Source organism: Trachemys scripta, chromosome 2, assembly GCF_013100865.1.
Source record: "Trachemys scripta elegans isolate TJP31775 chromosome 2, CAS_Tse_1.0, whole genome shotgun sequence".
Lineage (NCBI taxonomy): Eukaryota > Metazoa > Chordata > Testudines > Emydidae > Trachemys > Trachemys scripta.
This window is the reverse complement of record NC_048299.1, coordinates 164233060-164301547: the sequence shown is the minus strand read 5'-3', so window position 1 is coordinate 164301547 and position 68488 is coordinate 164233060. Positions and strand designations below refer to the sequence as shown.

Sequence of the window (68488 nt, the reverse complement as noted above, 5' to 3'; positions counted from 1 at the left end):
TAAACCCTCCCACTTTTGTGTGCGGGAGCCGCACGTTCACTTGATGACCACTTGCCATCCCTTGCTTCCAAGTGACCTGTTTGCGGCCTCAATCTGCCAGAATCCCCAGATTCAAAGTTTCATCTACAACACAACCTGCTTTATGGTGGGGATTGTCTCTACATGCCTGAGGGCAGCTCCTGGCTTCAGGTGCTAGAGTTGTGCCATGACTCGCCCATGGCTGGACATTTCAGCCCATTTAAAATCTGGACCCTGATCACTAGGTACTTCTGATGGCTGATCTTATGAACGGATGTTAAAAACAACGCTGGGTCATGCAACCTGTGTGCCCATAGGAAGACTCTATGAGCCGAATCAAGCCCATGAGCTTCCCTCAGCCCCTCCCCACACCTCCTTGTCCTTGCTCTACCCTCTCAATGGACTTTATTGTTGAGTTACTGTGCTTCCAAGGGCGCTCAGTTATCCTGACCATAGTGGACCTCCTGACCAAGCTGCCTTATTTTATTCCCGCCCGCACTGTGCCATCTTTGATTTGCTCTGACCACTGGCTTGTCTCGTGATCACCACTTCTGCCCTCTGATTCTGCTCTGCCCACTAGATTGCACTGCCTAGACCCCCATGTGTGACGGGGAGCTCTGATGCCAGCAGAGTGTGCTGTGCTTGGGTTGTGGGGAGCTCTGATGCCAGTGGGGGGAGGTGAGGTTGAGGGGCCATTGATGCTGGGGAGGGCTGCTCTGACACCAGTGGGGTGCTACTATGCTCGGGCTGGAGGTTCTCTGATGCCAGTGGGGGGGAGGGGAGGTCAGGACGCTATTGATGCTGGCGAGGTCTGCTCTGACACCGGGGTGGGGTGGGGGTACTGTGCTTGGGTAGGGGTGAGAGCTGTGATGCCAGAAGGAGGTGCTGTGTTGAGGTTGGTTGGGAGGGTCTCTGATGTCAATGGGAGGTGCTGTGCTCTGGGCGGGGGCTGTGACGCCAGTGGGACATCTCTGATCCATCTCCCCCTGTGATTCTCTCAGACCCAGAGCCCGTGGGGGGTCCATGCTACTCAGACACCACAGAACCCTCCACCCATGCCAGCCCCTCCCGCAAAAGGCCCAGGGCCGACAGGCAAGGCATGAGTCTCATCCACTAAATGATGCCCCTGCTGGGTGTCAGAGCCCAGAAGGCCTTGACTAGCTCCCTCCCCCAATAACAGACTCTCTCCATCTTCTAGAAAAACATCTTTATTTATAATACAAAACCCGCGTGCGCTGGTGCTGGTGCCACAGTGTTGGGGCCCCTGGGCCAGGCCCCGTGGCAGCGATGAGGGGGCAAGGATGGGCAGTGCCCAGGGATCACCAAGGCATGGCGACCCACAGAACCAAGTGGCCCAGAGCAGACATGAAGGAGTGCGGAAGAAGGCCCAAGGGAGGGACGCGGGAGCAGGGACATGAACAGCAGAGTCCCAGGCCCAGCTCTGAGGGCGGAAGCTCCCACCTTCTCATCCCCCACTCTGAGCCCCAGGCCCAGGGGGCCAGCTCCAACCTTCCCACCCCAGGCCAGGGGTCCAGTTCTGACCCCCCCCAACTCCTCACTCCAAGCCCCAGGCCAGGAGCCGGACTCTGTTCCTCCTCCCCCCACACATTCCGGGACCAGGGGGCCTGGCTCTGACCCTCTCTGCCCCCCACCCCACCCTGAGCCCCAGTCCAGTGGGGTCTATGGTGACCCTTTAGCCCCAGGCCAGAGGAGCCAGCTCCTACCTTCTCTCCCCCAACTCCACCTGGAGTCTCAGGCTGGGGTGGCTTCCCTGATCCCATTGCCTTCCCACCCAGAGCCCCACATGGGGAGGGGGCCAGCTTTGAGTCTGTTCTCGTGCCCATGCTGGGGGGGGGGAGGCAACTCTGATTCCCCCCCCCTCCACCCCAGAGCCCCATGCCAAGGGGGGCTGGCTTTGATCCTCATCACCAAGAGTGGGAGGGAGGCTCTTTGATGCTAATGCCCCCCACCAGGGAGCCAGCTTTGATCCTCTTGGTCTCTCCCGTCACAACCCCACACCAAGGGCGGGGGTGAGTGTGCACTCAGCTCCCTCACCCCACCAGTTTCCCTCAGTGCCATACCAAAGGAACTGTCTCCTTGCTCCCCATCTCACAGGGCAAGCTCTAGCTAATGGGGGAGACACTCCTACTCCCCCTGTTTGGGGGAGTCAAGCTCCCAGGTGTCTGTGCCCCACAGTGCTAGCAGGGGGTCAGTGCCTGCAGGCTCTGAGCCCAGCAGGATGCCCACCCCGAGGCCGGCCTCTCAGTCCATGCCTGGTGCTGGGGGTGGGGCGAGGGCCCCGGATCCCCTGCTCCCGAAAGGCGATCGTTGTGCAGGGGAGTTCTCGTGCTGGGATGGGCAATGTGGCAGCGTGATCAGGGAGGGGGAGGCCATGCTGCTGGGGGTGCGGCTGCAAAAACCCCCCCCCTCAGTCCCAGCCGTTGTCCTTCACCATGTGCGACATCTCAATGATGAACTTCCCCTCCTTGTACTTCTGGCTGGTCTCGAAGGCCTGTTCCTGGGGGAGGGGAGAGAGAGAGGAGCGTCTGAGCCAGCCCCCTTTTCTAGGGCATGCTGTTCTCCGCAGCAGGGGGCACTGTGACGCCAGGGAGGGGGAAGCCTGCGCTGCCCTCCTCAGCTGGGGGCATTGTGACACCAGGGAGGGGGCACAGTCTGTACTGCCCAGTCCCGCTTCCCCAGCAGGGGGTGCTGTGACTTGGGGGGATTCCTGCAGGGCTGGGGCAGTACTCACATATTTCCACCCCAGGGTGGTCTTGCAGCTCTCACAGAAAATGTCGGCCACAGAGTGAAGCCCAGTGAGCAGGAGGCGCTGTTCAGCCGGCCCGCAGCCAACGTTAACCCTGGCACCAGAAAGAGGAGCAGCATGGGACAGGGTCACATACCGACTTCCACCCCCAAATCCCCAGAGCCCTAAGTTCCCTCTCAGCTGCGCAGCCGCCCAGCAGTCTATCAAGCGCCGCACACTTCAGGTGCCCGCCACCCCACTGCCGTGCTGCTCCTGCCCTCTGCCTTGGGTTGGACCCCCTGGCCAGCTGCTCCTGGGAGCCTCCTGCTTGCTGTGCAGAGAGGAGAAGGGGAGGGGGGATACTGATGTCAGAGTGTCTCCCTCCCCCCATCTATGTACCCCATCTCCACAGAACAGGGGGAGGGGACACGACAGGGCTCAGGAGTGGACATGGGGCTGAACTTCCTGGCAGCTGTGCTGTGTCTGAACAAGCAGGCTGGTGACTGTTGAGCTACTTAAAAGGCAGCATACTTAAAGGGGCAACACATCTCTCTCACACACACACACACACGCCACACTGTCTCTCTCTCACACACACACTCCACACTCCCACACACATATGTACCACACTATGTCTCTCTCATACACCACACTATGTGTCTCTCACACACACCTCCCAACACATACTTGTATTGTTGTTGTTCCTGATACTTCCTGCAATGCACATATATTCTCTGTAATTTTATTCTTTCAAAGTGCTGTTGTTTTAGTTTCTGGACTGGTTTATGTATTTCATAATGTTTATTTCTCTCTTATGCTTAAATTTAATTTTTGAGTAGTGAGTTCTAAAATGTCTAATCTGTCTTGGCTGGAGTTATTATCCCTATGGTAACCTTTATATATATATATATATATACTCGGTATTGGTGCACGTAACAAAATTCATTTCACACATGGATGGAAAAAATTAGAGGGAACATTGCTGTGGTAGTGGGGGTTGAATTCAGATGCCAGGGCCTCTAGAAGCTGTGGGGGAGTGTCGTGGTGCCCTAGCAAACAGACAGCCCATACAAGACCAGACTGTTCAGGCTTAACTCCCAGGCCCTTCTGTGATCAAAGCCCAGAAGCCCAGCCTGGCTCAGGGACGTGGGGCAGAGCTGAGTCTCATTCATGCACTGGAGACACTGCAGATTCCCAGTGGCTTCATGTAGAGGCTGAGTGGGAAGGGGGGACTAGCTGGGCCTTGGTGCGGCAAGCTCTGGGGAGGAGCAGGCTCCCAGCAGGGCCCCATGGAACTCTGTCTGGGATGAAGCGAACTCACCCAAGGGTCCCTCCAGCCATCAGCCCACACTAGCGTGTGAGACAGTGCCACAATGTGGTCAATGGTAAGAACTGCTCCTAGATCAGGAGTAGGCAAACTTTTTGGCCTGAGGGCCACATCTCAGTATGGAAATTGTATGGAGGGCTGGATGGGGCAGGGGATTGGGGCACACGGGGGATGAGGGCTCCGGCTGGGGGGTGCAGACTTTGGGGTGGGGCTGGGGATGAGGGGTTTGGGGTGCAGGAGGGTGTTCTGGGCTGGGATGGATGGGTTCGGAGGGTAGGAGGGGGCTCTCAGCTGGGCCAGGGGATTGGGGCACTTGGGAGGGTGAGGCTTCGGCTGGGGGTGCAGACTCTGGGGTAGGGCTGGGGATGAGGGGTTTGGGGTGCAGGAGGGTGCTCCAGGCTAGGATCAAAGGCTTTGGATGGCAATCAGGGCTGGGACAAGGGGTTGGGGCACAGGGGTGCGGGGACTCACGGGTGCAGGATCTAGGCGGCGGTTACCTGAAGAGGCTCCTGGAAACAGCGGCCCTTCCCCCTCTGGCTCTCACGCAGAAGTGGGGCCACACCACTCTGCATGCTGCCCTGTCCGCAGGCACTGCCCCTGCAGCTCCCATTGGCTGTGGTTCCTGGGAGCTGCAGAGCCATCGCTTGGGGCGGGGGCAGCGTGCAGAGCCCCCAGTTGCCCCTGCTTCTGGGAGCCATGTGGAGCTGCTGCACACGCGGAGTGGAGCAAGGCAAGCCCCTGACCATGCTCCCTGGCTGGAGCACCAGAGCGGGGAAAGCTCCCAACCCCACTCCCCGGCGGGAGTGCGAGGGCCAGATTAAAAGGTCCAATGGGCTGGATGCAGCCTGCGGGCCATAGTTTGCCCACCCCTGTCCTAGATCTAATGGCATCACTAGGAGTCTCTACTCCTGGGGGAATTCTGCACCACTACAGACGTGTAGAATTCATGTATCCCGCAGACTTTTTTTCCCTGCAGAAAATACATTTCTGCCTAAGAAGTGCTGCAGTTCTGCCTTTAGCCCACCAGAGGCCACTGTGGTGCCAGAACAATCAGCAGCATGAACACAGCCAGCTGTTCTGGCGCCACAGCAGCCTCTGGTGGGCAAAAGGCAGAACTGCAGCACTTCTGGGGCAGAATGTGTTTTCTGTGGGGAAAAAAATTCTGTGTGTGCCCAGTGTTGCAGAATTCCCCCAGGAGTAGAGTGAGAAAGGCCTGGGAGTGGCCTGCTAAGAGCAGGGAACAGAGGGTACTATATTTTGGGACTTTGTGAGTTTTGTTTTGCACACTGATGTTAAGAAATCCAGCCCCTAAGGAGGGGTGGCTGAACAGAGAGCAGCCTGTGTGTGGCGTTTATTGAGGAGCCCTGAAGAGAGGAAAGTGAGGCATGGTGCTTCCAGGGCCTTTCCTGGCCACAAGTGGGCACCTGGCCAGCAAGTGGGCACCTGGGAGGTTGCTGACCCTGTAAAGCCCTTCTAAAGGGTGGCACTAACAACTCCTTTCAAAAATGGGCCCCTGCGCCTTTTGCTGGCCAGCAAGGATGTGGCTGTATTCCCTAGAGGCTCCTTGCCCATCATTAAGCAAAGCTGCATGAGAACCAGCCAGCAAAGAGGGCATTTCTATGGTTCCCACAGAACAGAGAAAACTAGTCCCAGCCTGATCAGTCTCTAATGCAAAGCAGACAAACTCATAACAGTGAGAACTACGCAGCTACGCTACTGAGCCAAGGCAGCAAGGAGCCACCCACAGCCTCAGACAGCACCCAAACCACAGCCCCGGGAACCCTAAATCCTTAGGGCATGATCTGTCCAGCTCTGCCTTCTCTCTGCCATGTCGTTCATAGATTCCAAGGCCAGAAGGCACTGTTGTGAGCATCTGCTCTGACCTCCCGTATAACCTAAACCAGAGAACTTCCCTGAATTAATTCCTGTTCGACATAATAGAGCAGATTTCTTAGAAAAACAGCCAATCCTGATTTTAAAATGGCCAGGGATGAAGAATCCACCAGGACCCTTGGTAAGTCGTTCCATTGGTTAATTACCCTCACTGTTAAAGATGTGCACCTTATTTCCAGGCTGAATTTGTCTAGCTTCAACTTCTAGCCATTGGACATTGTTATACCTTTGTCTGCTAGCCCAAAGAGCCCTCTATTCTCACATTTCTGGAGCCCAGGTAGGTACTTCTAGACTGTGATCAAGTCACCCCTTAACCTACTCTTTACTAAGCTAAATAGATTAAGCTCCTGGAGTCTATCACTATAAAGCAGGTTTTCAATCCCTTAATCATTCTCGTGGCTCTTCTCAGACCCCTCTCCAATGTATCAACATCCTTCTTGAAGTGTGGGCACCAGTAGTAGACACAGGATTCTAGCCGCGGTCGCACCAGAGCCACATACGGAGGTACAGTAGGCTCTCTACTCCTACTCATGTTTGGGCATTGGCCATGGCTACCCGTAAGCCATGGACCAGACAAGGGAGAAAGTTCCTAGATACGTCTATGTCAATAGCCATTGCTGTTGGCAACGGGATGGCCCATTGGCTGAGTGGTAGAGGTTGTGACCCCCTGCCAGAGTTGACAGTGATGTGGCTGTGGTGGATTTTCATCCCCTCCCCATTACAATCCCAGCCCCTTGCTGGGATCACCCTGGAGAGGACCGACAGGGAGAACCCTGGGCTTGGAGACAAGCCAACCCATATGAGACATCTTTGGGGAGAAAGACCCCAGCGCAAGAGGTTTTGGAGAGAGCTCGAGCAGGCAGTTGTCTGCTGGAGAATGGTGCTGAGACATGGGGTGTGGTGTGCTCTAGTGGAGCCCAGAGAGTGAGGCACACTGGGGCAGGGTTATACATCACCATGACAACTGCTGTGATTCTACCCCGGGACTCACCATCTCGAGACCCCATTCTAGAGACTCCACTTCTGAGTTCAGATGCCAACAGTCACCCTCTTTTGGGTCATGTAGAACAGAGATGGCCTAAATGATCAGCTCTTTGGGGCAGGAACCATCTCTGTTCTGGGTCTGTACAGCGCCTAGCACAACAGGGTCCTGCTCCACCGCTGGGTGACCAAGGCACTACCATAATACACCTCTCAATGATAACGACTGCTAATATAGGTCTAGCTGCTGCCTGCTCCCTTCTGACTGGCTGCAAACTCCCCACCCCCACACCCCCACTCGTACTCTCCCCCATTGTAACTGATGGCGTGATGGATCACAGAGGGGCACTCACACAGAATTGAACAGGTAGGCTCGGCCATGGCTCCCCTGGAAAGACTGCAGAGACAAAGGACAGGAATTATACCCTGCCCCCCTCCCCCTGAAACAACCCTGGTCCCCACCATCAACCTTCATTTGCTGCCGTGGGGAAGCTCACAGCACCCAGGGCCTGGCTGGGCACCGATAGGGCATTGCCGTGGGCAAGATTGGCAGTGGCAAGGCATGGCTGTGAGGAAGCTCACAGTGGTGGGGTCCTCAGCTGGGCACCGGCAGGGCCCGGCCCTGCAGAAGCTCACAGTGGCCACGGGGAAGCCTGGTGGCTGGTGCAGGCCCCTGGCAGGCTGGAGCGGCTGTACCTTGGAGATGAGCTCATCGTGTTTGGCCAGGTGGGCCTGGCAGTGCACACAGCTGTAGGTGCGGTGGCAGTGCGGAAGGTAGCTGCGGAAGGTCTTGGTGGGCAGGCAGGCGGCGGGCGGCCCTGGCTCACAGCTGGGCATGACAGGCTGGAGGGCGATACCCTGGCGGGGCGGGGGGGCGGGCGCTGTGCACCCCCCACACAGTCGGTCGCAGGTGAAGCAGCGAAGCAGGTTGGCTAGAGCCGTGTTTCAGGGTGGGAAGAGTTTGGGGGGGCTGCACAGCCAGGGCCCCCCCAGATGAGAACCAGGCCGAAAGGGGAGTCACCTGCAGAGAACGAGAGAGAGGAGGGCAATGAATCAGGGGGGCTGCCCCCATGGCCAGCGCCCACTCTGGCTCCCTCCACCTGGGACACTGGGAAGAGCGCCCTCTGATAGGGAAGGGGAAAGGCTCCCCAACCCTCAGTGCCCGCTCCCTTCTCCCCCGTGCGCTGCCCCCCAACCCAGAAAGCATCCCCCGCTAGAGCTAGAAAGGAAATGCACAGTCCTGGTGAGCCAATTCTCCAGCTGGCCAACCTACGCCCCTGCGTTGGGGACAGCGCCCCCTGCTGGGACAAAGGGATGGTTCTTGTCATTGGGTCTCTTCTCCCCATGCTACTGTCACTGCCCTGACAAGAGCGCCCCCTGCTGGGACAGACCCATTCCCACCACTGGGCCCCAAGTCTCCCCAGCTCCCAACCCCCAGCCCAGAGACAGTGCCCCATGTGGTCACTGCCCGGAACTGCCTTTTAAAAAAAACCCTGCCTGAGTTTGGCACCAGCCTGACCCAGCTGACTGACACAGCCCCCAACTCGCTGCATGAGTGTCATGCTCCCTCCTCGCTAGTGGACAATCGGCTCACAAACTGGGGCAGCCCAGTGCCAGAACCCCACAAGGTCGGTCCCCTCTTTCTCACCCATAAGGGACCAGCGGGAGGTGTGAGGTGGAAGGTGACATCTGGGGGCCGGGGGAGGGGGGGTTCCCAAGGATGAGCTCCCCGCAGAGAAGGGAAATGGAGGAGGATCTGACGTGGGAAAGTTGCAAGTGGGATGGGTGGGAGGGGATGGGGGGGGCTGGGCTCTCTCGTCACGGGCTGGATTGATGGATGATGCAGAGGAGTGGAGAGACCCAGGCTCCGTTTGCGGGGCCAGCTGCGGCGGGAGGACAAAGTTTCTCCGCGCAGCCCTTGGCGCTCAGCCCCCCGCCGCCCCTCACCTTGAAATCTCGTCCCAAGCGCCCCGTCCGTCCGTCCCGCGGCCGCTCCTCCGGCGGAGGGGGATCGCCCTGGGGCTGTGCGGGGCGCAGGGGGCCGGCTCAGGGGGCCGGGGGACCGCGGCTGGGGGGCGAATGGGGCCCTGGGGCTCGGGCTGGAGCCGAATGTGGCTGTGTGTTGTGGCACCGCATCATAACATTGAGTCATCCCCCCCCACCTCCCGCTACGTCAGAAAGGGGCTGGGAGGCGCGGGGAGGGAGGGGACCGGGGCCACTGGGGCTGGGCTGCGGGGGTGGGGGGCGCAGTGATTGGAGGGGGGTGAACATGGGGCAGGGGAGGAGCGGCGGGGGGAGGCTCAGGGCCAGCAGTACCCCGGGATGCGCGGGCGGCGCACAGGTAATAAATCATGGATTGCGCCTCTGACGCAGGGAGTGGGGAGCGAGAGACAGCTCGGGATCACGAGCTGCAGATCTGCGTGCGCCCCCCAGAACCCAGGCCGGGGCTCCCCGCTGCAGAGCAACTGCGACCTACCTGGCTGGAGATACCCAGCGCACTAAGAGCCCCAAATCTGTGACAGCCCCAGCCCTGTCCCCCTGATCTGACTGCCCCCAAACCTAGCACCCACAGGGCATGCCGCTCCCACACACACTGGCACCCCCTGATCTGACTGCCCCAAACATTGGCACCCCCTGATCTGACTGCCCCAAACATTGGCACCACACGGCATGCTGCTCCCCCAAACATTAGCACCCCCAATCTCACTCCCCCAAACACTGGCACCCACATGGCATGCCACTCCCCCAAACACTGGCACCCCTGATCTCACTGCCCCAGACACTGGCACTCCCTGATCTGACTGCCTCAAACATTGGCACCCACATGGCATGCCACTCCCCCAAACATTGGCACCCCCTTATCTCACTGCCCCAAACACTGGCACCCACATGGCATGCCACTCCCCCAAACACTGGCAGCCCCTGTTCTGTAACAGCTCCAACACTGATAGCTGAATCTGCAACATCCCCAAACACTGACTCAGTTTTTGTTCCCCCCAAACACTGACTGAATCTGTGACCAATCACAAGTCACTGGCGCCCCGATCTATGACACTCCAAGTGGTGGCCTTCCCAATCGCTACCAAATAGCAACACTGGCTCATGATCACCAGGTATCCGGCATCTTGTGTGACACTCCAGCACCAGGCAGCCCCCCTGCCAGCCCACCCTGAATGGCATGCACCTTCTGAGAGGCTCCCGTGGCAAAAGGCTTCAGGCTGCTGGCCCAGGTAGCAGGGAGAGAAGATGGTGGGGGGGAAGACTCAGCACTACCCCCAAGCCAGAACCCTGCCCCACAGAGACCCTCTGTCCTCCACAAAGCCTAGCCTCCAAAAGAGACACCCCAACCAGACCCTGGCCAGAAAGGCCCAAGCCAGAGCCCAGACCCTGAGAGAGATCCCCTGCCCCCCTCCCCATCTGCCTCAGCATGCCCAGATCTTTCAGCACCCCCCCAACTTAGGCTGCACCCAAATACCTCATCCACCCACCAGCACCCACTGACTTAGATGCACTCAGAACCCACTGAGCCACCCACCAGCAACCCTCTCCCCATACACACCCTCATACAACACCGCCCCAGCCTCGCTGCTGCTAAGTTTTGTGTGGCTCCATGTCCCGGCCCCATTATTGCTCAGGCCAGGGAGCGTCGACCACCGGCTGAAGTTTTTACATCCATATGCGCGTTATTTGCATATATGCAATTCAACCCTTACATGATTTGCATACAATGTCACTCTTGCACAGCTGGGCAGCCGTGTGGCCCTGCCACGGACTTGCCCACTGGGCTGCAGCCGGACCCCCACTCCAGATCAGGTCCATTCTCCGCAGCATACTTTGGCCTATATCTGGGAACTACATCTCCCGGCAGGCCCTGCGCTCATCCGCCATGCCAACCCTTTAGTTCCGGGTTCGGCCTATACAGGAGAACTACATCCCCCAACAGGCAACGCGCCCCTCTTCCTGCATTTCCGGGGCCGGCCATTTCTCCCGTCAGGCACTATGCCTCCCCGCACTTCCGGCCCCGGATGTGCGCGTGGTCTTGGGTCTCCTGGTTGGTTGGTTTATCGCCAGGCAGCGGCGGGTGAGTGACTGTTCTGGGGCCCGGCTGGGTTCGGCCCGCTCCCTGGCGCCGGCTGTTGTCATGGCGACACCCTCTCGCGCCCTTTGCTGCCTTTAAGGCCGGGGTGGGCAACACGCGGCCCGCCCGGGGGCCCCGGTCCCAGCCAATGGGAGCTGCGGGAAGCAGCGCGGGTTGCAGGGGGGGCCGCGTGTGGCCCGCCACTGCTTGACGGTGAGCCCTGGGTACGGGGGGGGGGACCCATCATTCCTAGCGGGTGAGGAGCCAGGCCACGGGGGGGGGGGGGCAATGCTGCCATAGAGGGGGGGGGAGGATGCTGCCATGGGTATGAGTGACGCTGTAGTGACTCCCATTCACCCACCCACTGGTTTGTTTCCCCACATGAAGCTGCCGTGACCGACGCTGTCTTGCCTGGGGCAGTGTCTAGGGGGTGAAGCGGTGACCTCCCTTCCCTGGTCCAGCCGTTTCCGTGGCTCGGGAGCCTTGGTGCTCTTTGGTGTGTGGTGCTCTTTGGGCGGGGTGAGGAATAGGGTTTAATTAGCGGAGTTCCAGAATAACCAATTGCATCGCCGTGTGGGGAGTGGGAACCCTCCTCTCATCGGTATATCATAATGCCTGGGTCTGTGTGACAATGGAGAGCATCGCAGGGAACAGAGCCCTCTACCCGCTGCACATAGGGGACCGGAGAGTGGGATTGAGTAGAGTGGAATTCGGGGGGGTGATGGGAGAGCATTATACTCCCTGTGATGTGACCTCATTCCTTGTGTCTGTTTCAGGCCTATACGGGATAGAGATGGCAGAGGAGGCCGGGGATGAGAAGAAGCAGGTGGCAAAGTTTGAGCTGGAGCGGGAGACGGAGCTTCGCTTTGAGGTGGAGGCCTCGCAGACTGTCCAGCTGGAGCTGCTGGCAGGCATGGCGGAGATTTTTGGCACCGAGCTGACCCGTAACAAGAAGTTCACTTTCGATGCTGGTGCCAAGGTGGCCGTGTTCACGTGGCATGGCTGCACAGTGCAGCTGAGCGGCCGCACTGAAGTGGCTTACATATCGAAGGACACGCCCATGCTGCTCTACCTCAACACCCACACAGCCCTGGAGCAGATGCGGCGGCAGGCAGAGCGCGAGGATGAGCGGGGGCCCCGGGTCATGGTGGTGGGGCCTACGGATGTGGGTAAGTCGACAGTGTGCCGGCTGCTGCTGAACTACGCTGTGCGGCTGGGGCGCCGACCCACCTTCGTGGAGCTGGACGTGGGCCAAGGCTCGGTCTCCATCCCTGGCACCATGGGGGCACTGTATATCGAGCGGCCTGCTGATGTAGAAGAGGGTTTCTCTGTCCAGGCCCCCTTGGTCTATCACTTTGGCTCCACCACTCCAGGCACCAACATCAAACTCTATAACAAGGTGAGCAGTGGCAGATCTGGGGGGGTGAAATTCAAGGCAGCCAGGGCTCTTTCCCACACACACAGTTGTTTCTGGAGACATAGCAACCTTTAATGTCCAAAGCATCTGGTTCTGAGTGAGGGAGGAGTAAAGCAGGCTATACATGAAACATTGCCCTTTGGAGATGGGATGCTGATACGTACATGTACTCTGGTCCTACTGGAGAAGAGGGTAGGCGGCGGGCACCTTCTCCACAATCCAGAGTATTTTGGAAAGAGAATGCCAATGTGCACACCCCCCTCACACCAGGGGATGGTTCAGGCATCTCCATCCTCCCTGGGCTAGACCAATCCAGCAAGGTGAATTCACATATGCACACTTGTCGGTGGGGAAAGGCAGAGACTGCCCCATGCTGAGACTGAACTCACATGAATAGATAGTTGGGGGACCGATCCAAAGAAAAAGGAATTACTGGGAGTAAAGGGGTGACATTCCCTTGTCTCCCCATCCCACGATCGCCTCTGGCCCTGCTCAGCTGTATTTTCATCATCTAGTCTGGATGAAATGAGAAGGAGGGCTTTTGACTTGTTGCTTCCTCTTTATCTTCTCTTATCATCAGTGCTCTTTAATCTGTTTTGCGCTACCTTGGAAGGAAACAGGCTTGCATCATGGACTGGAAGTCACGGCTCTCGGACCAACTCTGCCACTGACTTCCTGTGTGACCTTGGCAAGTTAATACACTTTCACATAACACAAGAACCCAAAGTCACCAAATAAAATTGATAAACAGCAGGCTTAAAACAAAATAAGGAATTACGTCTTCACACAGTGCACAGTTAACCTGTGGAACTCTTTGACAGAGGACACTGTGAAAGCCAAAAATATACCTGGGTTCAAAAAATAATTAGATAAGTTCATGGAGGTTAGGTCCATCAGTGGCTATTAGCCAAGATGTTCAGGGCCACAATCCTATGTCCAGGGTGTCCCTAAACCTCTGATTGCTGGAATCTGGGACTGGACAATGAGATGGATTGCTTGATAATTGCCCTGTTCTTTTCATTCCTTCTGAAGCATCTGGCACTGGCCACTATTAGAAGACAGGATACTGGGCTAGATGGACCATTGGTCTGACCCAGTAAGGCCGTTCTTAAGTCACTTCCTTATCTTCAGAATAGGGACAACAATCAAACATTTGCATGGTTTGAGATGAACACTGACATTTATTAACCCAAGATGTACATACTGTCCAAAGACAGAGAATCTTCTTAATTACACGTCCTTGCAGGTAGTTTATTATCTTGATTGAGATAAACCTTTATTAAAAAATATAGCTTGAAAAGACTTAAGATGAAAAAAAAAAGTTAATAAAAAGGATATTCTGTTTATTTGATTATTTGGCAACTTCTGTGTTAAAAGAGCAGAGTTTAGCATTTCACACATTCCTGTTCATTAGGGGTAATGCTGATACTGTCTCTCTAAAGCAGCAATAACTATCACTTGCTATATTTCATTGTAGACACAAACCTACATTGTTTTTCTGAATCTCTGTATAGTAACATACATTCTGACTGTCTCCAGCACGACAATAAGCAAATCTCGCCTCTGTGACCTCAAATGTAGAGGTCAGGAAGAAATGATCATTTACTTTAATGACCATTCAATAGGTAGGGTGTTAAATGTCCAATCTGATTAGCCTTCTAGAAGCAAATAAATGTACTGGTGCTTAATAGTTGTCCAAGTAATGAAACAAAATATAGTTATTTGTATCCCCTGCCTCATGGGTAAAGGACAAGACACAGTTTCTAATGGAGTGTATCTCTCTTATGAAGCTGGGCTCTGCCATGCTTAATTTGCCATGCTAAGGTATCTAAAGCGAGATGCTTGGACAGAAAGATTTGCATTTCCATTTCTCCTTCACTGAGTAAAATGTCAGTGTTAGGGCTGCTCAAAGGCAATTTATATGTGATCAGGCCACCATCTAGTGGCAGCCTGCAAAGGATATAAGCCCCACCTTGAGAAAGGGAAAGACCATGGGTGGAGCCACTTCAGATAGTACAGTCACCGGGCATCTTCCTTGGGTTCCAATTAGCCATGCTGCTTCCTCTCTGCAGATCACATCTCGCTTGGCTGACGTCTTTAACCAGCGCTGCGAAGTGAACCGCCGGGCTTCAGTTAGTGGCTGCGTCATCAATACGTGCGGCTGGGTGAAGGGCTCCGGGTACCACGCCCTGGTGCATGCTGCCTCAGCCTTTGAGGTGGATGTGGTGGTAGTGCTGGACCAGGAGCGCCTATACAATGAGCTGAAGCGGGACCTGCCCCATTTTGTGCGCACAGTGCTGCTCCCCAAATCAGGTGGGGTGGTAGAGCGCTCCAAGGACTTCCGGAGGGAGTGCCGGGATGACCGCATCCGTGAGTACTTTTACGGCTTCCGTGGCTGCTTCTACCCCCACGCCTTCGACGTCAAATTCTCCGATGTCAAGATCTACAAGGTGGGGGCTCCCACCATCCCTGACTCATGCTTGCCCCTGGGCATGTCGCAGGAGGATAACCAGCTCAAGCTTGTGCCAGTGACGCCAGGCCGTGACATGGTGCACCACCTGCTGAGCGTCAGCACTGCTGATGGCAGTGAGGAGAACATCTCCGAGACTAGCGTGGCTGGCTTCATCGTCGTCACTGGGGTGGACGTAGATCGCCAGGTCTTCACAGTGCTGTCACCGGCACCTCGCCCACTGCCCAAGAACTTTCTGCTGATCATGGACATTCGCTTCATGGACCTTAAGTAGGGGCTGCACTGGAGCAGAAGAGGTGGAGTCCACCAGGCCTATAGTGTCTCCGTGGTGGACAGAACTTTTACCAATTGAAGGGGGTTGAGACTGCCACACAGACTGAATCATTTGAAACCAGTGTGGGAAGGGGTAGAGGCTGCTGTCCAGATCAAACCATTGGGAGAAACCAAAGTGGGTCAGGTGAGATTAATTTGTAGACAGAAGCAGGGAGGGAATGTGGGATTAAATGTAACTGTAGATGGTTCACTGTCTACATCCTTCTCTATGATCCCTTCTCCTCCTTAGATTTCAGTCCCTGAAATCTGGACCCATTGTCCCTTTTACACAGCCAAAGCTTCGTGGGCCTCCTCTTGTAGAAGAGGATCAATATTGTTTTATATTTTTGTAATTTTAATAAATTTTCCTGGTATTTTACTGGTCTCTGGTGACAGTGGATGAATTTTGTGTAACCTCCTGCAGTGTGAGAGGGATCTGTAGGGCACACACACAGGAGGCACTGCTGGGGCTTAGAAACGGGAATTTCAATGTGATGCCCACAGAGAAACTAGACAGATTGGAACAGGGCCATACGAAGTAGGCTGGGGCACTTCAGTACAGTGGATCATCCTAGGAGCCAGGCTAAGAAGAACCAACAATTTCATTTTCTAGGCCCTTCACCTCTCCTGTGCTATGGAGATGTCTGCTCCACATTGTTGCCAGCTTGGATCACCAATTTCTCCAATATTCCAACAAATAACTTCACACTTCCCCTTAACCAACGAATGAGCTCCCTATAAACATCTTGAGCATTTCTCCTTCAACTCCCTCCTTAAAGCTCACCTGTGCTGTAATTCATACAGCACCCGTGGCTGGCATCCTGTGACTGCTCTTTGTGATCATTTCCTTGTTTCCCCACCTTCCTGTCAGTTGTACTCAGCTGTTGTCTCATCTTGTATTTAGAGTGGTAGACTTGTTCTGTGTTTATACTGCACCTAACACCTTGGCCCTCATCTATGACTGGCTGCTACTGCAGTAAAAGTGGACAGTGGTTTTTACTGGGTATGAAGCCAGGAATTTGCCACTGGAAGGGAAAACCATGGCAAGGAACTGCTGCTAGTTGGTGGCACTTCAGGGTAAGAGAGGGGAGAAACAGGTTTGCAAATGGAGAAGGCAGGGGAAGAATGTAATGCTGGAGACTGCATAGCAGGAGAGAGACAGAGGAAAGGATTGTGGGATTTTAAGAACACAGGAGGAAAAGTTTGTGAATTTTGGGTTGAGGAATTTGGGTTGTCCTGACCTCTCTAGCGAAGAGGTGGCATTGTTGATTAAACCCATATAGTTGACTTCCTGTATCAAAGCAATAATGTTCCACTGACTATATGATTCAGTTATCAAAGAGGGTGAATTAGTAGGGAAAGGACAGACCTGAATTTCCCAGTTTAATTAGCGCACTGTGATCTGAGTTAATGGCATGCACACACACTCAAGCTTTCACTTGTTTTAAGGATCAAAACTTTCTTCACAAGTCACAGGTCAGGACCAGTTGCTTAAGCAGATGCACATCCCAGTTGTCAAAGGTGTGAAAACCTCGTGTTCTGGGATTGCATCAGAACTACTGCCTCAGAGGTGCAAATTCTGCATCTCCCCTCCTGTGATTACCAGTCCCTTTAACTTTCTGGAAGTGCTTTGGACTTGGGGGCTAGCGGGGGGTGGGGAATAAAACAGGACATGCCATGCAACTGTTACAAGAGGACCTGTGGCTGGGATATGCATGATGCTGTGAAGACAAACCAAGGCTAAGAGGTGCATTTTGTGTCCCATAAGCCTCTGGGGTGGAACGTCAGTCAATCAGGTGTTTTTCTTGTTCCTGCCCCTTGCTTGATGGTTGGAGTTCACCCAGCTCAGGTGGCAGAACACCAGCATTAGAGCGGGAGGTTGGCCTTACCTGTGCTATGACTCAGGACATCTGGTTCAATTCCTGGCTCTGCTGCAGGTCACCTGTGTGACCTCAGGCAAGTCATTTAGCATCTCTGGGCCTCAGTTACCCTCTGTAAAAAGAGAATAATGATCCTCCCTTTGTCTCTTGTCCATTTAAACTGTGACTGCTTTAGTGCAGGGACTGTCTCTGCTATATGCATGTCTGTCTTACCTAACCGTTTCCCACCCCCTGATCATTACCTCATCTAACTTCATATGCCCCAGCAAGGGCCCTGCATATTAGTCTTCGTAAGAACGCCATGCTGGGGCAGACCAAAGGTCCATCTAGCCCAATAGCCTGTCTTCCAACAGTGGCCAGTGCCAGGTGCCCCAAGGGGAATGAACAGAACAGGTAATCACCAAGTGATCCATCCCCTGTCACCCATTTGCAGCTTCTGGCAAACAGAGTCTGATTGCCTGGAACAACTTTCCCTCTCTCTCGAGAGAGAGAGTTCCTTTTTAAATTGCAGTAGTCCTTTTGTTCTCTGGGGTGTTCTGGTTTTGTCTCGTCATGCTATTGTCTCTTAACAACATGCAGGTGTTTGCAGAGAACAGTGAGCTATTCCTTCCTCCTCATTTTTCGTTACAGCTCACCTGAGCTGTTCGGCAACCTGCTTGGAGTATAAGGTGGGAGCAAGGAGATAACCTAGATGCTGGGCTCTATCATGGTGTCACTGGGATGGGGGGGGGGTCACACCCACTGACAATGGGATGGTGGTGGGGCGGTACTATAGAATCATTGGGATGGGGGGTGTTGCACAGGCTGGGGGTGAACTGTACCATGGCTTCACTGGGTTGGGGGTCACACCCCTAGACACTGGGATGGGCTATCCCATGGCTTCACTGGGTTGGGGGTCACACCCCTAGACACTGGGATGGGCTATCCCATGGTTTCACTGGGTTGGGGGGATCAATCCCCTCTGCTGTTTTTCAAATTGCTTTAAATAAAGCCCCTCCCCCAATAATTAGTTTAACCAGAGGGGCGAGTTCTTTAAGGCGATCTCCCGGATCAGCCACTGGCAGTGCACGTTGTATCATGCTAGGCGGGGATGAGCACTGATTGGACAGGGAGTTTGTCAATCAGCGTGGCCGGGTACGAATGTGGCCTCTGCAACCGAGTAGGTCCTGAGCACGCGCCGAACATCCCATCGCTCAATGGTCCGCTCTTCTGCCCCTACCCCTCCCCCCTGATTGCGAGAGGCTGTGGCGCACGCGCAGAGCGATGACGTGGTTGTGTACGTCGCTGGGCATGTGCAACGGCTCTTCCGTCTCTCGCTTCCGCCAATCAGCTTCTGGCAGTATTCGGACGGGCGCGCGACCCGGCGACGGCGGCTTGTGGGGGGGAGGAGAAGTCGGAGCGCGCGCCTTGGGACCAACCGGCGAGAGAAGCGCGAGCCCGAATGGGCTCGGGAGCGCGCGCTTCCTCCCTGCTGCCTGGACGCGCCTCTCACCCAGGGAGCCGGGCCGGGCGCAGGCGGAGGGAGCGACTGTGCGGTGCGGGTGAGTGCGGGCCGGGCCGGGCCCATCTCCAGGGGCAGGGCGGGGAGCCGGGGCCCTCACCCAGCGCGGGGAGCCGGGGAAAAGCGCCTGGGGGAGCCCGGGCCTCGCTCCGGGCCTAGCCGCCCCCGGCATCGGACACTCGGGTCCAGAGAGAGAGAGAGACGCCCCCTCCCCTCCGCGCTCGCGCACAGCCTCCCCCCCCCAGCGCCCCCTCACCGGCCCTGCCCCACAGCGTGCACAGTATCCAGCCCCCCGCGCTGCCCCTCTCCCTTCAGCGCCCACCTCCACAGACCCCCCCACTGCCCCCCTCAGCCCCCCACCTCCACAGACCCGCCCCCAGCCCCCCGCACTGCCCCCTTCCTTCAGCGCCACCTCCCGCCTCCCCCCCCAGCCCCCCACTGCCCCTCTTCCTTCAGCCCCCCACCTCCACAGACTCCCCCCGCCTCCCCCCTCAGATCCCTCAGCCCCCCACTTCCCCTCTTCCTTCAGCGCCCACCTCCACAGACCCCCCGCCTCTCCCCTCAGACCCCCACTGCCCCTCTTCCTTCTGCCCCCCACCTCCATAGATCTCCCCGTCTCCCCTCTCAGATCCCTCAGCACCCCACTGCCCCTCTTCCTTCAGCCCCCCACCTCCAGACCCCCCCGCCTGCCCCCTCAGCTCCCTCAGCCCCCCCACTGCTCCTCTTCCTTCAGCACCCCCACCTCCACAGACCCCTTCCTCTTCCCTCCCTGCCTCCCCCCTCAGCTCCCTCAGCCCCCCCTGCCCCTCTTCCTTCAGCGCCCACCTCCACAGATCCCTTCCTCCTCCAGTGCCCCTGTCCCACGCTACTCCTCTCCCTGCCTCTCCCCCTGAGATCCCTCAACCCCCCCCCACTGCCCCTCTTCCTTCAGCGCCCCCATCTCCACAGACCCCTTCCTCCTCCAGTGCCTGTGTCCCACATTACTTCTCCCCCCCACTGCCTCTCCCCCTCAGATCCCTCAACCCCCGCACTGCCCCTCCCCATACAGACACCCTCTCAGCACCTCTGCCCCTAGCCTGTTCCTCTCCCCACAGAGACGTATCCCACCTCACACTGTTCCTCCTCCCCCAGAGACCCCTGCCTCCACATTGCTTCTCCCCCCTGCCCCTCCACCTACACAGAAACATCCTTCAGCACCCACAGACCCTTCCTGCATACTGATCCTTCCCCTATGGAGACACTCCACAGCACCCATAGATTCCTCTGCCTTCAGCACCCCATCCACCACAGTGCTTCTTCCCCTACAGACAACCCCAGTATTCACAGATGCCTCTTTCCTAGTATCCCCACCCTGCCCTCCCTACACAGAGAGAGACCTCTTCTGCACCTACAGACCCATCCCCAAACAGGGAGACATCCCCGCTCCCATAGAGCCCTTCTCCACGCTGCCCCTCCCCCTAAAGAGACACCCCACAGCACCCATAGACCCTTGCCCCTACGATCCCTCCCCTTTCAGTATACCCGCCTTCATAGATTCCTCCATCACAGAGACTCCTCTCAGCACCCCTATCCCCCCCAGAGATCTGGTCTCCCACAGAAGCCCTTTCTTTGTGTGTAATCCGGAGACCCCTGGTTCCCTCCCCTCATGTGTGACTCCCTTCCCCCACAGAGACACTTTTCCCCATATTTGACCTTTCCCCACTCATCGTATCCTGTGTGTGACCCCCCCCCATTCAGTATGACTCTCCTGCTGATTCTCTCCACCCTGCAGCCCTCCTTCCTTGTATTGAATTCCGTCACCCATGTGCAACCCTCCCTTCCCCCTTTATTCTGGCGTGGACCCTTACTATCTTTTGAGTTTGCCTTTGCCACTAGAACCCCACTTGTGATCCCTAATTAATTAATTTTCCCTGGCTTTACATCCCTATTCTCTAGCCAGCACATGCAGTTATGTTCCCACCCCATCTATATTTCCACTCCTGTTGCCTCCATCCCTGGATTGTATGCCATATTCCTTGATGTACCACCCCTTCTCGGATTATTTGTTAGTCTCTAAAGTGCCACAAGGACTCCTTGCTGTTTTTGCTGATACAGACTAACACTGCTACCACTCTGAAACAATGTTCACTTGTGCAAGTCCTGTTTTCTGGTTTTAGAATCCTCATTTCCCTGAATTAAATTCTTCCCTCCATTGGATTACAGTGCCTCCCCTGCATGAAACCTGTTTTCTCTCTCTTGGAATCCCCCTACCCTGTGCATGAAAAGAAAGGGTTTTATTTTAGGATTTGGAGACCCAAGTTCAGTTCCCAGCTCCATCACAGACTCTGTGGGTGACTATGGGTGAGTTACTTACCTCATCTGTAAAATGGGGGTAATAGCACTTCCCTATTTCACAGGGGTATTGTGAGGTGTACTATGGTGATGGGGCGGGCCAGATAAGTACCTAAAATGGACTTCTCAGATAGTTGCCCTGTATTATATGCCCATAGATCAGAAAAGTTACCACTCATCCACCTGAGTAAATGTCAGTTGCATCCACTTTCAAATTTCTTTACCCCAATATAGATTACCATTACAGCCCCAAAAAGGAACCTACAATTCACCCCATTCTAATAAACTCAGGCTACTGACCCCTTCCTGGGTTAGTGGGAGGGGGGGATTTTTTTAAAGTTACTTGACCAAGGACAGCTTGGATCTCAGATGACTGAGGTAGTTTTTGCTATTGCCTGTGGGATATTTTTGTATAATAAAGTGTATATTTTGTCAAAGATTAACATCTGAGCTGAGATGCACTGACTCTTATGTCCCACTGTGATTGAAAATCTAGCATCCCAACTTTGTTTACAGGCCGCTTCTGTCTTATGCTGCACTTTGGGTAGAGTGCAGCATGGATCAATCACACACACAAGCATTTTCCAGCATGCACTATGGATGCCATCAAATGGGGCCATAAACTAACTGGCAGGCACGTTAGTTTTGTGCTGCTGTTTGGTGGAATTTACAAAATAACTGAAAAATTACCCCCCCAGGGAACTATGTATAAAATCCAAATTATTCCTTGCTCTGAATATTGCCCCCTATCTCTGTAAATCTAAATTATGCCCTGCTCTGTGTCACTCCTTCTCTGTGTAAATCCAAATTACACCCTGCCCTGTATATTACTGCCCTGTCTAAATCCAATTTGCCTTCCCATATGAGATCTTGGAAGTCATTGTAGATAGTGCTCTGAAAACATCCAGTGTGCAGCAGTGGTCAAAAAAAGAACAAAATGTTGGGAATCATTAGGAAAGGCCTAGATAATAAGACAGAAAATATCATATTCCCTCTATATAAATCCATGGTATGCCCATATCTTGAATACTGCGTGCAGATGTGGTCGCTCCATCTCAAAAAAGATATATTAGAATTGGAAAAGGTTCGGAAAAGGGCAACAAAAATGATCAGGGGTATGGAACGGCTGCTATATGAGGAGAGATTAATAAGACTGGGACTTTTCAGCTTGGAAAAGAGACAACGGGGGAGGATATGATAGAGGTCTATAAAATCACGACTGGTGTGGAGAAAGTAAATAAGGAAGTGTTGTTTACTCATAACACAAGAACTAGGGGTCACCAAATGAAATTAATAGGCAGCAGGTTTAAAACAAACAAAAGGAAGTATTTTTCCACACAACGCACAGTCAACCTGTGGAACTCTTTGCCAAAGGATGTTGTGAAGGCCAAGACTATAACAGGGTTCAAAAAAGAACTAGATAAATTCATGAGGTTATATCCATCAATGGCTATTAGCTGGGATTGACAGGGATGGTGTCCCTAGGCTGTTTTCCAGAAGCTGGGAATGGGTGACAGGGTATGGATCACTTGTTGCTTATCTGTTCTGTTCATTCCCTCTGGGGCACCTGGCATTGGCCACTGTCAGAAAACATGATACTGGGCTAGATGGATCTTTGGCCTGACCCAGTATGGCACTGGGATGGGAGATTTACATGGTGTTTTTAAATAGGCCAGTCCAGTGGCCATTAAGACACAGCCAATCCAGACCAAGGCTCTCACACTTCACCAAAAGAAGTACTGTACATCACTTCTGTTACAAAAGCCTTTGGTTTCCAGCTGGGAGAGATGCTAATGGGATCTGAAAGGAGTTCTAGACAGCACCTCTGCAGGGAAGGTCATCCATGAAACATAAGGCCCTTTGCTTTCAGTTTGTACCAAAAAATTCCCAGGTTTTACAAAAGCTATTTGTTTTTTACCAATATTCACCTGAAATTTGAACCACTTAAGTACATGAAATTCCTGATTATTTTAAGGAAATCCAATGCATTAGATGTAGGCGTATTTATGGTAATAATAAATTAGTCTTAAGTATAAATGTAAAGCAAACTAATGGAAGATGTGCAAAAACCCACATGTGCATATATGTACTTACTGTTAATGGGCAGTTCCTAAAATACATCGCAGCATTAAACTGTTTTTACTTTCAATACTTTTTCTTTTTTCTTTTTGTTGTTTTTTTCTGTCCTCCCATCCCCTAATATTCACCTCACTATTACCCAAAAAAGTGAAGTTATTTTTTTGCACTGATTTTCATACATTTTAAAATGTTTGTAATGAACACTGAGAAATTCTGAACAAAATAAAAACTGGAAATGAAGGGCCTTGACGTTACAGTACCTGGGTAAGTGAAAGGCATCTTTTCATTAAAGACAAATATATTATATAGATAGATTCAGATGTAACCTACAGATTAAAATTAACAAAGTTAAATGCAAAATTAGTCCTGTATTAATGCAATTGTAGAGCTGTACAGCTCAGAATTAGAGTTAGGAAATATAAATATTAAGATTCCCATAGCAACATTAACTTGGGCACACTGTTCATATGAAATATCTTATTTGTACTGAGTTAGCCTGCAGGCAGCCCAATTAGGAATCAGGACCCTGTTGGACTAGGCACTGTAATTAAATAACAAACAAACAAAAAAGGTCCCTGTATCAAAGAGCTTATAATTTAATCAATTTTCTTCTCCTGTTTTTCTTAAAGAGAATATGTTAAAAAAACACTGAATAGAAAATATTACACACAAGCTGTTAATGTTGCCAGGGGTTGGGAGGAACAACTTTTATTTTTGCATTTCCTTATGTGCAGTGCCTACTATGGCACCGGTGGTAGTTTTATGCATTTCATTTTCTATATTTTTATTAAAGAGGAGGAAAAGGAGGGGCAAAAGTCTTACTCCAGACTTAATACCAGTATGCTGGCCTAGCTGCTGCTACTACTATCGTTCTAGTAAACCCATATAGCCCTGCTTTCCAGCCACAGATCTCAAAGTGCTTTAAAAAGGAGAGCAAGTATTATTCACATTTTACGGATGAGGCACATAGGTGAAATGTCTTGCCCAAGATGTCACAGTGACTCCAGTTGCAGAGTCAGGAATAAAACCCACATCTCCTGCCTCAGTCCTATCCACACAATCAGACTGCCTATCAGAAGCACCCATCACTGGCTGCAACAATGCACGTATGGACTATGCTTCCGTAGAGGTGTGAACTCCCAAAAAACAGACCTTGTCCAGCCGAGGATTTAAAGGTGTGATGTTACATCTTCCAAAACTTTGATTAGATCCAGCTACCTAACTCAGTCTAACATCATACACCTTTAAATTCTAGTCTAGACCTAGTTACATTTTTTACTCTAGAAAAAATAATTTTAGGCCAAGATCAAGCATGGAAAATTTCAGCCTAAAATGATACTGTTCAGGGACATTAACATGTGAGTGAAAACAGGAAGTTCTAGATGAAACCATTTACTACAAATAATCACCTGCAAGCAAACCTTGTAAATACAAAAGAGGCCTTTTTCCCTGAATCCACAAGTGATAGGGTGGGTTGGGTGAAGTTTAATGTATTAAAGTTTTATTTTGGGGTGTTTCTTCAAAGCAGGTATCAGAATACACAAAATGTTGGAAAGCCATTTGGGAGTTTTCCAGTTCCCGGCCAATGGGAGCTGCAGAGCCGGCTCTCTGGGCAGGGGCAGTGCACAGAGCTGCCTGGCCATGCCTCTGCCAGAAGCTGAGCGAGGGGGATATCATCGCTTCCGGGGAGCGCGGAGCCAGGAAGGGAACCTGCTGGCCCTGCCAATCCCGCCCCCCCAGCACCAGCTGGGATCCTGGCCGGGCTGCGAGCTGCTGCCTGCACACCCAGCACCAGCAGGGGTCCCGGGCCGCACCCGCCCCTTCCCCCAGCTTCCACGGTGCCCCCCTGCCCTCCCGGGCTGCCCTCTCCCAGCATCTGCGGGCCCACCCAGGCTGCTCTCCCCCCCAGATTTAGTCAGGGGTATATAGTAGAAGTCATGGACAGGTCACGGGCTGTGAATTTTTGTTTACTGCCCATGACCTGTCCATGACTTTTACTAAAAATACCCGTGACTAAAATGTAGCCTTACTTATTACTGTTTAGTTTATCATTTTATTCCAAAACCTCCTCTAATGACACCTCAGTCTGGGACAGTTCCTCAGATTTGTCACTTAAAAAGATTGGCTCAGGTTTGGGAATCTCCCTCACATCCTCAGCCGGGAAGATGGGTGCAAAAAGAATTCCTTTAATTTCTCTGCAATGGCCTTATTGTCCTTGAGTGTTCTTTTAGCATCTCGATCATCCAGTGGCCCCACTGATTGTTTAGCTGGCTTCCTGCTTCTGATGTACTTAAACATTTTTTTGCTATTACTTTTTGAGTCTTTGGCTAGCTGTTCTTCAAATTCTTTTTTGGTGTCCTAATTATATTTTTACACTTCATTTGACAGAGTTTATGCTCCTTTCTATTTTCCTCACTAGGATTTAACTTCCACTTTTTAAAGGATGCCTTTTTGCCTCTCATTGCTTTTTTTACTTTGTTGTTTAGCCACTGGTGACACTTTTTGGTTCTCTTATTGTGTTTTTTAATTTGGGGTATACATTTAAGTTGAGTCTCTATTATGGGGTCTTGAAAAAGTTTCCATGTGACTTGCAGGGATTTCACTTTTAGCACTGTACCTTTTAATTTCTGTTTAACTAACCGCCTCATTTTTGTATAGTTCCCCTTTCTGAAATTAAATGCTACAGTGTTGGGCTGCTGTGGTGTTTTCCCTGCCACAGGGATGTTAAATTTAATTATATTATGGTCACTAATACCAAGCAGTCCAGCTACAGTCACCTCTTGGACCAGATCCTGTTGATTTAGGACTAAATCAAGAATTGTCACTCCTCTTGTGGGAGGACTAGCTACTCCAAGAAGCAGACATTTAAGGTGTAAAGAAACTTTATCTCTGCATCCCATCCTGAGGTGTCGTACCCAGTCGATATGGGGATAGTTGAAATTCTTAAGTTTGGATGATGAATTTAAAAATGGAATAGTGTCAGTTATGTAACTATCTTCTTTATTTTAATAAAATTAGGCATTCAGATTCCAGTGGAAGGGAGAGGCTGATCTCCTGGGCTGGCCAGTGCATCTCTATTCAGAAATGGAAGAAATTTAACGGGCATTTCATGGGGTACAAAGGCAGAGGATGGTGAAAAGAGTGCAGTTTGGGGATTTAACTTCTCGAAATGAGTTGTAGATTTGCACTAACCAAGGGTAGACTGGATGGCTGAGGGGGTTGGGAATTGGGTACAGGGCCTTTCCTCTGTAAGCTGCTGTTTTGGATGTGTTCTTGAGATAGTAGTTACAAAAAGCTCTTGCCCTATTTTTTATTATTTGTGTTAATGTAGCACCTAGGAGCCCTTATCATGGACCCAGAACCCCATTGTTCTAAGTGCTGTACAAACACAGAACAAAAAGATGGTCCCTATGCCAGAAAACTTATAGTCTAAGTGTGCTGGTTATTTGGTGGCCTATCCCATGTAAACCGAGTTGAGATTTCTGCCTTAATATGCTCTGGGATATATAACCACATCACGCAAACCACCACTATATTTGGCAAAACAACACAGACTATGGAATTGGTCATGGAGACAGAACTCCCCTCTCTTCCCCAGTAAGCTGATCTCCACAAGCATTCTACTTGTAATACTTGTACCATTGTGCTACAGGGAGTTAAACAGAAACTGCAATGATTAGCAGTGGCAATGGAAATTAAGTAGTGAAATGTTGTGAAATCATTACAAATTGTTTCTCTAGCATGGTGCATGTGCACTGTTCTTTACAAAGAAGAGAGTAAGTTGCGTTCCTTGCCTTGTAGGTCTGATAGTCTTGGAGTGATGAGATACAGGGCAGCAGTTCAGACAAGGGGTGGAGAGACTTGTGGGGAGGAAAACAATGGGAAAGATTTCTCATAGAAATGGATTTTAAGGGGAGACAGGGCTCCTGGCAAACAGGAAGAGTGAAACTGTTCAGGCATCTAAGAGGAAGTATAGTGGAAGACCCAAAGCTGAGGAGGAAGAGGTGATGAAAGGAGGAGTAATGAGAGAACATTGGGAGGAGCTATAATGAATAAGTGGGTGTAAGAAAAGGACAAAATTAGAATAGTGAGTAGGCATCTTGCAGATGAAAAGAGAGAGCTTGAATTTGATGAGGTGGAGAGAATGAGAAATAATGGAGGGATTTATGGTGGCCTAAAGGGGGAAAGGTGAGAGGTGGAAGAGAAGAAGGTCCCAGAAATGGACGTGAGAGATGAACGAGATGTGGTGAAAGGTGCGGGTGGTGGGGTTAGCGAGGAAAGGGCAGATCCTGGTGATATCAGAGAGGAAGAAACAGGACATAGAGGGAACAGGGGTGTGGAGGGAAGAGTTGAAGATGCTGCTGTGGTGATGAGCTGGGGAAACTGTGACAGTGGAGTTGCCTGTGAGGATAGAAGAGGGAGGCAGTGGAGAAGGATTGGAAGGGAAGATGAAATGTTCAGTGTCGAGTGATTGGGTTGGATGAGAAAGTAGGAGCAGCTGGGGATGAGAGATTGGACAAAGCAGAACAGTGATTACTCTGTGCTGGGGAAAGGGGGATATGGGGCTATGCCGAAGACCTTAAAAACAAAATCAATTCCCAAAGTCCGATAGAACACTTATTTGTATGCATCTTTAAAATTTGCAGCCTTATTCAGTGGAATGTCCTCTCAGATGTGCTGGCTGTCCTGTTACAGTAGATAAGCATGTTAGCTGATTGTTAGTTAAGGACATCAGTTACTGACTAAAAATAACAGTTTATCTCTCAGTGAGAGTTGTATATCATTATCCCAATTATGCAGATGTAGAAACTGAGTCTCAGAGATGTTAAGTGACATGCCCAAACCTATAGAGCGAGTCTGTGTCAGAGTTGGGTGAGAACTCAACATCTCTTGATCCCCAACCTGGTTCTAAGACCTCTAGACCATGTTTTCCTCTTCAAACTAATGCTTATACAGTACCTTGAAGATGCAGATTGCATTATTAATATTAAATATATGCTAAATGGTTATTTTTCCTGACGTGGTAATTTTTTTTTCTTTTTTCTCCTAGATAAAGTGTGGAGTTCCAGATGTCAAGTTTTAATTATTTTATGATTTTTTTAACAAATATGGATTGAGGAATGGTTTTATATGGGGGAGGGAGATGAAAATGGAGCAGCTTGGAACAGACTTAGATTCCCAGGCCATGGGTGAGAAGGGCCCAGTCAGCATTGTTTTAATTATCAGTTGCATTCTGGCGTTTTAACAGAATTGTCTGAAAACTTTCAAGTCTCACCTCACCTGCCCAGGATTTTGTGGAGACCATCACCACAGAAAGGATTTGAAATTCAATTTTGTTTATAAGAACCAAGTGGAAACTAGAGTTTTGGGTGTCATACAAAAGGGAACAAATAGGAAGAGGACGAAAACACACAAGCCAACTGACTTCACCCTCTAACCCCCCCCTTTCAAAGAAAAGGATTTACAGCTCAACCTCGCACCAGCTGTTACCCAGCTTTAGCCGTCAAGAGAGAAATAAATAAAATTAAACAACCACCGCTAGCCAGCCTCAGATCCTGGTGAAATCAGGGAGTGTGTTTCTGCGACTGCCTCGGGTGAGGGGGAGGAGAGGGCCAAGCAGTGTGAGGAAGACAAGCACATTGTTTCAGGATAACCCTGTACACCTGAGCTGTGACTGGAGGGGACTGCTGGATACCAGGAACAGATTAAAAAGGAAAAGGAGAGGAGGCTTCCTTGGGATTTTGGTGTGGGTTTTTTCAAAGAAATCTAATGGCGGCCTGTTCCTGAGTTGGCCAACTTTCCCGGAGCACTCACCAGGGTGGAAAAGGACTTCCTCAGCTTGGCTTCCCTCCATGTGCTGCAGAGTTCTGCAACTTCCATTTGCCACTTTCCCCACCCTAACTTATAAAATCTCGTTGCCTCCACTTTTGAAGCCAGCCTTTGCCACAAGCTGCTTGGGGAGGTGCTTCTGCACCTGTAGTTTGGCTGCTCGTAGCTGTCGTGTTCCAGCAGTAGTTTAAACTGGAATTCAGGTTCCCATTTTATTTTTTAAATCTCCTTCCATACATCCCCAAACTCTCAGGGAGCAGCGTGGACTCCCTTGGCTGTGTTCTTGGGCCTCTCCCTTCAGGAATCGGTGTGGATCCTTCCTCTGGATTATTTCCTCCTGCCTTCTGCTCCATTTGGAACACACTCTAAGTGTATTTCAGGAAGTTGGGTAACTGCTTACCCCCACGACTTCTCCCTCCCGTCTTCTCCCCCACCCCACGCCCCCTTCCGAAGGTCCCCTCCCCCTTTTCGTGTCCATTCTGACTCCAGTTGGGCCTGGGCTATGCTGCAGGGCGGATCCCCCACCAGAGCTCCAACATGCCAGCAGCATCTGGAAAGAGATTCAAACCCAGCAAATATGTCCCGGTCTCAGCTGCTGCCGTCTTCCTAGTGGGAGCCACCACTCTCTTCTTTGCCTTCACGTGAGTTACAAATAGTTTGCCAGGTATGGGGAGCTGGGCCTGCTGACAGAGTGACTCAGGGCTACCTAAGACATCAAATTGGTCCCATGCTCTACTATGACTGAGTGTGGAGGTCAAAGCTGGGCAGAGGGAGAGGTGAGGTGACTTGATACCGGAGTTAATCTCTTGTCAGGAGCCTGCTGAAGAGATGGGAGGGGATGCTGCCTTTTCGAGTCTAAAGTCTGGGCTCTGCAATTGTGCTTTTTAGTGTCAGAGTGGCCCCCAACCAGCCCCACCACCTCAGCTGGATTCAGATACATTTTATTTGGCGTTTCCAATCAAGATGAAGTCAGAGGAAATGGCACACACTGAATCCTGTCCAGTTGCCAGAGCAAGGTGCCTTGTAGCTGTCGAGCCACAATTCTCAGCTTCTTGCTGTCTTTGTACATTTGGAATAACACACAAGCCTTAGCCCAATTATCATATTCCAAATCATCCCGTGTGTGAATAGTGGCCCCATGTGACCTCTGTATCTGTGATGAATCTGGAAGAGTTTTCATATATTGGGGATAACCAAAGCCACAGGCAGTTTGTTGGATCCAGGAAGGATGGTAGGAATGTGTGTATAATAATTATTTAGAGAGTTAACAGAATTGACCTGGAAGATACAAGGGAAGGTCCAAGGAATAATGCCCTTTGACTCCCACACAGCCCCTCCCCATCTGGTTCACTCACTGCAGTTAATCTGAGATTTTACCCGAGAGTGGTCTGAGGGGTTCAATATCTCTGGAATGGGACTTGATTTACCTGTGGGATTGGGGAATAACCATGCCGGGGTTCATGAGTAAGGGTGGTGATAGATAATCATGCTGGATACTGGTAGGCATGGGAGAGCGTTGAGATATAATAGTGCTGGTTGATGTGACAGGGCTAGGGGATGCCTGTGCCAGGCAGTGATGTTATGGGAAAATCATGCCCCATGTTCACCCCTCAGCTGTGAGGGGCCTTGGATTGTGGTGGGCATCAACCTATTTTTTCTGGTGGGGTAAGTTTTTCTGGGGTAGGGTTCTTTTTCATCCTCGTTTGGGGCAGAGCTGACTAAGTTCTGCAGACAGAGTAAGACCTCAAGGCCTGGGAAGGACTCCGTTTATATGAGGAGTTGCTGTTCCCATCTCATCCCCCATTCTTGGAAGAGCGCCTTGATTCCAAGCTGTGAGAGTTAGAACTGAGTAGCTCAGGTGCCCTTGACCTTTAAGACTCTGCATATTATACACTGCATGTAGGGTGTGGCTGTGGTTCTCCTAAATACTAGGGTATGCTGGAACCCCAGACCACGTGAATGAGAGAGTCTCTCTAATTCCATTCAGTAAAATAGCAGTACACATGTGACTTCTGAGGGATTAAAGCTGGCGCAGGGAGTGGGGAAGAGGGAATGATTGTGTGCTGGAGAGACTCATTGTCAAAGCAATGAGATGTGGCCTCTTTGCTGAAGCCCCTGTACTATTCAAGCCACCCTTGGGTTTTCTCTCCAGTGCCTGCTGGTAACCACATGTGAGGGGTTCTGGCAGTGTTAAGAATTATCCCAGTACTGTATTAGAAATATCCTGATTTTTTTTTTTTATGTGAAGTGAAATCTTGCCAGTGTTAGGGCTTGGTCCCATTGTAGAGGGGAGGAGGAAAGCGCATTGGGTGCTCAGATGCCCTCTTTTTTTAGGGTGGACTTTTTAGTTCAGCTCCGTCTGGTTGGCCATCTGGCCCCATCTCTGGCTTTAATCTTGCTGAGACTTGAGAATGGCTCCTTCTCTCTTTCAGTCTCTGTGGAGTGGGGGAAGTGGTTGTGAAGCTTCAGCCACTGAGCAAAGATTAATCAGGTACTCAGGATAGACAGGGCTCAAACGTACCAAATATAGACTAGTCGAGACTGATGCAGAAGAGACGTGTCCCTTTAGAACCTACCCAACTTCAGTGGAGACAACTGTCAATCAAGCTTTTCTTCCCTTCCCTGCCTGGGTGGATGCTGCCCTTCCTCTTTAGGGGTCTCTCCTCTTCCCAGTGCCTCTCAAACACTAGCTGCTCTGATGTCTGGTCTTTGCGGAGCACATCTACCAGATGGAATGAGTGATGTAGAAGCAACAGTGAGGAGCTGCAAAACCTTGTTGCGATTACTTAAACACCTGCACTGTTGAGCAGGTTTGTTCAGGATGGAAATACTTAGGCAGAGTCATTTAATTGTAGGTCAGTTGAAGTTGTTTAACCTACTTTACAGCGTCGGATTAAAACTCAAAGCACCGCCAGACAGGAGCACAGCTCAGGGAGACCAAAACAGTACATTGCCAGTCAGATTATTGAGGGCTATGTTGTACTGTTTCCTTCAGCTCAGAGACAGAGTCTTCTCTGGATCCCTTTTTTTTTTTACACAGCTGCTTGAGTGGGAGGGGGTGGAAAGGAACATAAGGCTGCAAATCTGATTTTACTCTCACTTGATAACAATCCTTGAGATTGAATCATTGTCCTTGTATTTTCCCTCCTCTGTCACTTGTGAGCCGCCTGGTTTGTGGCTACAGACAGGTCCCCTCCCCTTCTGGTTTCCCTGGATAGTGACAGCAGCAATCAGGTGACACTGGGGCAAGCCTGGTATGTTTCAGTCTGCTCTCTCCACAGCCTGTGGTCAGGTGTGGGAGCAGCCCAGTCCCAAACTGCCTCCAGTAGGATTGCTCACTAGGACTGTCTTGTTTATTGCAGGGTTGCTCACAAGGGCTGTGCTGCTGGCATTGGTCCTAAAGCGTTTGATTTGGAAAACAAAACACACATAGTTACATGGAGTTAAACAAACAGAAGAGAGATGAGGAGAAAAAAGTAGGTTCCGTGTAAAGACTTGCAGGCCCCTTGTTGGCCTGTGATAACATTGCTCAGCAATGGGGTGTGAGAATCGGACTGGTGCCTGGGTTTCTGTTTACTCTGCCTGGATGGCTATCTTTGGAGATGTCGTCATTTTGTGGCCCATGTGGATCCTTCACTGCATCTTTCCAGCATGTAATCTGTGCTGCCCATTAGTCCATCTGAGACCTGACCTAGGATTTACGCGCCTAAGTCAAGAAGTCCATTTTAATGCATGGACTTAGTTAGGAGAGGCATCAAGTTACATAATATGGTTTAAACTAATTAGTGTTGTCGGCCACTATTGGGACGAAGCTGAGAAAACAGCATTGACTTGAGTGAGAATAAAGAGGGAAGTGAGCTGTGTCCCCCATTCTCCTCTTGGAAGGAGGAAGAAGCTGAATTTGTATTGGGGGTTTTCTCCTGAACATTTCCTATCATTTAGGACTGGGAAAGCCCTTTGGGGTCCATTTCTCTCCCCCTCTCCCTTCACACCCTTCCAGGCCTGCTCCCCTGAGTTTCAGGCCTTGGCTACACTTAAGAATTCACAGTGCTGCCGTGGCAGCGCTATGAAGCGCGAGTGTAGTTGTGCCGCCAGCGCTGCGAGAGCTCTCTGGCAGCGCTGCAAGTACTCCACCTCTCCGAGGGGAATAGCGTGCAGCGCTGCGAGCGAGGGGAATAGCGTGCAGCGCTGCGAGCGAGCGTGCAGCGCTGCGAGCGAGCGTGCAGCGCTGCGAGCGAGCGTGCAGCGCTCGGGGGGTGGGGGCGTTTTCACACCCCTGAGCGCAGCAAGTCGCAGCGCTGTACAGCGCCAGTGTAGCCAAGGCCTCAGTAAATCTAGTTTTCACTGTCTTTCCCCTTTGAAGACAATTTGGCCATCTATATAATCTCACCTTTCACAGAAGTTTCTTAATGTACAGCTGCTGTTTGTCCCTTTGCTCCAATTCCTCCCAGAATTCCTAGCTGCCCTCTCTCTGGCTCCCTGATTAAGCAGCACAATTGCCCACTTCCCCAAACAAGCTGCCATCTCTTATGTTTTAGTCTGTAGCAAAAAAAGCAACTAGTGGCTGCTAACCCCTCATTCCCTGTCCTCCTTCGCTCACCCCAGTCCTTTTCCTTATGGGCATGCTGCAGACGGAAAAGCACCATCCAAATGCAAGGATGGGTTTGGATTTTCAGCTTGCTGTATAGTACTTGTAGTTTGAAAGCATCGGAAAGTCAGTACTTTTCAGGGTACCTCTCTCAGGAGGTATGAAATGGAATATAGTCTTTTGCACTGATGGCTGCAGCTCTGTTTCAGCCAAGGAGACGGTGAATGGGGTATGGATTCTCTGTCCTGCCTCTGGGGCCCCAGCCAAACCTGTGCCAGATCAGTAGTGATGGAAATTCATCTGCTCACAGCTATTTGGTTCCTATTTGAAATGAGTTGAAGAGTGTATGGGTTGCGGGGATGGCTATCGGCCCGTGTTCTTGTTGTCTCTTTCTTTACAATGAGCCTATTCCTGTGATACTTGAGTGCCTTACGTGTTCGTTAAAGTGAATATGCCCATCTCTTCACTTGGCTTATTGGAGGCATTTTGGTGGCATTATTTTGGGCAGGCTGGGTTGTTTTATAGTGGATCTTTGATTTTGTTCTGAGGTGCTGAGATTTATGGTCACTCTGATCTCTCTTGAGCTCTTTGAGTTTGCCTGATTACTGATAAGGCTCAGTCTCCGACAGTCACGTGAGTCCATATCACAAAAACCGCTGGCATTGATTTTTCCATTTGTCAGTCTCAGCTGAGAATCCAAGGACTGAATGGGCCAAGGAAACCTCACTTCCCTTTCCATAGGAGGAAATGGGAGCTTGCACCTGCCCCATGAGGATGGGTGGGCAGTAGTGAAAGTGGAATACGACACAGTGATCAGATTTGCCTGGAATTGGGGTGGGCTGTGGTATAAGGCCTCCCAGTGGGCCTATCACAGGGAGTCTGAGCAGAGCGTCCCAGCTGGATTGCACCCCTTGCAGTCATGACAAAATGCAACCACATGGAGCTGGAGGGTTATTTGCAATGAGGGTTTAGAGAGAAACTGGAAAGGCCAGTATATTCCCCCCCCCCCCCCTTGACTGTTCAGCCAGGTTAATGTGATAATGCCAGCAGCATCTACTCTTAACTATACATAGGGAAAGGTCAGAGTGCAGCACCAGAGTCAGACATAGTGGGGCTGTTTCCTGTGAAGTAATTGTCTCCCCCGGGGGAAGTGAAATAGCTACTAGAAGAGGAGGGGGTTTTGGGGGTGGGATTGAGCCTGTGCTGTAACTGCTATTTTTGGGGAGAGAAGATCTGGCTGCATTAAAGAGCATGGTCTATGGCGGGGTGGGCAAACTTTTTGGCCCTAGGGCCACATCAGATACAGAAATTGTATGGAGGGCCAAGTAGGGAAGGCCTCCCCAAACAGCGAGGTGTGGCCTGGCCCCCTATCCACCCCCCCGGAACCTCTACCCCCATCCAACCCCCCCTGCTCCCCGCCCCCTGACAGCGCCACCCTGGAGCACCAGGCCTGGTGGTGCTATAGCCGTGCCGCCCGGCCGGAGCTGCAGCCACGCCGCCCAGGCGCTGGGGGAACTGTGACTGTGAGGGAGGGAAGGGAGCAGAAGGGGAGGGGCCAGGGGCTAGACTCCGCCCTGCTCACCGAGCTGCTGGGGGAATTGGGCTGGCTCCTCTGCAAGCCTGTCCTGACCCCGCTCCCTGGCAGGAGCTCGGGGGCCAGAGGAAAGGGTCCTGCGGGCCGGATGTGGTCCGCGAGCCGTAGTTTGTCCCCCCTGGTCTATGGAGTAACTGGTTTCTCCAAGTGTGACTAGCAGAGAAACCATCTATGCCTCAGCTCCCAAGGTATGACTCAGTTTGCCTGGTAGGCTGGAACTGTTGAGTTTCTAAGCGCTCTGTTGTTATCTACAGTGGAAAGACAAGCCTCAACAGCTCCTCTGGAAATCAGTTGATTTCTCTCTAAACGTAAGAGCAAACCTCAGTTCCCTGGGATTCAGATGGTCACTGAGGCTGCTATGTGGAGAACCCCACCTCCCCTGGTTTGGTGTAGGCTAAAGGAGCATGGAAACATTCACTGTCCTTGCTGCCTCTCCTTGGGCATGTTGTGACTCAGTGTGGGAAGTCCAATCTAGCTAGGAGCATGAAAGACAGGGCAATGCATTCCTGCCTATCTTCAAATAATGAGGCTTCCTTCCAGCATCAGCCTGGGCCTCTGCTCTGCGAGGAGCAAAGGGAACCTGCCTAGGACTTTCTTATCTCTGGTGCTTGGAGGGTGGATCCTGGCACTGTTGCCCTTGAGGAAATCTCACTGTGCTGGAAAGCTGTGTGAGGGAATCCTGGCACTAGTATCTGATATGCAAATCTTTGTTTGCTTGGAGGGTGAAGGCTGGAACAATTAGCTAGTAGGATCTACACATCAAAGGCTTCACTTTCCTGGAAGAGTGGATTCCACACACCCAGAGCGCTTAGAGCAGGGATCTGCATGCAGTCCGCCAGGGTAAGCCCCCTGCTAGGCTGGGCCGGTTTGTTTACCTGCCACATCCGCAGGTGTGGCTGATCGCAGCTCCCACTGGCTGCGGTTCACTGTTCCAGGCCAATGGAGGCTGCCAGAAGCGGTGCGGGCCGAGGGATATGCTGGCTGCCGCTTCCCGCAGCTCCCATTGTCTGGAGCGGCGAACCGCGGCCAGTGGGAGCTGCGATCGGTTAAACCTGCAGACGCGGCAGTTAAACAAACCGGCCCGGCTTACCCTGACTGCCGATCCCTGACTTAGAGGCTGGTAATGTGAATCCTGATACTAGCACACTGGTGTGCAGGTTCCACAATATAAAGGCTGGGCATGTGAATGCTGCCATTAGTGCACTGCCCATGGGTGGCACAAAGGTGTGACTTGTGTTGTTAGTGTGCTGTGCTTGGGAGCTGGAAGTACAAGTCTTGCTGTGGCTGGAGTCAGGAACACTAATCCCCGGGGGTGTGGATCCTACAGATCTGGAAGAGAATTTTTTTTTCCTTGTGGAATCTGGGAATCTCTGAGCTTTGGCTCAGTTCCTAAACTCCTGCTCTGAAATCCCAGACTGGAATGGCTTTGAATCCCCAGCCTGTCGTTCTGGGTATAAAGTTCACTGTGTACTGAATGGTCTTGGTTTGGCAGCTTGCCTGCCTGGTGGGCTATGACTAGACCTGATATGGTGGGTGTAGACTTTCCCCAGGGCAGATAGGGGAGATTGGGGAGCTGGTGCCATGCAATCGCTTTTGTTTTCTGTTAACTACGTGGAGAAGAATGTGTTGTGGAGACTCTGAACGCCCAAAACACTCTTGGAATGGAATAAAAAGATTCCCCACTAAAGTACTTGTTGTGGGCACTCCAGACCTCATTCCGAGTTGGGGAGGAGGATAAACTGTTGGAGTGAATCCCTCTGCTCCCTTTGCAGTTGGAGACTTGTTCCGTCAGAACTGTTATGATTCTGATACACTGGGATCACGATTGGGGCTGAAATCTGGCTGCTTTTGTTTTCTCACCCAGCTCATTCTTGAGTGTCCGTTACTGTCTCTTAGAAACTTGACTGCTTCTTCCTGAAATGTCCAGGGGAGGGAGTCCACTTTCCTCCCTGCTTGGGTTTGAATTTGTCCTCTGTACTGGAATGCCCAATGGGAGGTTCTGCCATTCATTCCCCTCAGGAAAAGTACATCTCCCTGCTGGAAGACTGGTTACTTGCTTTGTTGGCATTGCAAGGGAGAGAGGAGATAGCGTGAAAGGTGCAACTTTCTTATTAGAAGGTGAAGTTCCTCTGGCCCAGACACACACCTGCAGCTGTGCATGGCCTCTACTAGCTTGCAAAGGTCCAGCTTTCTACATTCTTAGTTGGGGGTTTTGGGTTTTTTTGGCTCATTCACTACTTGGGCATTTCTCATGCAAAGTGAGGTAACTAGGACCTAGTGACAAAGGCTCAATGGGTCTCCCTGACTGTTCCCCTTCCCTCTCACCCTGAAAACTTCAGTAGGGCTTTACTTTCTCTTTCTTGAAGGGAAGAGAATCTTGCTCTTGGAGAGGAGGGAGCCATTCCAAAATTATAAGTGTGACCCCCCCCCCCATCAGTCTTACTAGGCTCTCCCTTTCCTCCTCCAGTTAACAACCACATCTTCCTCTTCAGTTCCCTCCCCACAAGTTGCTGCCCTCCCAAAGCACCTCTCCTCCACTTCCTTTCCTGTTCAGCAGAGGGAAGGGCTAGGGAGTTAGGCAAAATTCCAACAATAGCTAATAGTCACTCTGAGCTGTAAAATCAAGGGTTCAAGGTCAGGGATTGGGGGTGACTCAGCTCTGCAGGGCCAGCTACTACTCAGCAACTCCCTGTGATAGGAGGGAGGAGAGGAAGCTGCCGTGAATGTGGGGGCTGCCTTGTAGGGAGGGAACCAAACTTACTCCCCACCTTGTGAGCAGAGAGGGGACCAGCCCATCTCCTCCCCTGGACTCACCTGCATGGACCTGCTAGGGAGCTGAGGTCTCAACCCCTCCCTAGACTGCCAGGAGCTGAGTGGGTTCAGAGCTCTGGCCCTCCGGAGTGGAGAAAGTGGGAGTGGTTCCCACAATCGCTGACCTTGAAGCCCTGACTTCACAGCTGAGCGAGTACATTGCTGCTATTGGAGCCTTGCCCAACTCCCTATCTCTCTTGCTGCACCATGCTATGCACCACCAGGGGCTTCACAGCTCCATGTGGCTGCAGGCAGTCCAGAAACTAATCAACTGATGGCAACTCAGTGAGTGACTCCTTCAGTGCTTATAGCTTGGCTGTTTGCAGTCTCTCTTCAGCTGCCTTGTGGGTGGTCTTGAAGGAGTGAAGTTCAGCTGTTTTTGCAATGTCCTTAGGTATAGATAGCTATATGAGGTCCTGCATTCCAGCCAACTTCTGCCCCATGTGCTGTCCCTGTTGTATCTTTCCTGGCTGATTAATAGTCACCTCACCTCTGCCAGTGGCCCCAGATCAAGAGATACTTTCTTCTCTCTCTGGCAGTGAGGAACAGAGGAAGATGCTCTGCCCTTTTGGGGGCCCTATGAGTGTCTTATCTGTTTGCAAAAACACTAGCAAAGTGAAGTGTCATTCCACCAATCCCTTGAATGGCTTTTCTAACCATTCCGCACTCCCTCCTGGGCCAATGTCACGCAGTTCAGCTTGCAAGGAGCGTTTGAGTGGCGGGAAATGGGCAGTTATTACAGAGGCTAAATTTCACTGTTCACAGTTGTGGGTCCTGTAATATGGCATGTGGGTCTTCCATTATGATGACATTTGGAATTGCAGTCTAATGGCAGCATGGCTCAGAGTTCAGGTCCTGAGCTCCCCTTGCTGGCAGGGACTGGACACCAGAAGAAAGGTGGAATGAGCACCTCGAGCCGCTGAGCGATTCCCAGGCCAGCTTTTGTGAGGAGAGGATACAAACCATATACAGATACATTGCTAAACCCAAAGTACAGGCTCATTGGTGTGCTGTAGATTCACAGGTGTCTTGGCTCTCCTTGCTAGCCATGCTAGTTCAGCTCTTGCCCTGTAGGAATGCTTGGCAGATGTTACCAATGAGGAGTATTGGAGTCACCTGTAATCCTAGGAAAACTGTAGCCTTGCCTAGTGGATGGGGTGGTTAGTATGAGGGGTCTCTCCCTCCTTCTCAGTCCAGGGTATGGCTTCATTGCACAGTTAACATGGGTGCTTGGCACCTGGGTCTGGGCACGAGGTTAGCATAGCCCTAAGGGTTTCCCCACAGCAAAGCCCTATCCACATTATTGTGTCCTCACTGTTTCAGCACTTGCCTGTGTGTGTGTGTGTACATATCCCATGGCTCTGTGTGCGGAGATGCTCTAGGATTTTTTCCTAGTCAGTTGTCAATTGAAAGAGAACTTGTCTGTCCTTTGGGAGGAATTATGGGGAGACTATGGAGGATTATCAGCACTCAAGTGAGTTAGCCTGTGTCTTCATTGCAAAGTGGGCAGGTTCCAGCCCAAGTTAAAGTGGGGCCTGGGTTCTAACTCCCCCCATCCCAGGTAAGATAGACTAGGCTTAAACCACCTCCCAGTTTGGGGTTTTTCTGTGTGGATTGTAAGGGGTCTTGGGCTAGAGTCTGGGTTAACTGTGCAGAGAAGAGATACATACCCTTACTGATGTGACATTCTGAGATAGCGAGCCAGGTTCAGGTCATGGTGTTGCTTTTGCCCTCGCCTTTCCCTAAGAAAAGCCCCCTGTGTTGGGTGTGATTTCAGAGGGGCTTCCACCTGTACAAACTGCACTTTTATTTATCCTACGGTGTGATCCCTCAGCAGCAGCATGTGTACCGTGGGGACCATGAGGCTCAATTGCCAAGTGTAACCCTCCCATAGCAGGTTTCAGAGTAGCAGCCGTGTTAGTCTGTATCCGCAAAAAGAACAGGAGGACTCGTGGCACCTTAGAGACTAACAAATTCTTCGGTTTCTTCCCTCCTTGCTCAGACGGTGCATGTTTGGTTCCTGGCCTGATTCACACAGGTCTTTGTAGGCAGCCACTGTAGAGAACATAAAATGGCTGAAGTGGTCTTTAAAGCCCTTAAAGTGGAGGGACTTCCCCCTTCCTCAGTGAGTTGTGGGCTGCTGGATTTCTCTGCACCACCCCTTATCTGACACGGTCTGCCTTCTAGAGACTGCAGTGTCAGGCCTCTGCTGAGGTGGATTGTAGAGTCAGTCCCTCCCCATTTGCTTGGCCAGCCCAGTCAGCGCACCTGGTGCGGTACAATCCATAAAGGAAAACACAGTCTGTGCCCTAAGAAGCTGTTGGGCTACCCTGAACAGATGAGCCGGTTCTAGGTATTGCTTCAGGAGAGGGGGAGGAATGGCTGGGTGCCCAGGGTGCCAATGAGATGAGGATCACTTTTGAGAGTGGATTGACACTGAAAGCTGCAAGGTTTAAGGAGGAATTTGCCCAAACAAAAGGGGTGGTGGTTAGGTGCCCAGGAAACAGGTCCACGTATGAGGCGCAGCTTGGATGCACTGAGGAAGGAAGGCGGCTTGGGCAGGAGCTGAGCAGTGCAGAGCTTTGAAGGGGAAGGCAGTGAGGGGGGAGTCAGGGAGGATTTGGGGGTTGATGTGGTCTGAGCTGTGGCAGAAGGGAGGATTTTTAGCCACCCCAGGAAGGGTGTCCTTCAAAAGCCTGGTGGTGTTGCTCCCTGTCTGCCTGCTCTTTGCAAGGCTTTTCCCATGCAGCGTGCCCCCTGGCTGGCTTCTGGAGTGCAGCTTCGTGTGCCATTCAGAATCACTGTGCAGGGAATTCCCCTGCCAGGAGCGGAAAGGATTGAAAGCCACCCCCTCTACCCCACACACTGGTATAAAATTACTAAAACCTGGGTAGGCTCAGGGACGCTGTAAGGCTGCTTGGGCGCTCGCGGCAGTCACAGGCAAACCAAGCTTGATGCTGCTCGTCAGGCACAGAATGAACGTGCTAGGGGCGGGGGCGGGGTTGTGACACGCCAGGCTGCCTCAGTTTCACTTCACACAGCCTGCGTAGTACATTGTTCCCAGTCTCTGGCTTGTGCTTTCTGTGGCTAGCAGCTGTTCAGGTGGGAAGGAACCTAGGTTATTGCTCATTGCAAGAGGGGCTTGTTGGAGCAGAAATTGCTGTCCCAGAGCCAGGGTTCATATAGCACCTCTGCTATCCAAAGACTTTGCAAGTATTAGTGGATTTAGCCTTCTCCCCGACCCCGCCTCTCTGTGTGAGAGACTGATGGGGAAACCCAGAAGGGAAGTGATTTGCCCAAGATCACTTAGCAGGTCTGTGGCAGAGTGTGGGACAATACCCAGGAGCAGGGCTCAAGCCATGCCAGAATGCTCCAGTACACGGTTTCAGCACCTTTTTCAGGAGCTGGAATGGCATTCCAGTACTTCTGCTAGTCCTGGTCCAGGTGCTCCTTTCCCTCCTGGGTTACAAAGCATCCTTTGAGCCTGTTCAGTCAGTGAGAGAGTCACCACTTCCCCCACCCAGGCCAAACAGGGTGTGTGAGAAAGTGAGAGCCTGCCTGGTGGTGGAGTATTTTGGGAGGGACACTGACCTGGATGCAGGCTCCCTTCCCATGCCCTGCCAGGAGAGAGTGAGGGGAATTAATTGGGTTAATTATCAGGTGGGACATGAGCAAGCCTGTCCCAACATTGCCTCCAGCTGGGTGGGGCCACCAGCACCTCCCTTCCTACCTACTCGCTCTCTGGCCATCTCTCCTTTCTCCCCACGCCCTTGTCTCCCTGCCCTTCTTTCATCTCTCTCTCCCACTGCTTGAAGCTGCATGTCAGGACAGGTGTGTGCAGCCGCTCCTCCCTTGGCTTCCAGGACAGGCACATATTGTTTACCTCTCCTTGCCTATCAGCACATGGCTCCTCTTCCTCCCAGTCCCATCCAGGCCTCACTCCGCCTGCTGGTAGCTCCCCGCCCTGCCAGGCACTCCCAGAACAGGCACCACTAACAGAGCGGGTGTGCAGGGACGGCACAGGCAGTGGCAGTGCTTGCTTCCCCCAGCAGTGTCTAACTCTAGCCCTGGGGTGATGAGAGACTCTTCAATCTGTGGCCTGTCCAGCCATAGTCCCTCTGCTGAGACTACTAATGGGGAGGACTGAGTAAGTGCTGGTGACTTTGGGATGGAAACATCTGTCCACTGAGAAATGTACCAAGGCCCTTCCCAGTTCCCCTTGCACAAGCAGTACAAATGGCTGTGACGGTTCTGACTGCTTCAGTGGCATGATGGGAAACAAAAGTGGGATAGGAGTAACTCACTATGAACCACTGGATTGGAACTGATGCCCTAGAGCAGACAGACACTGTCCAGTTCCCCGAGCCCTCCCCTCTTCCCTGCAGCCTGCCGCCTAGCCTTTCCCTCCCCCGGCATCACTGGACTGCTTGCCTCTTGCTAGGCCTAGTCTGTAGGTGTTGGCTTTTGAACATACTCTTCCCCTGGCCCATCTCACACTTTGGTTTTGGTTAGCAGTCCCAGAGCCAGGGTTCATATAGCACACGTGGCTGCTGTTGCCCCACCCCTGCCCTCCATTGGAGATTGTCTGTGTTCCCACTGACCTGCATGTGAGAGGATGGTTAAAGTGGGCTTTTCTGTCCTAGCTGTCCCTGTAAAGGGAATGTTAAATGATCCCGTCTGGCAGCGGAGGAGGGGCTGGAAGTGGAACAATGAGCAGTGGGGCGGGCCATCCCTGCCCAATCTAGAGTGTGCCCTATAACTGCTGCCCCAGACTCTGAGGCTACCATGGATTACCCCAGTCATGCCATATGTCATCCTGTTCAGCCGGCCATGCGCTCTCCTCTCTGTCTCTGTGCTCCTGCTGCCTAAATCCCTCTGCATGTATTGCAGACTGCTCTGAGTTGGGGGTGGGGGGAGAGGGACAGATGCTGCCCTAGATTTGTGAGATTAAACTCCCAGCAGCAAAACAGATTAGGGTATTACACCGGCGCCTTCAAGGGGGAAGCCCACTATCTCCTGAGCCCAAGCTCCTCCAGGGGAGGAGGGACGGTGATTCCCCTACCAGTGTGTACCATTTCTGACACCACTCTCAGCATTCCTCCAAACCCTCCTGGGATTCTGGAAGAGCTGTTAGCCAGCCAGCCAAATACCCAGGGGTGTGTGTGTGTGTGTGTGTGTGTGTGTGAATGGGGGGGGCTCTATCTAGAATGAGGGGCACTTGAGCCCTGTCTCCCCCATGGCACACCTCGGCCTCCCACAGCATGAGAGTTTTCCAGAGCTGGAGAGTGGGTGGTGGCATATTTCTAAGGGATGTCACACACTTGCACCACAGTACGCAATCCTACTCTGTAGTGACTCCTGCTCTTCCAGTCATGCCTTCTACTTTGCCAATGCACCTCAGTCTGGCTCCTGCCCTTTCCGTCCTACCCCACCCTCATCAGCTCTGCCAGTCCATCTGCATCCCGGCCTTCAGCACTGAAATGCACCTCAAGGTTTATAGGAGCCCTTTGCTGTATGGGGTCTGGTTAATTCCAGTGGGTCTGGGCATCGTGGTGGGGATTCTGTAAATAAGGTTGGAACTCCCTTATCACTGTCTACCCTATTTTGACCTCCACCCAAACAGGCTTAGCAATAGCAGAGTATTAGCCATTGTGGATCTCAGACCCACCACCCATGACTGAGCTAGATTTTATTATGTGTATTACAGTAGCACATAAAGGCCCTGGCTACTTCCCTTTGTCCCCCAGAGGGCACTGGGGAGCAGACAATGAACTTCTTTGACCCCCCCCCCCCCCCCCCACCCCCCCACAAGGCAGAGTTTGGGGAGCCTTAACTGACTGTCCCAGCATTCAGACGTAGGGCTGTCTTTTTCACTTGGACATTCTGCTTGGGTTCTTTCTGCTCAAGCTGCTTTCCCCACTCTACCCTGGGCTCCCTGTGCATGTTGTGGGGGACATATTTTTCTCTTGCAAGCTCTCTGTGTGTGGAGCTGCTGGTCAGACTGGCTTGTCCTGTTTCTCTCCCTCGCTGGCTAGTTTGCCTTAATGAGTTGGGTTAGTCCTGCTTTTGGTTTGCCTTGGCTCTGTCTGCCTTGGGTAATTTTGCAGGCCCTATTCCCGTAGTGTCTCAGCACCTCATACCCCATGTACCCTCATACACCGTGTGAGGCAGGGCAGTGCTATTATCCCCATTGTACAGAGGGGGAACTGAGGCACAGAGAGGCCATGCAACTTGCACAAGGTTACACAGGGAGTCTGTGGCAGAGCAGGGACTTGAACCCAGCTCTCCTAAGTTTTGGGCTGGAGCTCTAACCGCTGGGCCATCCTTCCTTGAGCACAGACTTGGGGCATGGTTAGATCCCACACAGCAGGATGGAACCATCATTTAATTGCTGGGGCATGACCATCTTGTCCTCCAACATGGCTGAATTTGGAGGGGACATTTGTGATGGGATGGAAGGGGAGGACTGTTCTTCACTCTCCCCTTCCAGTGGATTTTCCAAGCTGGTCAGAGAGGCCCAGCAGAATGCTTCCCTTATGTGCCCACTGCTAATCACTTCCCTTCCTGGACTCTCTGGGTTCCCCATGCCCAGCAGCTACTGTTCAGAGTGTGGAGGGAATGTGCTGCATTTCAAAGTCAGCTACAGGAGGGTAGGGAGAGGTTATGGGAATGAGTTTCTATACCAGCAAGCTCAAGCAAGAGCTGGTGCTCAGTGGAACAAGGTTAGGATCTAGCCAGGGGACCTGTGGCCCAGAAAACAGGCCAGTAGTGTTGGGCATTGTTTCTGCTGGAGGGCCCAAGTGCCCCCTCTGTCCCAGAGGAGGGACGCAATCAGTTCTGTGCACCCTAGTGCTGCTTGGCTATTTGGCATACCCCTGTCCTACTGAGAAGGCTGCAGGCGAGTTTCCAAGTGCACTATTGTCCTGGTTGGCTCTTCTGGAGAGAACTAAGGGGAGTGGCCTGTTGCAGGAGGAGAAGGGTTAACGGCTGTGTGTTGGAAATTCTTTGGCTCCTGTGCAGTGTGGTTCCTAAGCTCCCCCGGGGAGTGTGAATCCCCTCCTCCAATGTTTGTCCACTGGGAAATATGACCCACCTGTCAGGGGTGGAATGTGGCCTTCCACTTTGGGACACCGCACAGCACAGCAGGGACGGCTTGTCCAGTGCCCAGCACGTCCATCCACTCGCTCTATCCTCTGCCCAGCTGCTGCCCTACTGAGCTCTGCAGCAAGGAGCAGCAGCTGGGGAAAGGGTATTAAAGGCTTCTCTTTCTGCCTTCATACACAGGCTTGAAGGCAGGACTCTGTCCTCGCCCCTTTCCAGTTCACAGCTCCAAACAGCATTGCCTGGAGTCCCTCCTTGGCTAGATGAGTCTGAAGGGCTTCCCTTGGGGTTGCAGAATGCAGTTATTAGACTAAATTGGGGAAGTGCTGGTGGGAAGGGCTGGGGGCATCCTATCTAGCGTCCAATTAGGTCATGGGTCGAGGTGATTTTTCATTGTCTCATCTCTTGTGTCTGTGTGCAGGTGCCCAGGGCTCAGCCTGTACATCTCTCCGATCATCCCCATCTACAATGCTGTTGTCTTCCTCTTCGTGCTGGCCAACTTCAGCATGGCCACCTTCATGGACCCGGGCATATTCCCACGAGGTAAGAGCTGTTCCCGTCTCAGTGCAGTCCAGGAAGTGTCTTGTCAGGAGCCAACTCTTTCCATGCTCTGCTGATGACGGGACAGGGGCTGATACCTCAGATCTCCAGCTTCAGGGCATAAGGCTGGCCACAGAGCTGAGGAAAGAACCTCTTTGCCCTGGTCATATGGTATTGTGCTGGGACGTGCATTGTGAGGGTTTTCCTTTTTCTGTCATGTCTGGTATTGGCCTCTGTTGGAGCCAGCATTCTGGATCAGATGGACCAATGGCCAAAACAGATATAAATCCTGTATTCCTGGATCAGGTCCCTGAGCCTCCCATGGTCAGCAGACATCTGAGAGGCCAAGGCCTAGGAGACCCTCCCGATAGATGGTTCAATATTTGGGGTCCTCTAGACGGCCCTCATGCCTGCTCAGAATGCAGACTTGGGGATTTTCCTGTTAGGGGGCGGCTGAGATGTCCAGTGCAACAGCATCGGGACAGCAAAGACTGGGGTTCTCAGAAGCTCTCTCAACTCTTGGGGGCAGATAGCAGCTGGGTTTGGCCTGTGACTTCCCAGTGCTCTGACCTATTGTTCTGCTGGGCATTTCCCCTCCCGCAGCAGAGGAAGATGAGGACAAGGAGGATGACTTCAGGGCCCCACTCTACAAGACAGTGGAGATCAAGGGCATCCAGGTGCGCATGAAATGGTGTGCGACGTGCCGCTTCTACCGGCCCCCGCGCTGCTCCCACTGCAGCGTCTGTGACAACTGTGTGGAGGTGAGGAACCGCCGGCAGGGCAGGGTGCAGGCTGGACTGCAGTGATCTGAGCTACTGTGCCCGCAGCACCCTATGTATTGCACAGCTCCGCATGCCAGTGGTGGTCCTGTGCTGTGCTTGGCTGCAGGACATGGAGGGTGGGTCTGTCTGAGTTGCACTCTATTTGCCCTATGGCTTATGGGGTGAGGACCCTAGAGGACAAGGGCATATTGTGCTCTGCTTCCCTGTGGCAGGTGGGTGGGAGAGTCTTCTGCTCTGATCACCATGAGGGTGAGAAGTTCTGACAGTGAGGGTCCTACACTCTGATACCAGGTAGATGGTCCTGCTCTGTGCTCTCCCTGGAGGGTGAGGAACCATGGGAAGGGGTGGGGTGGCAGGGCGGTCCTGTGCTCCGCTCTCCCTGTGGGGGGAGGAGCTGTGGGGTGGGGTGGCAGGGCGGTCCTGTGCTCTGCTCTCCGTGCAGGGTGGGGTGGCAGGGGGCCTGTGTTCTGCTTGCCCCATGTTGCAGGTTGGCTAGTGCCTGTGGCCCTGTGCTGTTGAACAGAAGCCTCTGACTGTTTTCTGCTCTTCCCTTGTAACTGGCAGGAGTTTGACCATCACTGCCCCTGGGTGAACAACTGCATCGGGCGGCGCAACTACCGCTACTTCTTCCTCTTCCTGCTCTCGCTCACCGTGCACATCATGGGCGTCTTTGGCTTTGGCCTGCTCTATGTCCTCTACCAGGTGGAAGAGCTCTCTGGGGTCCGCATGGCCGTCACGTATCCTCCTCCCATCTCCACGGTGCAGCAAAATCCTGCCTAAAATAGCAGCCCAGACCAGGAGAGGGGGCGTCTCCCATGGGCGTGGGGGTGCCAGGAGATGAGCATTGCAGGCTGGGGAAGGGATGTCTCCCAGGTGCATGGGGGTGCCAGGAGAAGAGCATTCCCAGTCGGGGCAGGATGAGCAGCAGGGCTTGGAGCGGGGAGTGTATATGAGACCAGCACTGTGGTTGGTTCCTTGACTTTGCTGGCAGCATGGCTGTGATGTGCGTGGCTGGTTTGTTCTTCATCCCTGTCGCTGGCCTTACGGGGTTCCACGTGGTGCTGGTAGCCAGGGGACGCACTACCAATGAACAGGTACATACTCTGCAGGCCACAGGTGTTTGGAGGGTGGGAGGGAGAGCGGTGGCTGGCCGGCCTCCCCTCCCTGCATCTCCGTACTGGCTCCCCTGAATGGTTCCCCGTCTCCCACAGGTTACGGGTAAATTCCGGGGTGGTGTGAACCCCTTCACCAATGGCTGCTGTAAGAACGTCAGCCGTGTTCTCTGCAGCTCCCCAGCCCCCAGGTAAGTCTGCCCCACCTGCTACAGGGAGATCCGAGCCAGCCCCTTGGTCCCAGGCCTGCTTAGCTGTTCTGGGAGGTGGATGTCCTCATGTGAGTGTCTGCTTCGCTAGGGCAAGTCCCTGATCCTCTGCTTTAAATCCAAACCTGCCCCTGGGTGTTCTCAGCGCAGCCGCCAGCATCCTTCTCATTGAGGCACTCGCCTGAGGGCACTGCGTTCAGGGGAGTCTCCTGGCTTTGATGTCCCCTGTAGAATTGCTTGGTGATTGGGGAACTGCATGGCTAAAAGCACCCTCATTCTGGGCTTAGCATCATAGAGTGCGTGGCTCTTCTCTCTCCCCCTCCCTGTCGTGGGGGTCCCTCTGGGGCGTGCAGCTCCTTCCCTTAGGGTGCCAGCCAGGCAGGAGCAGTCTGCGTGCATAGGGCACTGTCCCAGCTCAGTCGCTCGCGTGTCAAGTCCAGTGCTTACCTCTCCCGTATGCTTCACTAGATACCTTGGACGACCAAAGGCAGAGCAGACGGTGTTGGTGAAGCCGCCCTTCCTGCGGCCTGAGGTGTCAGATGGACAGGTCACTGTCAAGATAATGGACAACGGTATCCAGGCTGAACTGAAGAGAACAAAGGTGAGGAGGACGGCACCCTGGGCAGGGAGAGCCTAGGGGGTGCAGTGTGCAGCCGTGAGTAGGAACCGAGTGAGCCTTTCACCTGCTCCCTTTCTTCCCCTCTCTGTGGTTTCACTGTGTTCGTCCAGCCTGCCCCGCAACTGAAGCCGTGTTCCTTCCATGTGGCGACCACTGCTGCATGAGGCTCACACCCTCCCTCCCTCTCTCCTCCCGGGTAGCTCTGAGGCACCTCTTCCCTTCCCACCCAGCATCCAAGCCACAAGTGGACGTTGCTCCTGGGATGCCTTGTCAGCGCCAGGAGGCAGCAAGGCCCCTTTAACACCACCTCACTGCTGCTGAGCCCAGCGGGGAGGACCTTGCATCCTGCCCTACCCTTCTGATTGCTCCTCTGCCCTTTGTCTCTGCAGTCCAAAGGAAGCCTGGAGGTGATGGAGAGCCAGTCTGCCGATGCTGAGCCGCCACCCCCACCCAAGCCAGACCTCAGCCGCTACACAGGTCTGAGGACGCACTTAACCCTGGCCACCAATGAGGGTAAGGAAGGCATGCTAGGCTGACGAGCAACTGTGCCCCACCCGACGCAGGGAGGGGAGCCCAGGGGCGCAGACCAGGATCGAGGTGCATCGGCAGAGCCCAGGGCTGGGATAGCAGAGGGGGCTGCAGAGCAGAAGCAAAGTGCGTCAGCAGAGCTGGGGCAGTTTTAGGAATGTCTCTTGGAGCATTTGCAGGGCTTAGTTTGTGTTGCACACAGCCTAGTGAAGGGCAAAGCGGAGCTGGTGACTGCGTTGCCTAGATTGCACTGATCCCTGGCCGGGAAGGTTGCTGCGGTGGCTGTCTGGACTAGCAAGTTAGAATGGTTTGTGCTGCTACCCTTGTGTGTGGGAAGCAGGGATCCAGAGGGGGCCTGAGTCTTGTCTGTAGCCTGATGTCACAATGGTGGTGACTGTCCTGATGTGTAGGTGGGAGCACAGATGCTAGTGCTAATTTCTCTCATGTAGGCGTTATCGCTGGCTCCTGGCCTGCCAGCTCTGTCCCCCGCTGGGAGAGGGAATCCAAGGGAATGTGTGTGGAGAGGAGGCATGGTCTGGTGACTAGACTACCTTCCTGGGAGTCCAGAGCTCTGTGCTCTGACTGACTCACTTAGTGACACCTTGGGTGAATGGCTTCCCCTCTCTGTGCTGCGGTTTCTCCAAGTGTTTGCCTGCCTCTGAGAGATGGTGTTGAGCTCTCTCTGTGGGGAGAGGAGGCATGAGCTACTGGTTAGAACGCACAACGGGTCATTGCAGAGGAAGACACTGTCCTTGTCCCAACCTGTTTCCCAGCTGACTGGACCCAGCAGTTCATACTCCCCACAGGATGGGTCTGTACTGGAATGTAGCGAGGCTCCATAGGCAGAACTACAGGGTGTGGTGGAAGAGGCGGCATTTGGACAGAATGGGGCTAGGGTGGAGGCAATTCCAGGGTTCGTGTGGGAGGTGTTGGAGCAGCGGGAGAAGAGGCTTTGGGAGAGGCGGATAAGATCTGGGCAGGGGCAGAGCCTGGAAGGTGACGGCAAGATTCTTGGCCTTGAGGCAGGAGGTGAGGGCAAGCTGTGACGTCTGTAACGCCAGTTGGACAGAGCTCCTGAAATGCCCAGCACGCCTCCCCACCCTCCCTCGTCAGGAAGAGGAGAGCTGCGGGCTTCTGCTTGCGCTCAGAACAGGCAAGGCTCTTGTGTGGAGCAGTGTTAAGACGATCCACAAAGCCCGTCCCTTGGGCGCCAGGGCAGGACTGTTCCCCCGCAGCGTATCTCCAGCATGGTTAGAAAAGCCCCAAGCAGTGGAGCCCCTTGAGTATTGCGCAGCTCAGTGTGGGGTTTCTCCACCAGTCACAGGACCCCTTGCTCAGCAGAGTGGAGCCGAGAACCCATGACCCAGCGCTGGACAAGCTGCACGCAGGGTTGGAAGCTGCCTGCCTGATCTCACTGTTGGAAAATGACCCTCCTGCTCCATTTCATCCCATTCCCAGTGCTGCCCTTTGGCCCGTGTAACCCAGCTCCTCCCCCTCCTTGGCGTCCCAACCCCCTATCCCAGGCTCAGAGACGGTTCTCACGGATCAGTACGATGACTGTGGTGTCCCCCAACTGCGGGGAGAGGACCCTGCGGTGAGGCCATGAATGCTGTGTGTGAGTGTGTGTCTCTCTCTTCTCCCTTCCACAGACAGCAGCTTGCTAGGCAGGGACAGCCCTCCAACTCCGACCATGTACAAGTACCGCCCTGGCTACAGCAGCAGCAGCACCTCAGCTGCCATGCCGCACTCCACCAGCGCCAAGGTAATGCTGCCCTTGGAAGGCCCTGGGGGCTGGGTGGGGGTGGGGAGTGACCCTTCTTAGGAGCTGCCCGTGGGCAGGTGGAGGCAGTGGAAGGGGGATATGCAAGAACTAAGTGTCTCAGAACGTCTTGGTTGGGTCTAGCCCTAGGCCACCCACCCAGTCATTGCCATTGGGCTGTGGTGTTATAAGGGGACAGGTTCACGACTCCCACAGGACTCAGGCTTGTCCTCAGAGGGCAGTTCTGGGAGAGGGGCTAGGGCCCTTCTTAAGGGGATGTTACCCCAGTTCCTGAAGCTGATCGCGCAGGGCAGTGCAGGGTGGGGTGCTGAGTTCCCCCTGCTTATCTCTTGGGATGTGTCCCCTGTCCTGCCTCCGGGGATGCCGTATGCCAACATTACGGGGCAGAACTGGGGGGAACGGGGGGCTGGGCTGTGAGGGGGCTCTGGACCCTTTTAGGGGAGACCTTGCTTTGAGCTCCTCTGCCCCGTCTCTGAGGATGCCTGATGAGGAGTCTGCAGGGTTGAACCCTGGGAAATGGGGTAGGGTCTGGGCTGTCTCTGGAGGTGCCTTGTTCCAGCCCCCAGGACAGTATAGGGGGCAGGGCAGGCTGGAGTGGGTCTCTAGTTCTGTGGGTATTAGGTGAGGGGGTCTCTGACTATACCGTGCATCTCCTGTGCCCTGCAGCTGAGCCGAGGGGACAGCCTGAAGGAGCCCACCTCCATCGCCGAGAGCAGCCGGAATCCCAGCTACCGCTCGGAGCCAAGCCTGGAGCCCGAGAGCTTCCGCTCTCCCACCTTCGGCAAGAGTTTCCACTTTGACCCACTGTCAAGCGGCTCACGCTCCTCTAGCCTCAAGTCGGCCCAGGGCACGGGCTTCGAGCTGGGCCAGCTTCAGTCGATCCGCTCAGAGGGCACCACCTCCACCTCCTACAAGAGTCTGGTGAACCAGACGCGCAATGGCAGCTTATCATACGACAGCCTGCTCACCCCCTCTGAAAGCCCCGACTTCGAGTCAGTGCAGGCTGGGCCGGAGCCGGAGCCCCACATGGGCTACACCTCGCCCTTTCTCTCGGCCCGCATCACCCAGCAGCGTGAGGCCGACTTGCACAGCCACTTCCCTGGCGCCGGCTCGCCCAAGCACCCACCCCCATGCGAGCCCTCGCCCATGCGCTATGACAATCTCTCCCGCCACATTGTGGCCTCCATGCAGGAGCGGGAGAAGCTGCTGCAGCAGTCACCTACCCCGCCACCCCTGGCCAGGGAGGAGGACACGGGGCTGGTGGACTCGGGCATCCAGTCAACACCGGGCTCCAGCAACGCCCCACGCACCAGCTCCTCCTCGGACGATTCGAAGCGCTCACCGCTGGGCAAGAACCCGCTGACCCGCCCGGTGCCACCCCGCTTCGGCAAACCGGAGCCACTCCGAGTACGCTCGCCCGACCCGCTCACTGCCCCCCAGCTGGGCAAAGTCGTGTCTTACAGCAGCCAAAAACAGTCGCCTCAGGCCAGCATCCCGGAGACAGAGGAGGTGGCCTTGCAGCCATTACTGGCACCAAAGTAAGTACCAACTCTGCCCACCGCGCGCTTTATGTGTTCTTTGACTCGGCGGGGGACAAGCTGCCTGGGCAAGCACCCCACCGCCATGCCGACGGAGGAGCTCGGAGGGAGCCGACAGCACGCAGGAGGGAGAGGCTGGGGGTGATCCACAAGGAGTCCTGCCTGCCCTCGTCTGGCCCTTCCCCCTCCTCCCTCCAACACATGAGCCAGAGAGCGTGGTGTGAGACAAACCCTTTCCTCCTCTTCCCCCCCCCCCCCCCAGCCATGCCCCTCCTCTCCCCTTCCATCCAGGGAGAGCCATGACCTGCTCTGCCTTTCCCCCTCTCTGGGAAGAGCCCTGTGTCTGTGAGTTACCTCTCCCCCATCCCCAGTGCAGTGTAGGGGGGTGAGACCTCCCTCCACCCTTCTGAGGAGTGTGGGGTGTGTCCTCTCTCTCCCCCTCCTGTGCCCAGAGAGAAAGCAAGGGTGTGGGTGTCTCTGTCCCACCCCTCCCTGGGGAGTGCATGGACTGTGTGTGGGAGGGTGTGTGTGTACACGCCTGTGTGTCTCCGACCCCTCCCTGGGGAGTGCATAGGCTGTGGGTGTGTTTGTGTTTGTGCATGACTGCGTGTCTGACCCCTCCCTGGGGAGTGCACAGGGTGTGTGGGTGTCTCCCATCCTTTGATCGGTGGAGGGAGGAGCAATGTGGATTCTAGCCCTCTTTCCTGGGGGAATGCAGGGCTTCCTCCCAGTGGGCGAGACCCTTCTTTCACCTTAGTGCAGTGGGAATCTCTCTCCCAGAAGGTGTGGGCTGGGCTCTGTCCACCTTCATGGTTTAGTGTGCTCCTGGCCCGTTGTCCCTTTCCCTAGTACATACCCACTCTCCCCTTCCCACCCTCTGTCCTGGGGTGTCGGATGCACCTCGAATCCTCCTTCTCTTCCCCATTTGTGTGTGTGGATCCCCACTCCATCCCCCTGCCATTGAGCGTGCTGTGCTGTGTGGTTGAAAGTTCCACCGATCCCAGCCCTGTGGTGTGTGGTCACTTCCTGACGCCCTTGTGTCCTTCCTTCCCCAGAGACGAGGTGCAGATGAGAACCGCCTACAGCAAGTCCAATGGGCAGCCCAAGAGTCTGGGCCCGGCCTCCCCCTCCCCTGGCCAGCCACCTCTCAGCAGCCCAACTCGAGGAGGAGTCAAGAAGGTCTCTGGAGTGGGCGGGACCACTTATGAGATCTCTGTATGAGGGGCGGAGCTCTCTCCCCACTGTCGCCTACTCCCTGGCTGATACCAAAACGCCTGGGCCCTGGTGGGCAGGGGCCATGCTCAGGAGCAAGGCACCCCTGCTCTCTCACATGCATGGACATTTTTTAGAATCCTCCAACTGCGGGGGGAAATAGCTGAGAGGACAGTGACCTTTTAAAGTATGACCCCTGGGATTTGGGGTGAGACCCTGGGCACCCCCTAAATCATCACAGCTGCAACGCAGCCTCGGTCCCCCTCCTCCTCCCAACCAGCTGATTGACTGCAAATGTAGCACACACTGCCGAAAGAAAGGGGGGAGGACTATCACGGCAGCGCCCCCAGCTGGTGGGGGGAGGCGCAGCCTGCAGTTGCGCCACCACCGATGGGCCAGATACTGTGGACCTCGTGCAATCACTCGCCTCGTGCGGTAGGAACGGATCGTTTTTAAAACAAGGATAATTTTTTTTATGATTGTTACGGATTCTATTTTTTTCCCCTCTTCTGAGTTACCAGGTGTGTGTATATATAAATATCTATATATAAATATAAATATAAAAGAAATTATATATCTACCAGAGAGAGGGAAGAATCACCCCACAAGGGCCCAGGCCCCACGTGCCCCTTTAGGACACTCGGCCCCAGGAAGGACGACATGGGGATGTGTGTGTGTGTGTATAGAGTATATACATCCTGGGGGACGGGGGGCTTTCTACCACAGGTGCCTGGTTAATTCGAAAGGAGGCACCTGTGGAATTGCCAGCATGGGAGGGATGGGAAAGTATTTTATATTTAGGGACAGACTCCAGGTCCTTGCTCATGTGATCCTAGGCTTGACCCATTGCTCAATTCTTCTGCGGCCTGTCCTTCCTCTAGCAGCCATGCTACGGTCCTGGGCCCGGCCTGCCTTTTGTGTCTCATCTCCCCCTTTCTGGCTTCTCTGCTTCCTGGGCAGATTTCCTATCCTGAGGAAGCAAAGCAAGGGGGAGAGCTGGAAGGCAGCCCTCCCACCTCCATCGTGCAGTGGTTAGGCGTGACCTCCCCTTCAGCTGAGGGGAGTGAGCAAATCCAGGTCTCCCTTGTACGGGTGGGTTTAATTAAGGACTCAGTTTCCCATTTTTAGAGCCTCCAGTATTCAGATGAGATGGGATGTGTCATGAAACTGACTCCCAATAAAGTGGGGAGAAGGGACTGGAGGGTTTCTTCTGTTTCCCGATGCTACCCCTTCCGCAACAAACAGATGAACTTGCACAGCGCTAGAGACATATCATTGGGGCTCAGAAGAGCAGTGCGGGGCTTGAGGGCTGTGTTCCCCTGTATAGAGATTTGACCTGTATCTAACCCCCCCCCCCCCCCAGCCAATTTTAGCAGTTCTTCTCTCTGATGTTTTTACATTTCTTATTTTTGATGGTTCCGTTATGGTTTCTCACTGTCACACGGTTGTTTTTATTTCCAAACTGGGGAAGAGTAAAAAAGAAGAAACAAAACCAAACCCCAAAAAGCAATATTTTCATGTCATATGCCAAAAAAATTATAGACATCCACACCAAAACCCCATGAAAGTCAAAGCAAACCAAGCAGAAATCCAACCTAATCTCCAGGCACTACTTGACTCTTTCTCTATGGCAATATCTCTCTTGTGGCCTCCACAGAGCCGCACTTTTATTTTTTATTATGATTAGCCATTTTAAAATGAGGAATAAAAAAAATCTAATAAGCCACTCTCCAGGCTTGTGTGGTTTTTGTTTCATTTTCCTAGGGGGAGGCGTTGTCTCCTTTGGTATCTTCCTTTCCCATTATTCCATCCAAAAGAAAGATCTGCGGAAAAATTGCCTAAGTCTTGAAGAGCCAGAAGGTCAAAGAATTAAGCTGAGTTGCCAAGAGAGGTCTCCAGAAGGTACATGAGTGGGTCCTCGCGCTGTGTTCTGAGCTGTGGTGGTGTGCTAATGAGGCATAACTGCTAGTAGTGGTCAGTTCCTTGTTACCTGGTGGTGTGTGAGGAGTGGGAAGACCAATTGACTTTGGAAACTATCAGTGAAGGGCTGAGTAAGGCTCGGGTGAAGGGCAGCTATCAATGAGTCTGTGAGAGCTTGCAAGTAGGGCATCTGCATAACCTGGCGAGGGCCAGGGCCTGGCTGTGAAAGAGGCAGTGCTTGCATTTTGGGGAAGATGGAGGCTGATGGTAATGAAAGAGATGGGAAATAAGGGCGCCACCCAGCCCTCCCCACTTGATCTATTCCATCGAAGGGTACAGGAAAGTTTTCTGGATATGAAACCTGCCTAAGCAGCAACTAGAGCTTCAAGCATTCCCAGCACACCCAGCAAGCCCACTGTGTAACCAGGCATAGGCACATGCTAGGCTCTATCTGTTCAATCAGCAAAACCCTTCGAGATAGCAAAAGGTTCCTGCATGAATAGCCAGGTGCTATGAGTACTTAGATACTATCTGGAAACCTCTGCCTATCTGATGAAGATTAAAGGCTTCTCCCTCCCTAATTTCAAACCTGAGGGTCCCCGATCATTACCACAGAGTCCCCAAATGGCATCCCTCAATTGAGTTGTTGGGTTTAGCTGAATCAGGAAGAACTACTGCTGGAAATCCACTCCTGACAAATAAAGCCATTGAACCTGAGCTACCATTGTAGGGGACTTCTCCAAATAGCTCCTGAAACTGTGAAGTTTCAGGGCCTTGGCTCATCCTGGATCTCTGAGATCTCAAATGCTAGGTAAGTTCAAACCAGTGCCTGGTACTGATCTGTTAGTGGAAGGTTGCTAGTTGTGGACCTTGTGGTAAAATGGGTCCTAGCGATGGATCTCCAATTCCTGGTGGGGGACCACCAGCACTGTCAATATAAGATGTGGTCTTTGTGGGCTGGTGTCAGCACCACATGCATTCAGGTCCACAAACTTGGTTTCAAAAGCCAGTGCCAAGTCGCTACAGCAAGTGATGCAAATATACAAACATGTTCTTATCAGCCATGGTTTTCAAAAAGACCAACTGGAGGCACCCTTAAAAGGGCCTAAATTTCAGGAAGTGATGAGCACCCACCCTCCAAAAATCAGGCCCCATTAAGATGTCTCCATTTGGGCTCCCAAAATCTCTAGACACTTCTGAAAATGTTGGTCAAGTATGTATATAAAAAAATCGATATTTCATCCCAAACCAGTAACGGCCTTAACTCGAATGAGCCCTTGCTTGCTGTTTGGTTAATGCACATGCCTTACCTTGATTTTGGTATCAAAACATTTTCTTTTAAGAGAGATTATGGGAAATATCAGTATATACTGGATTCTTCTTCTAGTGATTGCACGTGTCCATTCCAATGTAGGGGTGTGTGTCCGTGCACAGTCACCGGAAGTTTTGCCCTCGGTGGTATCTGTCAGGATGGCTCTGGTGCCCTGTGGTGCCATGCGCTCATAGTGCCAATATGAAGGGCACAACTGACCCCGCGTCCCCTCAGTTCCTTCTTACCGTCTGTGACTGGTGCTGGGACTGTTTCCCTTGCTGTGGCGAGCGTCTCTCCGAGAGAAGGGCGCATCCATCCCATCAGGCAGTCCCCAATCCAGCCTCTGGTCCCAAGGCCAGTGCCGAGCTTCAAAAGCCAGTTCTGTGGGATCTCGTCGGTGCAGAAGGGGAGGAATACCCTCAGCTGCTGCAAGCGCCCTCTCCGGATGAGGCTGTGTCAGGGGCCAGGCATGTCACCTCCCCAAGACGACTATAAGGCCCACCAGGAGCTACTGAAGAGGGTGACCTCGAACTTGGCCTTGCAGGCGGAGGTAGTGAAAGAATCCTCCCACAGCCTGATTGACATTCTGGCCATAGCATGGCCGCCAAAAGTAGCCCTGCCCCTCAATGAGACCTTTATGGACCCAGTGAAAGCCCTGTGGCAAATCTCAGCTTCCCTTAACCTCCACCGCAAGAAGAGCTGAAAGGAAGTATTTGACTGGGGTCTGGAACAGCTTCCTTATGAGGAGAGAATAAGACTGGGACTTTTCCGTTTGGAAAAGAGACGGCTAAGGGGAGATATGATTGAGGTCTATAAAATCATGACTGATGTGGAGAAAGTAAATAAGGAAGTATTATTTACTCCTTCTCATGACACAAGAACCAGGGGTCACCAAATGAAATTAATAGGCAGCAGGTTTAAAACAAACAAAAGGAAGTATTTCTTCACACAATGCAGTCAACCTGTGGAACTGTTTGCCAGAGGATTTTGTGAAGGCCAAGACTGGATTAAAAAAAGAACTAGATAAATTCATAGAGGATAAATCCATCAATGGCTATTAGTTGGGATGGACAGGGATGGTGTCCCTAGGCTCTGTTTGCGAGAAGCTGCGAATGGGTGACTTGATGATTCCCTGTTCTGTTCATTCCCTCTGGGACACCTGGCATTGGCCACTGTCAGTAGACAGGATACGGGGCTGACCCAATATGGCTGTTCTTATGTTCTCATTTGCCTGCCCAGATTTATGAGTTCCTCTATACTCCCCTCCCCCCCTTCCAGATCCTTAGTTGTGTCTGCAGCCAACAAAAGGGAGAGGCAAGGTCTGCAGGGGATGACTCCTCAGGCAAAGGACTCCAAGAAGCTGGAGCTTTTCAGTAGAAAAGTTTACTCTACCATGCTGAAGTTCAAGTAGTCGCTTCCCCAAGAGTCCAGGCAGGAATTGTCCGTGGTGGAAGAAGGGAAGTCGATAGCCAGGGCTTCATTGCAGATGCGGCAGATTCAGTGGCCAGGTCCATAGCCACCACAGTAGTCGTCTTCGGCATGAGGTCCAGCAAACCCTTTAAGGTCTCCCCTGTGAGGGACCTTCGCGCTTTTCAGAGCAGACTGACGCTAAGCTCCATGGGCTCAAAGAATCCAGAGCGACCCTCAAGTCCCTGAGTGTGTGTGTATACCTTTTTTGCTCATATCCGAATGTGGTCAATCTATTATTGGATGTTGTGAGTTTATACAGCCAGTCGAGAGAGTCTTCACGTTTGTCACCATGCTTCAGGACATTCTGGATTCACTGAGGTGGTGGACGAACAGATCAAATGTTCTCCCAGGTGTGCTATTCATTCCCCTTCCCCATTGGTGACGATAACATGAGACGCATCCAACATGGAATGGGGAGCCCATGTGTCTCAATTTACGATCAGGGGCTTTCCAAGAAAAGACCATACACATCAGTGTGTTAGAATTAAGAGCCATCCATCTGGTGCTCAGATCTTTCCTCATATACAATGGAGCATGGTGCAGGCATCAACAGACAATACGACTGCTATGTATTATCTGAACAAACCGGGGGAGCTCGCTCATTCCAGTTATATGCCAATTGGTGTATTCTGCGTGAGATCTATCCAATGGCCCTGTATTTAGCAGGGGAAAGCAACCTGCCAGCAGGTCGTCTCAGCAGGGACAGTTCTCAAATTCACGAGCGGTCCCTGAAAGATCGAGTAATTCAAGATATCTTTTCCTATTGGGGTCTACTTGAGGCACACCTGTTTTGTGATGAAAAATGCCCCATCTTCTGTTCAAGAGCTGGGAGGAACCGTCAGTCCCTTTCAGATGCCTTCCTTCTACATGGGCTTCCTCCCCGCCATTCAGAAAAAGGAGATGGAGATTTGGCAGGACAGGGCAAGCATGATATGGATTGCTCCAGCTTGGCAAAGACAGCAATGGTATACAAGACCTGTGTCATCTGTCAGACGGATGGTACACTGTCTCTGGATATTTTGTCACAACAATGAGGCAGGATTCTCCATCCAGACTCACAGTCTCTTCATCTAACTGCGTGGGCCATCGGACTTTGCCTAGTTGTGAGCAGTCATGTTCTTCCTTGGTACAGAATGTTTTGCTAATTTCTGTCGACAGGACCATGTTACCAATGTAAATGATTAGATTTGTCGCTTGGATGGAGAGAAAATCTGATTCTCCGGCTTCTATACCTTGTGTTCTGGAGTATTTAATGTGTGTAAAGTCTGAAGGATTGGCTAATCCTTCTTTTAAGAGTTCATTTGGCTGCTATTTCAGTTTACGGTGATTTGGTTGAGGGTAGATTGTTTGTACATGTTTCTGTCAAAAGGTTTATGAAGGGGATGTCTAATATATATCCTGCTTCAAGGGATCTTGTCCCATCTTGGGTCCTTAATTTGGTATTATCTATATAAGGTCACCCCTTTGAACCCAAATTAGTGTGTTCATTATTTTAATCACTATTACATCAGCCAGAAGAGTGAATGAACTACATGCTCTGATGGCTGATCTGCCATTTATTAATCTTCACAGAGATAAAGTGGTTCTTAGACCTGATCCTAGTTTTTTTTACCAAAAGTAGCGTTTTGAGTTTCACATCAGTCAGATAACTAAATTTGCCAGTTTTCTTTCCCAACCTTCATGCTAGTAAAGTGGAGCCTGCATTGTAAGACAACCGGTTAGGTTGTAAGACAGCTCTTGTTTACTACTTAGATAGAACTAAGAGTTTTAGGATGTCATCCAGACTGTTTCTTATGCTAAGATTCATATGGGTCATAGCTTGTCTGCTCAGTCTGTTTCCAGATGGGGTAAGCAATGAATTGTGTGATGTTATGAGTTAGCTCAAGTTCCTGAGCTGCCTGTGGTATCCGTGGACCTTCCCCTCTTTCTCAGAGTCCTATCCTGGTCTTCTGGGTTGGCAGTGAAAGGAATTGAGGCGGTAGAGGGTGCAGGACCCCCTTCATAGCCTTGCCCTCGGAACGTTCAGAGACATGGAGGAGAGGAGTGGGAGGGGGTGCACATGCACTCTAGCAGGCACTGCTTGGAGAAGGTTCTACCATAAAGCGCCACCAGGCAGCTCGATACCATAAGCATGGACATGCAGAGTCATCAAAAAAAGCTCCAGTTACAAGTAACCTTCATTTTTTCATCTGTAGATCAAAGGATTAGCATTCCTAGTACTATGGGGCCCTGATCTTGGTAATATAAACCAAGACACGATTGTGGATGAGGGGCTGTCTTTTATTGGCCCAACTTCTGTGGATCAGACAAGCCTTTGAGCTCCACAGAGCTCTTCTTCAGCTCTCTGTAAGCTTGAAAGCTCTCTCACCAGCAGAAGCTGGTCCAATCAAAGATATTACTTCACCCAACGTGTCTGATAGCATGGATCCAGCACAGCTACAACAACACCGCCTAAGATAATGTGTGAGTTTCTATGGTTGAGTGGATAAGCCATGGGTCTACCAGCAAAGATCAGGGTTCTACCACAGACCTCCTCAGTGATCTTTAAAGTCATTTCTTTTTTCTTTACCCAATCTGGAAAGTGGACTCGTGCACATTCCCCTTCGGCCAACAGGGAATGTAGGAGGCAAGTATCTCAGCTTGGGTTGGAGGCTGCTAAGAATATTCTCTCACCTGGTTTTCTCCCTGCTTTCATTGACAGAATTGTGTCCAAGTTTTCAAATAGGTAGGAGTTTCTTAAACTCTTGACTATTCTGCCCTTGAAAACTTGCCTCTTTCATAAGCCAGCATCCGTCCACCTGTTTCAAATTGAATGGTGTCATGTGACTCTCTGTTGGTCTAAAAGAGGGATGTGAACAGGCAACACTGCTAAAATCTCAAATGCAGAGGGAGCCATTTTGGAGTTGGCTTCTCTGAAAACCATTGAATTGATCGAGTATGCAGGGCATTTGCTAGTTGGTACTAAAAGTTTGAAAGTATGAGACTATTTTTGTTGGGAATTACAAGATCAGCTTTATAAATGGACTGGCATCCATGGCACCTTACCAATCATTTTTCCATAAGAAACCACCTTCCTCTGTAGAGAACTCTGCCTAGAACTCTGATGCTGCAGCATCGCAAATGCTGTCACGTCCTGTTGAGCGAGAGGAAGATCTGCCAGCTGTCAGTTATAGCAGGACCCTTATTTTCTTTCTAAACTTCAGCCAGCTGACGATCTCTCATACAGTGAATGATTCTACTTCCACTGAAATTAGTGACCCAAAAATGACCTTGAAATTTAGTGGGAGTAAAATTGGGTCCAAGAGTTTCCCCAACAAAAATGAATAGTGTTAGTTTAGCTTATTTCCTTCAAAGGCAGCTGGGTCATGAGTTTCAAAGTAGAGTGACAAGATGGTCAGTTTGAAGCATAGTGAAGTCACTTTTGAGCTACAGGGGGATGCAGAAATGTTACCGCAAAAGGCTGAAATCAGGATCATTTCTGTAAGGATCCATTTGAATTAGAATCATAGACTATCAGGGTTGGAAGGGACCTCAGGAGGTCATCTAGTCCCATCCCCTGCTCAAAGCAGGACCAATCTTCAAATGGCCCTCTCAAGGATTGAACTCTCAACCCTGGGTTTAGCAGGCAAATGCTCAAACCACTGAGCTATCCCTCCCCCTTGACTTTGCAGAAACTGTGTCCTATGCATTCCAAGCAAATCTGGACTTTTTTAAGGACAAACACATTTTCCGAGCTAGTGTTTCAAAGGGTGCTAGTGTACATTTTTGTGTAAGGAGGATGTGGGCTGGACTGAGCCTCAGGAGAGCTGGGTTCTGTTCCAGCTCTCATAGACTTCCTGTGCCGTTGGACAAGTTGCTTAGACCTTACCATCTCGGGGCTTCAGGTCCCCATTGGTAAAAGTGGAATTACACTCCCCTGCCTCCACAGGGGTCATTGTTTGTGAGGCCCTCAGATACGGCAGTAATGGGAGCCATCTAAGCACCTAGAGAGAGCTAAGTAGTAGGTGTCTGCAAAGAAAGGTTGTTCCTCCATCAGACTAACAGCACTTTGGAAGGGTTTAAAAATTCTGTTCGACCAGTGGGTTGCTGAGTCATGAGAATTCCCCTTCTATTACCCAAAGGCTCATCCCTGTAGGACAGCTGGAATACATAGCTGCTAGCCAAGGGCCAGTTTCAAAAGCCTCTTAGCACTCTGGGGTGTTGTAGGTGTGGCAGAATTAGCAGCAGAGACTACCCCAGGAAGGTTGCAGCCCGTGGCTGTAACTTTTTATGGGAGCTATGGCATATCTGTACAAGAGACCATCCTCAAAGGCTCCAGACCACACAGCTCCCCATGCCTCTAGCAGACCCTTGGACATGCACTGACTTGGGAGCACTTGAGATATGGAATTACTGCCTAAATTCCACAAGTCCGAACTGTAGTGACCACAGATGCACCTGCCCTGGGACTTAGGAGCCTACTCTTGTGGTGCAGGATCTCTGCAGGAATCCAAACATCCTGGCGCGGAGGTGGCTCCTGTCTGCTTTGGGCATAGGCGTTCCAGAAGATGGCTCTGATTCAGTCGGGTCAGAGTTTCATAGACACCTAGCGAGGGATTCTGTGTTGAGAAGCTATGGAGGTGGGGCACTAGAACCTGGCTCACCCAATAGGTCCTAAGTGTCAACCTGAGGGAGAAGGAAGAACATGAACCCAGCCAAGCCCAGCCCAGTGGTGATACCCCCCCAGGTGGCATCTAGGTCAAGCAGGTGGGGAAGCAAATCACTCTTTGTGGATCACCCCAAGATGAATGCCATGCCTTTGAATGCAGCTGCTCTTTCTGCAGCCCTCTGGCGATGGAGGTCTTTCCCATCCTCTGGGAAAGGACTATCATGTATGTCTCCTCTGACAAACCTTTGGAGAGAGATGGATTCCAGGGTCTTCATGTCCCCACATGAGTCAGGACAAGGCTGGGTGCACTCACGTTAGAGACGGCCAGAGCCCATTCCACCAGGTGGACTCTTCTGTGCATTCTGACCCCGGCTCTGGGGGACTGGTCCTCACATAAGTTACCTGTATAAGGTACTCAGTCCTGGCTGTACTGTGACTGGACTCGTGTTACTAGCGCAGTCCTAGCAGAGTATCCCAGAGGAGCACGGAGTTTTCTTCTTAGTCTATGAACCAATTTCCAATGCTCTGCTTGTGCACTATTCCTATCTAGAATGTTTAGCAACAACCAGTCTTGTTCTCAGGCTTGGAGCCGGGGCTTGGTTTAGGGTCAATGTGCATCAAAACCTCTTGGCTGCTTAGAAATGGTCAAAAGTTGGGAATAAAGCTTGTGACCAGGTGTGAAGCAGCTGTAATACGTCCCTCCCATGTGATTGGGTTGTCTTTTGGCTGTGAGGGCTAACAGGGCTGCCCTTATTGAAGTCAACAGTAAAACCCCCACTGTGATGTCTGGCTACTATTTCAACTTTCCATACTGTAGCCAGCCAGCCCTGATTGGCCAGCTACTTGTCATCTGAGTTGTAAGGTGCTTATTGGAGAGAAATGTGATGGGGATATGGATGCAGCCCTTGCAAAGTGTCTGAAAGCTCAACCCAAGCTTCTTGATACTTCACAACTTAAGTGTCTAATGGGGTAAGTTTTCTTCAGTGTCAATCTCCTTGGCTCATAGGGATTTTCCTCCCCTACACTGGACTCCATGGAGATGCTGCTATCCTGGCCTCCTCCAACGTTCCTTCTTGCAGCAGTGACCACTTCACCTCTGTGGATGGTCCTGCAGTGTTGTTCCCATCTCGGTGAGGTCCTGCTCCACAAATTAATAGCAAAGGGCCCCTCACTTGTGATGTGGTGCTGTCTATGCTAAACCTTTTAGATGGGCCATTGCCCGTGCAGGCCCACTGGGGGGGATCTTTCCATACAAATGAGTGGATTCACCTTAGGTGGGTAACTTCTGTATGCGGGTGGTGTCTGAAACCAAGGCACAGGCTCAAACTGGGGCTGGGAGAAACCACTGCACTTTGATGGCAACTATTCAGAAAGGAGCAACAGCTATGAAAATCAGGTTGAAGCAAGATACCAAAAGGGATTGAGATACAAGTGGAGGATAAGACAAGCAGAAAACACTGGACACACCCTTTGTTCGCCCTCTCCCGAACATTGACTTTATTCCGTGTGAAATGCTGCTCTGCGGTAGGAGTGGCTGTTTGCAGCAAACATATAAATGTTCATAGGCTCAGATCTGTGCCTCTTTTTGAGCACTACGGCTCACGCCCTCGTTTCTGCTGTGAAAAGCTGGCAGGCTTGATGCAGGAGAACAACTTCCTCATTCATTCATTGTTTGTAGTAGGAACTGACTAGAACCACCCTTGTGCTTTCCCACCTGCTCCTTAGTCTGTGTGTGTGTGGGGAGGGGGGTGTTAGGATTTTTGGCTGTCACATTACGAGAGTGTTAGAACTTCCAGGCAGTTTGGAAACCTGAGTGTCAGGGTCAAATCTGCCCCCAAACGTGTGCGCGTAGCCAAGTAAAGGATACCTTCCTGCGATTCACTAAAGCAAACAAGCCTTTCCCAGCAATTGTTGCAACCCGACTATCCCCACCATGTGCTGTGGGGAACCTGAGTGTAAAACTGGCAACGAGCAAGCGAAAGCAAAGCTGCCACGGCCAAGCTGAGCACCATGCAAACAGCGAGAGAGAAACACAACAAGCAAATGATTGGGGTGGGCATGACTACCCGAGCAAAGGAAACCTGGTTACTGCACCCCTTCAATTAACCCTCCCAACAGGAGGGGAGACAACTCTAGCCCAGGTCTACAGGCAGGGTGGGATGTGGCAGAACTGGGCTCCACCTGCACCCCCCCCCTCAGCTGTGTACATGCCTGGTAGCTGAAGCTGGGTCAGAAATGGGGCTGGCTGCTCTGAAAGTGCACCCCTCTGCCTTGGCAGAACAGGAATGACAGGGGCGTAAGCCAGCCCTAAGGAGCAGAGAGGGGTAAGTGCTCGAGGGCCTCCCGGGGCAGGGAAAGGCAGTCAATTCCCAACTCTAGCTGGTGGGACTCCAGGGGAATGGGGCAAAGCTGCCGCCATGCCAGGGTGGTAGCCAGGATCCAGTGAGGGCCCCTATCCAGTGCATGAGATAGCAGGATGCCACGGCTGCTCCAGGGAGAGCTCCAACCAGCTCATTAACCCCCCCCCCCGGAGTGTCCTTGTGGGGGGTGGCTGGCTGGGCATTATGTATTGGCCTGTCTGTAACCAAAGCACGGCTATCCTGTGCCCGTGGATATTTCAGCCAGGGAGGTGCAGTAACAGCTGGCAACAGCTTCCTTGAACTAGGATGGTAGGGGGAGAGAAAGTTAGGGGGCTGGAACCTAGGGACGGAAATGGGGTACCTCAGTGGGTGCTGGGGGGGCAGGGGGAATAGGCAGAGACAATGTCTAGCCTCAGCAGGACTAGAAGGGATGCCCTACTGGGGGTACAGACAGCAGGGGGCAGTGGCTGGCCTCTTTGCACCTGGGCCCCAGGCTGTACCCCCTCTTCCACTGTAAAAAGCAGGAGAGGAACCCAGCTGTGCCCCACCCCCAATCCAGTTCAACCTTGTGAGGAGGCTGTAATCACCGGAGCAGCTCTGCTCCCTGCTTGGCTAGGGCTGGGGCAAGGGTGACTCTATTGCCTACAGCTGTGGGATGGTAGCTACAGCCAGGGAGTGGAAGTCAGGACTCCTGGGTTCTATGCTGGCCTGGGTGACTGGCCATGTTATCCCAAGCTTGCACACTTGAATACTTGGGCCAGAGCTGCATTGGCCTTACAGGTCTCATGGGAGAAGGGTTGTTCCACTGCTGCGGGGCACTGCCCAACAGTAAGACAACAAGCTCCACTCTTTGGGCCTCTCCCATCTCTGCAGTTAGCTAGGCCCTTCCCGCACACAGGCCCTGCTGCTGGGGCCAGATTCCCCAGCTACCCTCTCTTGCCAGGGGAAGCGGTTTGCCATCGCCTAGATCCTGCGGTGGGGGGATGGCAAAGGTGCCACCCTCCTCCAAGACAGTAACAGTCAGTTCAGCCAGGCCCTGGAGCAGGGACTCTTGGGGCTGCGTGAAGGAATTGGACGCAGGCTGCACAGTGGTATTTTGCAGGGGGCCTGGTGAACACAGCTGCCTGGGTCAGACAGCATCTGATTCAAGGGGGGGGGGGGGGGGGGGGAGGAGAGAAGAGGCAAGGGCCACCCCACAGCTGTTGAGGAGGGGCTGAGCTGCCACCTGGGGTGGATTTCTGGCCACTGCTGCCTTCTGAGGTTGCAGCAGCTGACCCACACTGCCTCCCAGTGGGAGTGGCTCCTAGTTGGCCCCAGTCTGTCATCAGCAGTGGGAGGCAGGTCTGCACTGCACTGCTCCAGCCTGCATCCAGCTTAATCCTGCAGGCTGTGCGGGGACAGGATGGGTAGAGCCACCACTCCAGGAGAGGACCACAGGAAAGGGATGGAGCTCCTCCTGCTTGAATGCCCCACACCAGGCAGGGAACATGGTTCCTGCAGGAAGGCAGCAGCTGCTACCCCATGGAGATAGCCTGTGCTTGACTCACACCTACAGGGCAGAGGGCGTATTCTCCCTTCCCCAACAAAAACCCAGCCTGGGGGAAAAACCCCGGTGCAGCAGTGGTGACACCTCCCCCTGCCCCCAGCACAGAAGAGAGGCAGAGGTAGCTTTGAGGAGCAGTGAGGAAGCCAGTCCAGAGAGAAGGGGCCCCAAAACCTGCTGGGACGGGGGATCCCAACCACAGAAGAGCTTCCCCCAACCCCTGGTGCATGCAAGATGCTCCATGCAGAGGGTGCTGTGAGCTTGTTCTGCTTCAGGCTAGTTCAGGGGAGTCCACCTCCCATTGATGTAAAACACACGGCCCCCTGGGAACTGCTGGGAGTCAAGCCCTGAGGAGCAGCGCTCCGCGGCCAGGCCTCCACTGTGAAGCAGTTCCCTGCAGAAGGAGGAAGGGAACTAGAACCACCAGTTAAGGCACCAGCCACTCTGCCCCCTTAACAGGAAGAGAGGCAGCTGAGAGCCGGGCTGGGGTGGGAGGGTTCCTAGGGGATGCACAGGGAACCAAACTGACTCGGGCAGCTGGGCAGTTACTACCTTCAGCAGCAGAGTAAGAACAGCCTCCTCCAGCACCATGTGGTTTATTTAGTGAGGGTAGTGCCCCCTGCTGGCCTGGGCAGCAGAAAACAACAGGCTGTCCCCCACTCCCACGAGGCTTGGGCCGTTAGCTCCGGCAGCCATGCTAGAGCCAGAACCCTGCAGCAGAGCTGCCTGGCTGAACCCAGGAGTCTGCTCCCCATTGCCTGGTCAGGATTGGGCCTAATTAACGCCCTGGAGAGTTGTTAGCCGGACACCTGCCCCCTTAGGAAATAGACTCGGCCCCTTCCTCCCCTCTGCTCCACGCAGCCAGGAGGCTGAGCTCTGCCCATCCGACCTGTTATCTGCTTCCCACAGCCCAGGCCCCTGCTGAAATCTATGTCCTCAAGGCTCACTCTGCTGGTGGCTGGGCCAGCACCCGCTCTGCCCTGCTGCCCTGGCCCAGGGGTGGGGAGCCCAGGCCTACCCAGGCACCGGCAGTGAGCAGGGCACTTTCAAACAGAGCCACCGGCGTCTCCTCCAAGCAGAGATTTAATTAAAATGTGAATAAAAAAGAGCCTCTGCTCCTGAGAGGATTATTTGGTATAAAAGGAATGAGCAAGCCTTAAAGGCAGCAGCCGGTGCCCCCTCTCCAGCGGAGTCTGTGCTCCCACCAGGCTGATGCCCTGGGATATCTGTACACACTGGGGCCCCCGGTGGGGCAGCCCAGTTCCCCCCTGCGAGCCGCTCTGGGGTATTCCTAATGTTGCCTCCAGCGCCGCTCTCCCCAGCACGCAGCAAGTCGATGATGGGCGTCTCCCTGGAGCGATCCCAGTGCCATGGTCAGAGTTGGCACCTCACCGGAGGCTGCTGCTGCTGCTGGCTTGGGAGCTGCCCACGCCTGGGTGCTCTGGGCTGTGCCGGTTCTAAGTCAGACAGACAGACAGATCGACCCCTGTGAGGATTCACAGTGGGGCTATGGGGGTTGAGAGTCAGGACAGGATTCCTCAGCCCAGGGACCAATCAGAGCAAGGGGGGGGAAAAAGAAGACTCAGAATTTTTGGCCTCAGTGTTTTCCAGCCCCCTAACTGGGGTTTCTATGTGTACCCACTTGTCCCCCAACAGCATGCGATTTCCACAGGAAATGTCAGTTTCCTACTAAAAATCAAACACCCCCAATATTTCAATCTGCAAATGCAGCTTTGGTGTCTCATGGGAGCTGTAGTTCAGGCGCTCCGTGTCTCCATTCCTCTCCCTAGCCAAACTAAATCTCCCATGGTGCACCATGGCCAGGGACTCTCATGGAATGGGAAAGTGGTGCATCATGGGAGATGTAGACTAACCAAGAAGCCTGCCCTATAGAAGAGGGGGCATGAGGAACCTGAACTACAACTCCCAGGAGTCACCACACCAGCATTTCTTAATCAA

At 52.6% G+C, this 68488-nt stretch overlaps 4 protein-coding genes across 11 annotated transcripts in view; 2 read left to right on the top strand and 2 right to left on the bottom strand.

Annotated features, from left to right (window-relative positions):
- Positions 1-1210: 1210 nt before the first annotated feature.
- On the bottom strand, positions 1211-9120 carry YPEL4 (yippee like 4). Of its 2 annotated transcripts, none has more exons than XM_034762188.1 (5): positions 8913-9120; positions 7662-7986; positions 7319-7362; positions 2771-2879; positions 1211-2536 (listed from the first exon to the last, which is right to left on the bottom strand). In XM_034762188.1, the coding sequence occupies exons 2-5, from the start codon at positions 7800-7802 to the stop codon at positions 2447-2449; spliced, it is 384 nt and encodes a 127-aa protein (XP_034618079.1). In that variant the 5' UTR covers positions 7803-7986; positions 8913-9120; the 3' UTR covers positions 1211-2446. The 2 variants fall into 2 exon arrangements, with proteins under 2 accessions (XP_034618079.1, XP_034618080.1); XM_034762189.1 differs by lacking the exon at positions 8913-9120 and adding an exon at positions 8614-8688.
- Positions 9121-10953: 1833 nt separating this feature from the next.
- CLP1 (cleavage factor polyribonucleotide kinase subunit 1) lies at positions 10954-15626 on the top strand. Of its 4 annotated transcripts, none has more exons than XM_034762184.1 (4): positions 10954-11046; positions 11820-12442; positions 13041-13148; positions 14533-15626. In XM_034762184.1, exons 1-4 carry the CDS (start codon positions 10965-10967, stop codon positions 15202-15204), a joined length of 1485 nt encoding a protein of 494 aa, XP_034618075.1. In that variant the 5' UTR covers positions 10954-10964; the 3' UTR covers positions 15205-15626. The 4 variants fall into 4 exon arrangements, with proteins under 4 accessions (XP_034618075.1, XP_034618078.1, XP_034618076.1 ...); XM_034762185.1 differs by lacking the exon at positions 10954-11046 and adding an exon at positions 11053-11256; XM_034762186.1 differs by lacking the exon at positions 10954-11046 and adding an exon at positions 11378-11539.
- Positions 15627-18499: 2873 nt separating this feature from the next.
- On the top strand, positions 18500-55002 carry ZDHHC5 (zinc finger DHHC-type palmitoyltransferase 5). Of its 2 annotated transcripts, XM_034762183.1 has the most exons (13): positions 18500-18663; positions 20826-20963; positions 28084-29503; positions 45378-45499; positions 46100-46257; positions 46843-47015; positions 47270-47372; positions 47490-47581; positions 48068-48200; positions 48608-48731; positions 50396-50508; positions 51193-52064; positions 53120-55002. In XM_034762183.1, exons 3-13 carry the CDS (start codon positions 29400-29402, stop codon positions 53283-53285), a joined length of 2160 nt encoding a protein of 719 aa, XP_034618074.1. In that variant the 5' UTR covers positions 18500-18663; positions 20826-20963; positions 28084-29399; the 3' UTR covers positions 53286-55002. The 2 variants fall into 2 exon arrangements, with proteins under 2 accessions (XP_034618074.1, XP_034618073.1); XM_034762182.1 differs by lacking the exon at positions 20826-20963.
- A 12591-nt stretch (positions 55003-67593) lies between these two features.
- MED19 (mediator complex subunit 19) overlaps positions 67594-68488 on the bottom strand; it is a 3379-nt gene continuing 2484 nt past the window's right edge. For 2 of the 3 annotated variants that reach the window (XM_034762175.1, XM_034762177.1), the window contains exon 5: positions 67594-67986. In XM_034762175.1, coding sequence (XP_034618066.1) covers positions 67918-67986 — 69 coding nt within the window. In that variant the 3' untranslated portion in view covers positions 67594-67917. Of the gene's footprint in view, positions 68016-68488 lie in introns of all 3 variants that reach the window. The other variant, XM_034762176.1, reaches the window with a different exon arrangement.

Coding starts and splice junctions, on each gene's coding strand:
- YPEL4 (XM_034762188.1), bottom strand. CDS start 7,802: ATGCCCAGCTGTGAGCCAGGGCCGCCCGCCGCCTGCCTGCCCACCAAG. Junction 2,880..7,318: donor GCCTACCTGTTCAATTCTGT/GTGAGTGCCCCT, acceptor TTCTGGTGCCAG/GGTTAACGTTGGCTGCGGGC. Junction 2,537..2,770: donor CCACCCTGGGGTGGAAATAT/GTGAGTACTGCC, acceptor CCCCTCCCCCAG/GAACAGGCCTTCGAGACCAG.
- ZDHHC5 (XM_034762182.1), top strand. CDS start 29,400: ATGCCAGCAGCATCTGGAAAGAGATTCAAACCCAGCAAATATGTCCCG. Junction 47,582..48,067: donor TGCAGCTCCCCAGCCCCCAG/GTAAGTCTGCCC, acceptor ATGCTTCACTAG/ATACCTTGGACGACCAAAGG. Junction 50,509..51,192: donor CGCACTCCACCAGCGCCAAG/GTAATGCTGCCC, acceptor TGTGCCCTGCAG/CTGAGCCGAGGGGACAGCCT.
- CLP1 (XM_034762184.1), top strand. CDS start 10,965: ATGCCTCCCCGCACTTCCGGCCCCGGATGTGCGCGTGGTCTTGGGTCT. Junction 11,047..11,819: donor TTATCGCCAGGCAGCGGCGG/GTGAGTGACTGT, acceptor TGTCTGTTTCAG/GCCTATACGGGATAGAGATG. Junction 13,149..14,532: donor TGACTTCCTGTGTGACCTTG/GCAAGTTAATAC, acceptor TCCTCTCTGCAG/ATCACATCTCGCTTGGCTGA.